The sequence below is a fragment of the Triturus cristatus genome, chromosome 3_1 (genome assembly GCF_964204655.1).
Source record: "Triturus cristatus chromosome 3_1, aTriCri1.1, whole genome shotgun sequence".
NCBI classification, from domain to species: Eukaryota; Metazoa; Chordata; class Amphibia; order Caudata; family Salamandridae; genus Triturus; species Triturus cristatus.
The window spans coordinates 1,160,200,749-1,160,272,837 of NC_140583.1; the positions used below are offsets into that span (position 1 = coordinate 1,160,200,749).

Sequence of the window (72,089 nt, forward strand, 5' to 3'; positions counted from 1 at the left end):
TACTATTTAACCAAAACAATTTTTCTTACCTGTTTTCAGGAAATGTCCCAGAGTATTATACAGGTATTCTACTCGGAGTAAGAAAAGTAATCTAAAGAGTAACTTATGTGGTATTTTACTGAAAAGCCCATTCAAGTCTGTGTACTGTATTTACAAAATATTGTATTTCTCTGCAACCATACTGTAAGTCAGAACAAAGTGCATATGCAATTACAATTCAAACTGTTTACAAACTGCAGTACTACTGTAAAGTATTTATTGCTTACCTTGCCAGGCTTGCTTGGTTCCAGAAAAGAAAATAATTAAAAGAATATTTTGATACAAAAACAATTGGTCTGAAGTTAAGTCTTTGAGTGTGTGAATTCATTTGCTGATTGAGTGTGTACAACAAATGCTTAACACTGTCCTCTGATACTGTCTTACTACTCGACCACACTACCACAAATAGAGAGTGAGGTGCTATCTAACTTTACCTCTGCCTACCTTTGGGGTTCCACTGTACTCTGTGCACACTATACCTCACTTTGGTATAGCATATACAAATCCAGATTCCTACAGGTGTCTTGTCTCACTAACTATGGCTAACACTGAAGTAGAATGAAAAAAGCTAAGAGCCCCAAAGTCAGGTCTCTCTATACCTAGCTACACCACCCTGAAAGCACTTCATCTCGTATGATTTTCGAAGTCAAGCAGGGTCGAGCCAAGTTAGTACCTTGATGGGAGACCGCCTGGTAATACCAGTTGCTATAGGCTTTTTTTTGTTTTGTTTTGCTTTAGGTGAATGAGGATGGCTTGTCTCGCTTACTAGGGCCTGCACTGAAGTAGTATGGAGAAAACTAAGAGCCCCAAAGTCAGTGCTCTTCATTCCTACGGCCATAACACCCTAAAAGTACTTGATCTCGCCTTATGTCAGAAGTTAAGCAGGGTCGGGCCTGGTAAGTACCTGGATAGGAGACTGTCTGGGAATACCAGATAATTTAAACTTTTGTTGTTGTTGTTTTGCTTTAGGTGAATGAGGGTGGCTTGTCTCGCTTACTATGACCAGCACTGAAGTTGAATGAAAAAAGCTAAGAGCCAGAAAGTCAGTGCTCTACATGCCTACGGCTAAACCACCCTGAATGCTTCTGATCTCGTCTGGTCTCAGAAGTTATGTAGGGATGTGTTGGAATAAAAATTATGCTTTTGCATTGTTTTACCTATGTTAGCATTCGCGGCCCCAAAATGTTTGTATAGGCGCCATTTTGTATCGTGATCAAAACCCATCCTTTGCCATTTCTGAGAAAAGGCCTTCTCTAGGTTATGTTTCTACGGAGCTGAGTTCTGCCACACTAATGAATGCACTGTTCTTATTAGCGCATACCTTTCCTCTTAGATGTAAGTCTTCTCCCACTTGTTGAGTGGAGGGCACAGGCATAGTGACCATGAATAGAAGATAATGTGTGCCAGGCCTCAGAATCGAAACTTACTCCTTTGTAATTTACTGTCCAGCTGCATCTCTCTGGAAAATTCCATGGTGGGCGTGCTTTGATTGGTCTCGAAATATATTTCATGTAAAGTTATGCTTGCTGATGTCAGTCCCTCTGCAGCACTCCTAAGCGATTGGGCAGATTGGGCTCCGCTCTGAGTGTACTCTGAATAAACTGTTATTGGTTTGTATTCTCTACTGTCTGACAGACTCTTCGTTATAGTGGAAGGCTGAGAGGTGGTCAACAGTGACCCAAATCCTTCAGAAGGGCCGTGTTAGTACCTGGATGAGAGACCGCCTGAAAATAAAAGGTGCTGTAGGTTTATTTTTGTTTTGCTTTAGGTGAATGAGGATGGCTTGTCCCGCTTACTATGGCCGCTTAGTATGGCCAGCACTGAAATAGAATGAATAAAGCTAAGATCCCCAAAGTCAGCACTCTTTATGCCTACGGCCATACCATCCTGAAAGCACCTGATCTCGTCTGATCTCAGCCGTCAAGCAATGCATAGGCTGGTCAATACTTGGATGGAAAAATGCCTGGGAATACCAGATGATGTTGGCTTTTAGTTATTTTTGTAGTTTTGCTTTAGGTGAATGAGGGTGGCTTGTCTCTCTTACTATGGCCAGCATTGAAATAGAATGAAAAAAGCTAAACGCCCCAAAGTCTGTGCTCTTCATACATACGGCCATAACCACCGTAAAAGCACCAACTCAGATGTTAAGCAGGGTCGGGCCTGGTTTGTACCTGGAAGGGAGACTGCCTGGCAATACCAGGTGCTGTAGGCTTTTTGTTTTGCTTTGTTATGTTATGTTATGGAATTTTATATAGCGCGTGAATCACCCAGAGGCATCTCAGCGCTTGCTTTGTTCAATTCTGAGGATGGGAAAGCCGGAGAGGTGGTAGTTCATTATTATCCTTATGGAGCAAGGAATAGCAAGGTTTTCAATTTTTTCTTGAAAGTAGTAAAGGATGAGCATTTCCGAATGTCCATTGGCAGCAGATTCCAGTATTGTGGCGCCAGACAAGAAAACGACTTAGCCCCTGTGCGGGCCCACCGGATTCTAGGTGTTTTCAACAATTCCAAGGCATTGGAGCGTAGATTTAAAATCGGGTTTTTGTTGATTAATTTATTGGCCAAGTATTTAGGGCCCAAGCCGTTTAGGGCTTTAAACGTGAGGCAGCAGGTCTTCAATTGGGCCCGCTTCCTGATGGGAAGCCAGTGCAGTTCAGTTAAAATGGGGGCTGAAGATGAGCCGGCCGGACGGTGCAGTATCATTCGAGCAGCCGTGTTCTGAATGACTTGTAGTTTTCTTAACAGGGAAGCGCCGAGTTCGGCCAGAAATGCGTTGCCATAATCGAGGCGACATATCACCATAGCTTGTACTAATGTTTTCTGATGTTTAGCGGGAAGATACGGAAGAGTCTTTCTCAGCAGCCGTAGACTGTAGTAACAAGAGCTGGAGATTGAGGCAATATGGTCTTTCATAGAGAGGGTTTTGTCCAGTATGAACCCCAAATTCTTCACGCTATCCTTCGGGGTCGGGGCTTTAGGTGAATAAGTGTGGCTTGTCTTGCTTACTATGGCCAGCACTGAAGTAGAAGAAAAATTTAAGAGCCCCAAAGTCAGTGCTCTTCACGCCTATAGCTAAACCACCCTGAATGCATCTTATCTTGTCTGATCTCAGAAGTTAAGCAGGGTTGGGCCACCTGGGAATACCAGGTGCTGTAGGCTTTTTTCTGTTTTGCTTTAGGTTAATGAGGGTGTCTTGTCTCACTTACTATGGCCAGGACTGAAGTAGTATCAAAAAAGCTAAGAGCCCCACAGTCAGCGCCATTCATACCTTCGGCCACACCACACTGAAAGCATCTGATCTCATTTGATCTCAGAAGTTAAGCAGCGTAGGGCCTGGTTAGTACCTGGGTGGGAGACCAACTGAAAATACCAGTTGCTGTAGTTTTTTGTTGTTGTTTTGCTTCAGCTGAATAGGTATGACTTGCCTCGCTTGCCATCGCCAGCACTGAAGTAGAATGAAAAAAACTAAGATCCCCAAAGTCAGTGCTCTTGCTGCTCATGGCCGTACAACCCTGAAGGCACCTGATCACCTGTGATCTCAGAAGTTAAGCAATGCCGGGCCTGGCTAATACTTGGATGGGAAACCACCTGAGAATACCAGGTGATGTAGGCATTTTGTTGTTTTGCTTTAGGTGAATGAGGGTGGCTTGTCTCACTTAATATGGCCGGCACTGAAGTAGAATGAAATAAGCTACGAGACCCATAGTCAGTGCTCTTCAAAAGCACCTGATCTCTTCTGATCTCAGAATTTAAGCAGTCTCGGGCCTGGTTAGTACCTTGATGGGAGGCTACCTGGAAATATCTGGTGCTGTAGGCTTTTTTTTCCTTTTGTTTTGCTTTAGGTGAATGAGGGTTGCTTGTCCCGCACACTATGGCCAGTATTGAAGTAAAATGAAAAAAGCTAAGAGCCCCCAAAGTCAGTGCTCTTCATTCCTACAGCGATACCACCCCAAAAGCACCTGATCTCAGTAGATAAGCAGGGTCGGGCCTGGTTAGTACGTGGATGGGAGACAGCTTGGGAATAGCAGGTGCTGTAGGATTTTTTTTTGTTTGTTTTGCTTTAGGTAAATGAGGTTGGCTTGTCTTGCATACCTTTGCCAGCACTGAAATAGAATAAAAAGAGCTAAGAGCCCCAAAGTCAGTGCTCTTAATGCCTACAGCCATACCACCCTGATCTCATCTGATCTCAAAAGTTAAGCAGGGACGGTCCTGGTTTGTATCAGAATTGGAGACTGCCTGGGAATACCAGGTACTGTATGTTTTGTGTGTTTTGCCTTAGGTGAATGAGGATGGCCAGTCTAGTGTATTATGGCCAGCACTGAAGTAGAATGAAAAAAGCTATGATCCCTAAAGTAAGTGCTTTGTATGCCTACGGCCATACTACACTGATAGCACTTGATCTCGTCTGATCTCAGAAGTTAAGCAGTGTCTGGCTGGTTAGTACCTGGATGGGAGACCACATGGGAATACCAGGTGCTATAGGCTTTTTGTTTTGCTTTAGGTTAATGAGGGAGTCTTGCTTCACTTACTATGGCCAGCACTGAAGTAGAATGAAAAAAGCTAAGAGCCCCAAAGTCAGTGCCCTTCATTCCTTCGCACACCACCCTGAGAGCACCTGATCTTGTCTGATCGCAGAAGTTAAGCAGGATCGGGCCTGGTTCATACCTTGTTGTGAGACTGCTTGAAAATACCAGTTGCAATAGATTTTTGTTGTTTTGCTTTAGGTGAATGAGGGTGGATTGTCTCGCTTAATATGCCCAGCACTGAAGTAGAATGAAATAAACTAAGAGACCCAAAGTCATTGCTCTTCATGCCTAGGGCCATAACATCCTGAAAGCACCTGAACTCGTCTGATCTCAGAAGCAGGTTGGGGCCTGGTTAGTACCTGGATGGGAGGGTACCTTGGAATACCAGCTGCTGTAGGCTTTTTTCCCCCATTTTTTGCTTTAGGTGAATAAGGGTGGCTTGTCCCGTGTACTATTGCCAGCACTGAAGTAAAAAATAAATAATAAGATCCCCAAAGGCAGTGTTCTTCATTCCTACGGCCATACCACCCTAAAAGCATCTGATCTCGGAAATTAAGCAGAGTTGGGCGTAGTTAGTATCTGGATGGGAGACCGCTTGGGAATACCAGGTGGTGTAGGCTTTTTTCCATTTGTTTTGCTTTAGGTGAATGAGGGTGGCTTGTCTTGGCTACCTTTGCCAGCACTGAAGTAGAATGAAAAGAGCTAAGAGCCCCAAAGTCAGTGTTCTTCAGGCCTACTGCCATACCACCCTAAAAGCATCTCATCTCAGAAGTTAAGCGGGGTTGGCCCTGGTTAGTACCAGGATGGGAGACCGCCTGGGAATATCAGGTGCTGTAGGATTTTTGTTTTGCTTTAGGTGAATGAGGATGGCGTGTCTAGTGTACTATGGCCAGCACTGAAGTAGAATGAAAAAAGCTATGATCCCCATAGTCCGTGCTCTTCATGCCTATGGCCATACCACACTAATAGCACTTGATCTCGTCTGATCTCACAAGTTAAGCAGTGTTTGTCCTTGTAAGTACCTGGCTGGGAGACCACCTGGGAATACCAGGTGCTGTACGCTTTTTGTATTGCTTTAGGTGAATGAGGGTAGCTTGTCTCGCTTACTATGGCCAGCACTGAGGTAGAATGAAAAAAGCTAAGAGCCCCAAAGTCCGTGGTCTTCATTCCTATGGCTATACCACCCGCAAAGCATCTGATCTTGTCTGACCTCAGAAGTTAAGCAGGGTCAGGCCTGGTTAGTACCTTGAAGGTGGACCGCCTGGGAATACCAGGTGCAGTGGGCTTTTTGTTTTGCTTTAGGTTTGTGAAGGTGACGTGTCTCGCATACTATGGCCAGCACTGAAGTGAAATGAAAAAAGCTAAGAGACCTAAAGTCAGTGCTCTTCTTGCCTTGGTCCATACCACCCTGAAAGCACTTCATTTCATCTGATCTCAGAAGTTAAGCGGGGTCAGGCCTGTTTCGTACGTTAATGGTAGACCGCCTGAGAATACCAGGTGTTATAGGCTTTTTGGGTTTTTTCGTTTTGCTTTAGGAGAATGGGGATGGCTTGTCTCACCTACTATGGCCAGCTATGAAATAGGATGAAAAAAGCTAAGCGTCCCAAAGTCGGTGCTCCTCATACCTATGGCCATACCACCCTAAAAGCACCTGATCTTGTCTGATCTCAGAAGTTAAGCATGGTCGGGCCTGGTTGGTACCTGGATGGGAGACCGCCTGGGAATACCATGTGCCGTAGTCTTTTTGGTTTGCTCTAGGTGAATGAGGGTGGCATTTCTCGCTTATTATGGCCAGCACTGAAGTAGAATGAAATAAGCTGAGAGCCCCAAAGTCAGCGCTCTTCTTGCCTACTGTATTGCCTTGCTCACTTGCGTAATCTAAACTTACGTACACCACTTACTTACACAGAAACTCCAACACTCCTCTGGAGGTAAAATGAGCTTTATTAGTATCGTAGAAAAGGGCAATAAGTCACTGAAGCTAGTAAGTTCTTAGGCACCAAGTGAAACAATGAATACACCACACTATATATATTCAAATATGAGGTCTTGAATAAAGATATATAAACAGTTAATGTACAAAGCACCTCACCAAATGCGTCTGCACCGGAGTCTTCAACATCCCTGGCCAAGCACCAAAAACACCAAGTCGGTAACCCTGCAGAGACTGGGGCACAGGAAGTAATCTCTCGGGCACCAAAGTTGTCCCGCGAGTGCGTCCACTCCAAGACTGAGTTCCTGAGCTCCACCCCACAGACACCGCTTTTTATAGTTAAATCAACACGTTTGAGAACCCTCTAGCAGGCGTTCTCGCCCATCTATCCATCATAGGTGCTGGCCGCCTCTCTGCGTCAGATCCACCCATACAGACCTGGCCAGATTCTGCTTGGTTGCGCCGAGGCAAAAGACATTCCTTTCCCTGTCTCCGGCCTTGGAGAGCCTTGCACAGCGCATCCTCCCTCTGTCCTAGAGATAAGCATAGAATGCACAAAAACAAGCTCAAGGTACAAAATAACCTCACGAGGTATGTCTTGCACCAGCTTGTACTGGTTTACGTGAAAAACATGTTTGTGTTACTGCTGAAGTGTAACTACAGGTCAAAGCAGCACAAAATGGAAATGCAGTGCAACAAAATGGAGGATCAGAGCATCACATGGAATCGAGGTCAACATGCACTTTAGCACGTGAAAATGGCAAATGCAGTACACCTACGGCCATACCACCCTTTAGATAGAGGCCTTATCCCCCTAGTCTAGTGGCAGGCACTGGCAAAGTGACTTTGAGTAGTAGATAGTTTGTGCCCGGCCTCAGAATCGAAACTTATTCTTTGTACTTCGCTGTTGCTGCTGTTCTGCAGATGCTCGATTGGAAGACACTCAGCCTGCGTCTCCAGAAGGCATTCTTAATGTTGATATGTATATGAAGCCTGGTCTTGGCCCTATTGTGTTTAGTACATTATGGCACAAATATACGAGGGACAGTGACGAGTTACAGTGGCTATTGACGGGCACTTTTGATGAACAAAAGATTGGGTTTTTACAGGAGCAGCTATTTAAAAGAGGAATCAAACAGTTTATGTTTGATTCCCTCAGAACATGGCAGAAAGTAGCTAGGCAGAGGTGATTGAAGATGGAAAAAGATGCACGGAAAGGGAAGATGCAAACACTAACTTGGTAAGCTGAATCATATAATAAGGAAAAACAGGAGACGGGGTTGAATGTGCAGATAGAAGGTTTCGGTTGGAAGTTGACAGATCTTATTTGCCTCAGGAAGAAACTGATACTTTTGTGAAAGAATTGTTAGACGCCTGCCCCCCGCCCACATATGCCCCGCAAAGGATATATCCTACTGTTCCTGCGCCATCACAGCTGCCTGTTACAGCTATTCTCACTGTCCCTGTATCTACTGCTGTTTTATCGACGGCTGTGGCTTCGGCTCCTCCTCCTCTTTCTTTGCGTTCGTCATCTGTGGCAACTGTGACTGTTAGCACCCCTATCACACCTATTGTTTTGGCATCCCTATCACCAGCTATCTGTCCCCCGGCGACTATCCTACTTGTTACTTCTGTTGTTTCTCCTTCTATGGTTTTCCATCCTCCGATTTCTTTGAGTACTGAGATGCCAGTATGCGGATTTGAGGATAGAGATTGGATGAAATTTAAAGAGCAAATGGGTCCATTTGTTCGACCTGGGGTGGAAGATGAAGAGAAAAAGGTAATAGCTAGTTAGGCTGCACAGTTGGGTCATAATTACATTTACAGTGTGGAGGATGTTTGGAGTGTGATGAAAGATTATGAGCCTTTTGTACAGCTGTACACCCTTAAGCATATGTCTGCTACATTAATTAATCTCTGGCAGCAACATTTTGGGGATGATGCTCTGCACATTTTATTTGATATTAAAGATCGCGTATATGCTAGTGACATGGAGCCTGGCCAAGTTTTTGGGAGTATTACTACATTAGTTGCTTACTGGGGAAGGTTACATGAGAAGAATCCCACCTCTGTATCTAATTTTCCAGTGCGAGAGGTCCATCCTATATATCACCCAGAAATACCAGAGTTAACGGATCAACGCGGAAATATTACTAGACCGGGTGTAGCGGCCCGTTTTCAAGAACAGTGAGTTCATACCCCGTGAAAAAGGAACAAGGTTTTATCCCTTAAAGCTCATTTGCCCGATCCTAGGAAAAATCCCACAGCTTATTATAAAGAATTGACTGAAGCTGCCTCTTCTACTGTAATGACTCTTGCTGACATTAAACTGTTTTTCTGTCTTCTTGTTCCGGTTGACATTTGGAGACAGGTTCATACTCAAGACCATTTTGAGGAGCTGGGTGGTACATTGGATGTGATTAAAGGATGGGATCAGGAACGAAAGCCAGGTGATAAGCCCCGTGCCGAGATTCTTGCTTTGCCAGGTTGTATTATCAAATATATGCATTCTCTCTGCTGAAGAGAGTAAGTTGGGACAAGTTGACGGCTTGTCAACAGAAGAAGGATTAAAGTGTGTCTGATTTTTCACTCGGTTTGAAGATACTTTTTTGGGATTATAGTGGGCAGGATATGTCCATTGAGGGAGGTGTTCGATTATGTTGGACTTGGCCCTTTTTGCAGGGTCATCCCAGAACTTTTTGCCTTCCTCCTGGTACATTTTCTGACCCGGTGTTGGTGGTTTTAGGACTCTGGGCACATTGTCACTGCTGTTCAGTGTTAAAGTACGTGTGCTCTCTATGGTGAACGTGGTAAGATTGGTCTACACCTGTTTGGCTCAATTGCTGACTGTAAAAAACTACTACTACAAACCGTAGACGAGTTCTACCGACTCGAAAAACTCTTAAAGTAAAAAAAGGTATCAAATCGTACAATCTAGAGAGAATGTAACCATACCTGCAAAAGGACTTCCACCTTAATCGATCCTATTCTAATCCTCAAAACTCTAGACCTTGGGGCAGATTCAACAGACGAGATAACCTGGTAGGATTTTCTGAGACTTCTGCAGAGACATCTGACAACTCAGACCTAGGTGAAGGGCCCAGTACCTACAATCGGGCACCCAATCAATCTCTTTTAGGCAGAGGACAAACCGAGCCCCCAAAACAAGGCAGAATCAAACAACAGCAACACCTTCCGATTACGTGATTTGTCACATGACCCTCCCTGCACTTCCTTATATACCATCCCCCGGCTCATCCATTCCCCTAGCACACCACAATACCGAAGGATACACAGGTAAGCCCCGTCACCTGCAAGACCCTACTTGCACAGATTTCCTTTCTCACTCTCTTGATACGCTGTTATCTCCCCGCACAGGTCATTGTACCGGCTCCTGAGTACTCGCATCATTGTTGCGTGACTCACAGCACCTTTCATATATTTCAAAATTGGATTGGTTGCCGCTATTTGTGTAATTAGGTACGCCCTTCAGCAGCTGGCGTTTTTATCCTTTACGTGACTAACCCCGCAGCACTCTCACTGCCTGTGCGTCTTCTCTCTTCTTGCTAGGTTACCGCGCCTCTCCATACCAGTACCCTCTATTAGGAATTGCTAGCACTATGTTACAGACCATTTTTTCTAAAGTCTTTTTGATCTACTTATTTTTCTTTTGTCCCCTCTACCTTTCAGTATTGTCTTTCAGGCTAAAATTCCCTCAGGCATGTAATGTTTACGTCCTGATGATGATCCCAATATTGTTTCTACGGGATCGAAACGTCGTCGACCTTATATGCACTGTAAACGCAATTGAATTAATTACTGATGTGTAACGGTGTCTCTACATATTGTTTGCTTGTTGCATTTTTTTATACAAGTTACACACATTTTTTGTCCTGCCTGGGCCTTTTTCTGAATTTGTGAATTTCTGTTCATTTGCTTCTTTGTTATATATGTTGCCTTGGACGCAGGATTGTGTCCCACTTTATTCTTGTGTTTTATGTGATTTGATACATTATTACATTTTCTGCTTTAATATAGCACTGATTTCAGGCCTATATTAATTGTTTTCTGTGTCAATCTCCCCTGTCAGGGACTATTTTCTAATTGTAACATATATAATTTACCTATCACACCCTTTTAAAGTGATATCTCATATACCCAGGGCCAGAACATTAAATGCTACTGGTGGGCTTTACAGCGCTGCTTGCGCCACCCACCAAAGTAGCCTTTCAAGTCTGTCTCAGGCCTCAGCCATTGCAGGGCCTGCGCGCATAGTTTACTGCCGCAGTGACATGGCACACAAAGTGGTTGCTACGTCTGTGACTCCCCTTTTACTACATATCAGTCACCCCTAAGGTAGGCCCTAGCTAGCCCTATGGGCAGGGTGCAATGTGGGTAAAAGATAGGACATGTGCCTTAACTGTGTGGCATGTTCTGGTAGTGACAAACAGCCATTTTGGTTTCTCACTACTGTGAGGCTGCCCTCTCTTAGGAATGCATTGGGGATTCCCTGATATGCATTTCAGTGGTAATTCCTGATATTGGAGGAGTAGCATGATCAAGTTTGGTATGTTTGGAATAGTGGTAATAAATGCTGCATAATGGTGTTCACAGATTTATTATCACTATTTTAGAAATACCACTTTTAGAAGTGGGCATTTCTGTGTGCTATGTGTCTTTGTGCCTGCCTGATGTGTATTACATGTCTGGCTCTGGATGACAGGGGCTGGGTAGGGGCAGTGGCTCCAGAGGGGCTGGGTGAGTCAGCGCTAGGCTGAATAGGCCAATCTGCATTTGGAGTGGTGGGAAGAGAAGCACCTGGGCCTGAATTTGACTGTGCCTGCCTTCCACAATGCTGGGTCTGCCCCCTGTGGTGTGTCTGGGGCCAGGGCCTATACTAACAAAGGAGGTTGTTGTGCACTGTAAATAAAATGTTTATGTGCCCCCCAGAACTGGTTTGAACAGGACACAGAGCCCTGTGCCAGGGGAAGAACAAGGACTCAATGTGATATAAACATAGTGTGACCACATGTTTGGGTGTGGAACTTTTTGCTTACTGGGAACTGGACTGCTGCAGGAGGAACCCCCGGGGACCACAACCCAGGGCAGAGGGCCCCTCGTGCTGGCCTGCCTGTACCATCCATCTGCATACAGCGCATAGTGAGCGCTATTCTTTTTGTTGTGGTCCTGGGGGAGCACAGCTAGCGATCCTGCTGCCCACAAGTGGCCAGATAGGAGTGCTTTCCCCTGCATCTGCAATCCTGGCTAAGCTGTACTCTTGTGGACAGGACGAAGTACTCCCTCGATAGAAGCCAGCGAGTGGTGTGCATTTTACGATCGGTAGAGCAGCGCTGTGCCGTGTACCTCTGAGCCTCCCCCTGACAGAAATGTCGCCGATCCCCAAGGCGGGCGGGAGCCTACCCCGCACTAGGTCTCCAGAAAGGGTTGCAGCTCGTTGCCAGGCGTGACAGTGCCTGGTTGTAAGCGGGGACGGCAGGAGAGCCGGATCCTCGCTGGCTGTTGGAGCCTCAGTAGGAAGAGTCGGCTGGTAGAGGTGTGGCTGGAAGGAGCCCCCCCAGCGTTGTCCAGTAATACACCGGAAGCCAGGCAGCACCGAAGCCTGGTTGTGGGCGGGCCGTCTTCCACTGAAGGAGCAGGCGGAATCCTTGCTGCGTGTTCCGACTCCCGCTGCAGCAGCAGCCAGAGGAAAGGACAGAGGCGGTGCCCGAGTCGACCCGGCCCCCAGACAGGATCGGACCACTGCCAGGGACCGCCTTACGCTGGAAGCCCATGACCGCTGGTTGATGAGGTCGGCAGCGCCTTATCTCGCTCAGCCCCCCAAAGAGTGGTGAGTGGGGCTGAGCCTCCTTTTCTTGTGCTTAAACCCAAGCCGTGGGGGTGACAGGCCCTGCCAGTCTAACAGTGAGCCCCTGCTGCGCGGCATGGTCGCGGCCAGTTGCAGCCTCTCCGGGTGTTGGGGGCATCTTCCGGTGGAAAAGTACTGCATCACGAGCACAGGCCGGTGTTGTGCCCTGAGGTGCACTGCTGAGGGGATTTTATGGACAAGGCCTCCCTCTGATAGTGCCATGGGCGTGTCCTGACATTATGATGTGCTGTTGGGGCACAAAACATGCAATTGTCAGGAAGGGGCACCTGGGTGTGCAGTAATGTTGTCTATGCATAATGTGCTTATGCTGTTGTGGCAAGGTGAGCACCCTAGGATCAGCTCCGTTTACGCCCGAGATATGTTCATTAGAGGTGTACTGTGACCAGTGTTTACGTTGGTGCACTGAGGCTGTATAGGTGTAATATCCTCTTCTAGGTAATGCTATGATGTATACCTAATGTGTTCATGCTAAGTGTAATACTACCAGTGTTACTGGTTGTCTGCACTAACCGTGACCTATGATGGTTCTGACAGCGTCCTGATTGGCCCTGTTGGGTATATAATCCCTGTGAAGTCATACTAAGTGCCAGGTGGCACAGTGTACATATGTGATCGCGTTCTATTGTGTTTTATGAGTAATACAAAGGCTATTTTTGATACAACCTTGTGTGGAGTTTCTTTTGTGGTGCCTAGTGTGTCGCTGCTGCGTGTGTGTTGCGCAAACGCTTTACACATTGCCTCTGGGATTAGCCTGACTGCTCTGCCAAGCTACCAAGGGGGTGAGCAGAGGTTATCTTCGGTGTGTAACTCCTTGCCCTGACTACAGTGGTGCTTTCTGCCTGGCTTAGTCACATGCCCAAGCCAACCAAAAATCCCATTTCTAACAGATTGTTTGTCGATAGGTTTGTTTCTAACTTACTTCCTGAACTTGCTACTCATTTGAAGGCGTCTGAGAGTGTCTGGACCACCTCTTCACCTTCTGTTATTTTGAATATGGCTCAATATTATGAGCACCATGATCAGGAAGAGAAAGAAAAGCTTGGTAAAAAGAATAAGGATTTACAGACGAAGGTATTGTTGCAGCAGGCGTTTAGAGACAATGGTAGTGAACTTGGTGGTCCTGCCAGGCTCTTCCTCGCACTAGTAGACAGTCGGCAACAACACCTTTGGGGCTGAATCATTGTGCCTATTGTAAGGATGAGGGCCACTGGTGTAGCGAGAGTCCAGTTCTTTTGCAAAAGGTGGCGGTCTCTAGAGGACGAGGTTCTCGTGGACGAGGTTGTGGTGCTGCTAGAGCTCAAGGTGCTGCGGCTTCACAGGGTCGTTCTGATAACAATTATTTTGATGACCCTCGTGATAGGCAATACTACCATGATGACTATGATATGAATGAAGTGACAGGAATGTCTTACAGCTAGGACTGCCAGGGGCAGAGTGGGGGACCAGTTCCCATACCTGTAGACCAGCGCGGTCCTTATGTAACAGCGGAACTGCAAGGTTCGAATAAGGAATTTTTGGTGGACACAGGTGTGACAAAAAGTTCTGTTTCTCAAAATATGGGGGCAGCTCTGTCTGGCCATAGTAATGTTTCGGTAGGCTTTTCAGGTGTACCGGTTGTGAGCCCCATTTCAAGACCCCTTGCATTGACTTTTGGTCCTTTTCCGTTTTTGTTGACGTCCAACTGTGATGAAAATTTGATGGGTTTGGATTTGTTGAAGAAATTGCATGCTACTATTTATTGTTCCCCGGATGGTGTTTATATGACGATGGGCCCCAATGTGTGTACTACACAGTATTTGTCTCACCCTCTTCCCGTTGAATTTGCTAATGTACCATCTACATTGTGGGCAACGGGTGATACAGATGTAGGACTGTTGGACATACCACCAGTTTCAATACAGGTGAAAGACAACGCTGTTTTGCCTCAAATTCCTCAGTATAAGATACCTCAGGCTGGGGAACGAGCCCTTCTATAGCTTATTAAGGAATTGATACAAAAAGATGTAGTTGAAGAGACGTCTGCCAATATTTCTAATAGACCTATTCCTCCGATTCTTAAATGGACACCCTCAGGTTCCTCTGATGAGCATGAGGATGTTTATTGTTTTGTGATTGACATGCACAAAGTTAACAAGATTGTGGTTCCTCAGTTTCCCGTGGTTCCTGATATCACTATGCTTCTGACCATGATTCCTTCTACTTCTACCTTCTTTTCTGTTATTGATTTGAAAAATGCATTCTTTAGTATTCCTACCCATCCCGATAGTAGGTGTCTGTTTGGTTTTACCCTAGCTGGTAGGAGCTTTAGATTCTGTTGAGCTCCTCAGAGTTATACAGAGAGTGCCAGCATTTATAGCCAAGCATTAAAAGGTCAATTGGATTCCCTTTCCCTTCATACAGGTAATGTATTGGTGCCATATGTCGATGGCCTCCTTATTGCTTCTGGTACCGAACAAGGTTGTAAAGACGGTACAGTTCAGTTATTGTTGCATTTAGCTGATCATGGACATAAGGTTCCCCTTTCTAAATTTCAGTATTGTCGACAGGAGGTCACCTACTTTGGTCACCTACTGTTGAAGGAGGGTAGGAGGTTAACCCCTGAGCGCATCAGTACCATTGTTAAAATGCCTATTTCACAGACTCAGAAAGATGTGTGCGTTTTTATAGGTATCACTTCCTACTGTCAGCAGTAGATACCTAACTACTCCCTACTAATCAAACCCTTGCTTGCCTTAATGATGGAAGAAGTGCATGAACCTTTGCCTTGGACGCCTGAATGTCAGCAGTCTTATGAGCAATTGAAAACTGCGTTTTGTTCGGCTCCAGTACTTGGCACCCCCAATGAAGGCAAACCGTTTGTGTTGTACGGGCATGAGATAGCTGGTCACACGCTTTCGGTCCTAACACTAAAATTTGGAGATAAGCATTGACAGTGTACTGATTTCTCTGCTGTCCTTGATCCAGTCGCAAGAGCCATCCTGAGTTGTCTAAGAGCGGTCGTGTTCATGGCCACTTCGATCAGACAATGGGCTAGACTTGTACTGGATACTGACCTCACAGTTATGGTACCCCATGCTGTGGACACGCTTTTGAATAAGACAAAGACAGAGCACCTCACCAGTGCATGTCTTATTGGCTATGAATTGACATTGTTGGCTAAACATATTACGATCAAAAGGTGTGCTACTCTGAATCCAGCCATGTTACTGCCCCTCCCTTCTGAGAGTGATGTATTTGACAAACATGATTGTATCTTCCGGACGGAAGAAGAGACGAAAGGACGGGTAGACTTGACTGATGTTCCCTTATCAGATCCACAAGGGTAACTATATGTCGATGGCTCTTGTTTTAAATTACCAGATGGCACTACCACTGCAGCTCATGCTATTACCACACTGCGTAGAGTAGTAGAGACATCACAGGTCCCTTATCAGTCAGCTCAAGCTGCTGCGTTAGCTGTCCTTATTTGAGCTTGCGAATTGAGTGAGGGACTGGTTGTCAATAGTTATACTGATAGACAGTATGCCTTCGGGGTCGCTCATCATTTTGGGCGACTCTGGGCATAGAGGGGGTTCCTTAATTCTCATGGTGCTAAGATTCAGCATGGTCACCTCATATTGAGGCCTTAGTCTTCTTTGACACTCCCGAAGAAACTGGCAATTGTGAAGTGTAGTGCCCACAGGAAGATTACTGATGACGTGGGTAGGGAAAATGCTTTTGTAGATGAGACAGCTAAGGAAACTGCTCGGACAAAGGTGAAAATAATGTTTGTAGCAGGTCCACCTAGGTGGGTTCCTTAAGTTGTTATGTTTGAAGACACTCTTGAGAATGTAAAAGAGATACAAAGCAAAGCCACAGTAGAAGAGTTAGCCGTGTGGCAGGAAAGTACAGCACAATTGAACGATGAGGGATGTTGGATTGATAAATCGGGGAAACAGAGATGGATGTTGCCTGATGCATATGTTCTCCCTGTGGTTACGATGGCCCATAGTCCAGCCCATCTTAGTGCTAAGGGTGTTTGCAAGTTGTTAGAACCTGTATGGCAGAATGACAATATCCGTAAGACAGCTGCACATTTGGTGAAGTACTGTATGGTGTGCATGATGCACAATCCTGGAAAGGGTACCCCTACACCTTCTGGTAACTTTGCACTGCCCACCTTTCCGTTTGAAGTCCTTCAAATGGACTACATTGAACTAGAGAGATGCAATAATTTGAAGTATGTATTGGTGGTTGTATGTGCATTTAGTAAATGGGTTGAGGCTTATCCCACTAAAGACAATACAGCCATTAAGACTGCAAAGGTACTCCTGAAGGAGTTCTTTTCTTGTTTCGGCTTGCCCCATTGATTTGGAGTGATAACAGAAGTAATTTTAATGCAAAAGTGATCCAATTGATTTGTGATGGTTTACACATAAATCGAAAGTTCCATGCTGCCAGTCACCCACAGTCAGCAGGTTTGGTTGAGAAGTCTGGTGGTACTCTCAAGCTCAAACTGGCAAAAATGCAGGAGACCACAAGGTTGAAGTGGCCAGATGCTTTACCGTTAGCTCTTTTGTCAATGAGAATGACAGCACATTCTAGAACTGGATTGTCACCATATGAGGTCGTGTTGGGACGTCTGGCAAATGTCGGTTTTCTGATATTGAGTACCCATTGTTGCTTGATTATTTTTCCTGTTTAACAGACAGTTTGTGTTCTATTCAGCAACAGGTTCGGGACTTTCTACCGCCAATACCAGAGAGGCCCGGCCATGACATTCAGCCTGGAGACTATGCGTTGGTGAATTTTTTTTTCCAGAGGAAGAAAAGTTTGGAGCCACGTTGGAGGGGGCTAGAACAGGTCCTGTTAGCAACCCGCACCACAGTAAAAGTTGCTGGCTGTAAGAACTGGGTACATGCGACTCATTGTCTCATATCAGTGGGTGAAGGACGGCATTGGGGACTCCAAGACTGAGCAGGTGCCTCGGTTTGTTCCATTCAGCAATGTCCAGCTGATTTGGACTCAAACGATTCAGGAGAAGGAAAATGCGCTGAATGCGGCTGTTCCTCCGGAAATACGACTTACCAAAGAGCCGTTGTTTGTTGATCCTACAGTGTCTTGGGCTGCCAGGTACAATTTGCGCCTTCGCCTGAGGGAAATTGTATCTAAGGAGAAAAGAGATTAGGGGTGAAATGTGTGAGATAGGTTGCACTGAAGTTATAGTACCAATGGAGATTTATTGAGCTTTGTGAAGAATTTTTGCTTATCTTAGTTTAGTTGCTTGAGCATTAGGTGGAGAGGACTTAAAATATGCCCTGAAGGTATACCATCTTGGCCGACGTGGGATACGAGCTTAGGACAGAGCAAGCTCCACCGCCGGTGCTCAAGAGAGCCAACATATTTGATGAACAATAGGAGCCTGTACCAGTGAGGCTCTGACAGACACTGGGAACTTGTATATTACCTTTGCATTTTGCCCCATTTCATCATTTGACATGCATCCCTTTGGTAGAATGGTTGCTGAGGAGGAGCAGCCAGTGATTCCTGTTGACCAGCACAATGCAGTATGGACCCGTAAACAAAAGTTATTATGTATTGCCCTTGTGATTTTGCTGTTAATCCTGTTATGTTGAGTATCATGAGTTCTGGAACGTGATGAAAGTGTACCTTTGCTCAGTAAGAATAAGGTTGTTCCTCAAGTTTGAAAGAACAGGACAGCCCCAAGCAATGTGTTTCTAGATACACACAAGAGGTTCTTTGGAGAAGGGACTGCTTGTTACCCCACTGAAACCATCACTAGTTAATGGACAGCATATCCATTGTCAATTATACCTATACTTAATTATCGGGGGTGTGACAACAACACTTATTGCGACAACTTCTATATGGAAAAACAGAATGTAACTCTGGTGGGTTACCAGTAAAAGGAATTAACAGTCCCCCGAGAAGCTGGTTATTACCCTGCTTGTTGTCCAATTATCTATTTTACTGACACTATATTGTATTTCAATTGATCAGGGATAGTACTACGTAAGGGCATGTACTCTTTGATAAACACAAAGGACCCCAGTACCTCTGGAAGGAATTCAAGGTATTCTGCAGTAGATTACGAAAGACCGGTGTATGCACACACAGGGTTCTTCTTTTTGTCAAATGGGACTTATTTAAATGTCCATAATGGTATGGATGATGTTGTACTTGGGATGGCAGTGCCTTTGGGTGTACCTTTCAAACATGTGAAGCCTAAAGTAAGATGTGTTAAAAGGACATTGACCAAAGGATTCTGTGAAAGAGTGACAGATCTCGAAGTCAATAACTATAGTAATGGTATTACCTTTGGATACATTCTTTCCTTCATAATTACATTTGGTGGTACTGCCATAGTCAGGGGTGAGAAAGCTAGAGAATAGATGTAAACTGCAAATATTGTCTAACTTCACAGTAGTAGCTTTGCGTGACATCACCACCCAATTGGAAAGCATGCAAATATATTCCGGGCAGACTAGATATGCAGTCGATTTCATCCTAGCTAAAAGTGGCGTGTGTAGGAGACCAGTGTGCAGTCGGGATCACAAATATGGAAAAGAATATTACCCAACACATTTTAGACATCTTAGAAAATATTAAAGGATTGGAAAGTGGGAACTGGAGTTGATCTCCTTATTGGCAGCTGGGGATGGATCCTTGAAAAGGTGATTTATTTCATTGTGATCTTGGTCTCTTGCTGTGTTCTTCTTCAATGCCTTCCCTTCTGTTGTTCTTATTGCACCACTCTTCTCACTCCTGAGAGGAAAATTCGATTCATGATACCAATGCTGCAATTATGGTTCAAAAGGAGATAGATAACAAGATGCAGATAGATGAGGGCATTTTTAAGACTTCTTCCCTTCTTACAGTTTCCCTTCCTGATGTAGACAGTGTGGAGTGTACATAAGTAATGTACTCATGACTTCCTGTTTTATTATTTTGTCTGTTCTTTGCTATTATTGGAAAATAGTTTAACTCATGCTAAAAGGAGGGTCTGTTAGAATAGAAATGATTTTGTTCATGTATTATCGTATGTAAGTTTGCATTCGCTGCACCATTTTCTAATTGGGTGCCATTTTGAATCATGATTGAAACTGATCCTTTGCTTTTTCTGAGGAAAGGCCTCTGCTGAGTAGCGTTTCTCCAAGGCCGAGTTGTGCTTCACTAATGAATATACTGTTCTTATTAGCGCATACCTTTCCCTTTAGATAACGGCCTTCTCCCTCTTGTCTAGTCACTGGCAAAGTGACCTTGTGTAGTAGATAGTGTGTGCCTGGTCTTAGAGTCAAAACAAATTCTTTGTACTTCACTGTTTTGCTGATCTGCTTGGAAAATTTCACAATGGGCGTGACTTCATTTGTTCTGGGATGTATAAAATGTATCTTTATGCTTGCTGATGTCAGTCCCTCTGCAGCACTCCTAAGTAAGTGGGCAGACCAGGCTCCGCTCTGAGTTTACCTGAATAAAACGATATTGGTTTGTATTCTCTACTGTCTGACCGACTCTTCATTTGGTATGGAAGGCTGAGAGGTGATCTTCATGCCTCCTGCCGTACCTGAGCTGTTCTTTGTCTGATCTCAGAAGTTAAGCAGGGTCAGGCCTGGTTAGTACTTGGAAGGGAGGTTGCCTGGGAATACCAGGTGATGTAGGCTTTTTGTTTTGTTTGTTTTAGGTGAATGAGGGTGGCTTCTCTCACTTACTATGGACAGCACTGAAGTAGAATGAAAAAAGCTAAAAGTCCAAAGTCAGTGCTTTTCATGCCTACTGCCATACCATCTGAAAGTATCTGATCTCAGAAGTTAATCAGGGTCTGGCCTGGTTAGTAGCTGGATGGCAGACCAGCTGTGAATACCAGGTGATGTAGGATTTTCAATTTTTCTTTTGCTTTCGGTGGATGAGGATGGCTTGTCTTGGGTACTATTGCCAGCACTGAAGTAGAAGGAAAAAAGCTATGATCCCCAAAGTCAGTGGTCTTCATGCCTACTGCCATACCACCCTGAAAGCATCTGATCTCAGAAGTTAAGCAGGGTCTGGCCTAGTTAGTACCTGGATGGGAGACCATCTGGGAATTCCAGGTGATGGAGGTGTTATTGTTTTTTTTGGTTTTGATGTAGGTGAATGAAGGTGGCTTCTCTCACTTACTATGGCCAGCACTGAAGTAGAATGAAAAAAGCTAAGAACCCCGAAGTCAGTCCTTTTCATGCCTACTACCATACCATCCTGAAAGCATCTGATCTCAGAAGTTAAGCAGGGTTTGACCTGGTTAGTAGCTGGATGGGAGACCTGCTGGGAATACCTGGTGCTGTAGGCTTTTTTGTTTTTTCTTGTTTTGCTGTAGGTGAATGAGGATGGCTTGTCTTGTGTACTATGGCCAGCACTGAAAAAGAATGAAAAAAGCTATATTTCCCAAAGTCAGCCTATGGCCATACCGCCCTAAAAGCGCCTGATCTCGTCTGATCTTAGAAGGTAGGCAGGGTCGGGCCTGGTTAGTACCTGGATTGAAGCCGACCGGGAATACCAGGTGCTGAAGGCTTTTTGTTTTGCTTTAGGTGAATGAGGGTGGCTAGTCTCGCTTACTATGGCCAGAACTGAAGTAGAATGAAAAAGCCAAAAGCCCCAAAGTCAGTGATCTTCATGCCTTCTGCCTTATCACCCTGAAAGCACCTGAGCTTGTCTGATCTCAGAGGTTAAGCAGGGTCAGGCCTGTTTATTACCTGGATAGGAGACCACCTGGGAATACCAGGTGCTGAATGCTTTTAGTTTTGATTTAGGTTACTGAGGGTGGCTTGTTTTGCTTACTATGGTGAGCACTGAAGTAGAATGAAAGAAGTTAAGAGCCCCAAAGTCAGTGCTTTTCATACCTAGGGCTGTACCACCCTGAAATTATCTTATTTGAGAAGTTAAGCAGGGTCTGGCTTGGTTAGTAGCTGGATGGGAGACCGGCTGAGAAAACCAGGTGCTGTAGACTGTTCTTTTGTTTTTTTATTTTGCTTTAGGCGAATGAGGATGGCTTGTCTTGTGTACTATGGCCAGCACTGAAGAAGAATGAAAAAAACTATGATCCCCAAAGTCAGTGATCTTCATGCCTCCTGCCATACCACCCTGAAAGCACCTGAGCTGTTCTTTGTCTGATCTCAGAAGTTTAACAGGGCCGGTCCTGGTTAGTAACTGGATTTGGAGACCGACTGGGAATACCAGGTGCTGCAGGCTTTTTGTTTGGATTTAGGTAAATGAGGATGGCTTGTCTCGCTTACTATGGCAAGCACTGAAGTAGAATGAAAAAAGTTAAGAGCCCCAAACACTGTGCTCCTCATGCCTATGGCCATACCACCCTGAAAGCACCTGATCTTGTCTGATCTCAGAAGTTAAGCAAGGTTGGGCCTTATTCTGAGAACAGTCTTTGATGTGCTTCATTTTACATAGTGAAATCCCTTTCCAGGTGGTGTTGTGTAATGTTTATTGGTTTGTCGTGTTTGTCGTGTTTGAGCCACTGTGTGGGAGAGTGGTGTTCTGTATTATATGAAAGTGCAAAGCAAGAAATTTGCTCGGTGACACCTATGTCCATTTTCTGCCAAGTTTTTCAATAGAGCAATTGTATCATCCCTACAAGCCTCCTCGGTCACTGAAGCAATCAAGAGGTCATCAATATAATGCACAAGCACTGAACTTTGTGGCAGCACCAAGCTCTCAAGGTTCTTTTTCAGGATCTGGTTAAAAATGCATGGACTGTCAGTATACCCTTGTGGAATACGACACCATGTTAACACACGGTTCTCCAGCAGGAAAGCAAATAAAAATTGGCTTTCCTCATGTAATGGGATCGAAAAGAACGCTTGGCACAAGTCAATCACAGTAAACCATTCAACCTCACAAGGAATCTGGAATAGGATCACAGATGGATTCAGTACCGCGGGACAACATGGACTCACACTCCAGTTAATATTCCTCAAATCTTGAACAATGCGTTTTTTGCTGCTCAGTTTCTACAATCCCATTTTGGCTGAATTGTACGGAATTCCTATTATTTCTTTCAAGATGCCCCGCGAGATCATGGACTCAATCACAGGTATAATCCCTGCCATCGTGTCCGGGGTAGGTTGTAGTGAGGCGTTCTTGGAAATCCTGCATTTTGCTTGATCTGTATGCAAACTGGCTCAACTCTTCAAATCAATCCCATCTCTTCCCCTGTGAAGTCCCATAACACAGAAGGTATGGTGTCGCTCAAGTTCCATGACATGTCATCCACTGTTAGTACGGAAAACATGTCTACACAGTGGTCCTGATTCGCCAATTTGAATGCAATGTCATCATCATTAGTCAGTAGTTCTACTCCCCTAGGCCTACAATAGATGGTACAATTTAGTTTACACAACAGATCACGCCGTAAGAAACAGAATGGACTTAAATCGGACGCCACAAACTGGTGTCGATCCTGGAAAGTTCATACGGTCCACTGTGGTCTACCTCTAAGACTGCTCCAAATATACTGTCTTCCTCCCCCCTCAGGCACCGTCATTGTGACAGATCCAGATCGAGTCCATCCAGAGTTTCCATAAGGGCCATTTGGTGATACGCTTGATTACTCTGCTGAGTTCTCGGAGGTTTGGGTTTTTGCACTAGCTGATTCTGACCTCTCCCATTAAAGGATCTGGGTCTTGTGACTGTGTTTATAACATCAGGCACCTCTGCAATCTCTCCTTTCTGCAACTGATTTGCTGAATTTGTTCAACACTCGAGCTTCCAATGCCCGGTTTTGTGACAATAACGACAAGCAGTGGTTCTCTTTAGTGTATTGTGGTCTACCCCTAGCTTGGGGTCTGTACCCATTCCTTTTCCCTGTCCGGCATTGTTTGGAACATTCTGAATCCCTCCTTGGTTGTTTCCCTGATTTCGGCCTAAGGTTCCCCCATTCATCTGCACCTGATCCATTTTGTTTGCATTTCTCATCTGAACCAGCATCAATGTGTCCTTCATTCTCCTGTGCTTGGAATCCACTTCATCACTATAATATCTGACATACCGTAGAATTTCGTCCATGGACTTTTTCTGCCAGCAGATTAAATGCTGTTGAATCATAACATAATCACTGGTCTCAAGCCTAGCACAAATTTGGAGCCAAACTGTCCCATATCTTTCGGATCAAGAGTATCTAACCCACTGTGCTGCTTGAAGGCTTGCAAGAGACTTTCAAAGTAAGCATGTACTGATTCCTTGGGCTCCTGGGACGTTAGGTCTATCTTAATCCAATTGATATCTTGTGGAGCTATTTCAGACTGCAGCCTAGTAATTACCTGTTCAAACTTTTTCATAATGAAAGGTGAAGGACCATGAATTATGGGATCCCTATCTGGTTCAGTAGAAGGCAAATCAATAGCATTTATACAAGCAGACCATAAATCACTAGGAACCACAATGTCAAATAATGTGTTCAGGTCAATCCACAACACCTTTGAAATCTTGACAAAGTGATCGACTTGCTTATACCATTCGGCAGGTTTCTTCCTCGGCAGCGGAAAATCATTGGTGAATGCTGCCAAATCACCCCTGCTCCAAGGCACATACCCACCGCTTGGTACCTCTCGCAATGGGTTAGCCTTGACTCCTGGTATCCCACCTCCAGGAGGCGGCATATCTCTCTTCACCTTCCTAACATTCTTTTTCTTTGGCCATCTTTCCTCCCATTTGTCAAGCATGCTCCATGCACGTATCCCTATGACCAGCTTCCAAATGTGCGTTTTCAAACCTGTGACTCTTTTCTCTTCTAATTCCAGATCACTGTAATATAACCTGTGATTTCCCTGTAACATTTTCTTTTTTTGACAAATCCACATCATATTTTTGGGCCAATTCTGTCAATTTCTCTTGTGCTCACCTCACTTTACGATTTACATCTTTTGCCAAAAGCAATAGTTCATCCTGTTCATAAAGTTCTATATTTTCAAAAGGAAAATTCCCACTGATTATTTCATCCACCTCCGCTTTTAACCTTACTACGTCTAGCAATTTCCCTTTACTGCAGTCTTGATTGTGCCCTGACTCGACATACTGTGGAATCTGAAATATAAGCAAGAAATGAATCCACACAAACGGTCCTCAGTCAAGGGTAAGATAACAGCGTTTATTAGAAACCAACAACAGATTAGCGTGCAGCATGGGGGCACCAGCAAAGTCACTGAGTGCCCAAAGAGGTGACGTGCCTGACAGTTTGTATAGGTCTAAACCACAGAGGATGTAGCATCATAACATACGTTGCATAAATTAAGCATAGTTCATTTGACCAATTTGCAAGGGCCTAGATAGTTATATACCATTTAAGGTCCGAAAAGTACTGTTGCCGCCTGCGTTACCTAGGTCTGCTTCTGGGACTTTCCACTGTAATGTAAGATATAGGTCTGGTGCTTTTCCAGTTAATAGTTGCAACATAATAGAAAGGACCAGACATATTACAAAATGTGCTATGCTGAAATGTCTGTGTCTACATGAGCATCTTCCCTGTCACGTATTATTCTTGATCGAACCTTGTGTTACAAAAGCTGTGTCTCTGAAGCGAATGGAAAAGTACAGGCATTTTGTGCACTGCTTTTCATGTCAACTTAGCAGGGCCTAGAAGCTTACAGCATTTGGTATCATACAAGAAAGATGGCTTCGGGGAGGAGCCAAGATGGCGACCGGGACAGCAGCGTAGGCTCCCGGCTCCGTGAATCTCCGCATCCCGCACAGATATCCTGCATGTGATCCTCAGCCTGCACTACATGCCCGTGTAGGTGATTGAGAGCGACAACCGATCGTGTGATCCTGAAGCTTCTAGCGGCGGTACCGCCCGAGAAATGATCGTTTGAAGTTTGCGGCCTGTGCAGCCCTGGAGCCGGGACCTTGGGTGGACAACATGGCCGGGCGGCAATTCAACAACAGCGGCCATTGGTGACCGGGTGGAGTCGGAATACCGAAGCGGAGCGAATATCGGCCCGAATCTTGCTGTGGTTACTCCTATCACCGAGAATAGCGTGACGGGTGCATACCCGGGGTGACGATTCCAGGGGTTATCGGCGATCGCCTGGACCCTCGCCAATGATCTGATCGGTCGCGGCCTGTGGCTCGTCCCGATCTGCGCGGGCTGCTCCCGGTCTTCGCAGACGCTGGCCCAGGGGGAGAACGACTGACACCGGTGACCACACACTGGATACACATCTTGCCTGTCTCCGGACCCTTGTTTGCAGCGAAATGGAACTTGATGTGCTTGTACCTGAGACCCGGTCCCCATCTGGGGTGGCCCTGCCCTGCGGCCATCTTGGAAGGATGGACTCTATCAGCCTGTACGCTGGGTCGCAGCAAGATTGGGAGTGTGTGGCACAGAGGAGTGTGGCGGAGCGAGCGCGGGGGGCCGTGCTGGGGTACGGTGACCTTCTGGATGCTCTCGGAGCCCTTCACTCCACCCTGGTTCACGGCGCCCGGGTATTGGGGAGGAAGCTTGATGGTGTTGTGTCAGCGTTGGACCAATTGCGGTCTTCCAGTCCCCAGGTACATGGGGCACTGTCTCACCTTCCACAGGAGGAAAGTACCGTGACCGCCTCTGTGAATAAGGGACGGATGGAAACTTTGGACACTGAGGCGGCGTGTGGTCGGCTGGCTGTGGGGTCGGTCTGTTCTGGAGATTTTGGACTTGAGCGGAGGGTGGTGACTTTGTCCCATGCGCGGCACCCGGCGACCCAGGCAATCTTCACGCAACGGTCGCCTGCTCTGGCTGCTTCCTCCTTCCTGGACCTCGTGTGTGGTGCTGGCCCTGGGGCAGTTCTGGGAAAGGTGATCTCCCATGATGATGACTGTGTTGGTGTTTCGAAACGTCCTCCCCACATGTGTGTGTCCCTTCCTGGTCCTCTTTGGACGCTCCTCTTCCGTGTAACCTCGGATAATATAATGGATCGCTGGGTATGCATTGGTGGTTTCGCAAAGAGTGGTCAAGGATGAGGATGTTCCTTTAGAGGTTGTCATTTAATAGGCGGGCGGGCTTGGGGGTTGTGTGCTTTCAAGATGTAACTAATAGTGTAGTCGGTGAATACTGCTCCCCATTTCCCTCAGACATGGCCGAATTTTTGCTGTTTAATGTTCGTTGGGGAGGAAGATATTGTGCGGGAGGGAGAAGCCGGGGGCATGGTTGATGGCCCTCCTCCAGTTTATCATTACTCTCTCCCCTTTTCTGTTAGGGGGGGTTTCCTCTCTTTTCCCTTTTTTCTCTGTTTCTACTATATTTCGGGTCTGATTCTGGGGCGACAGGCACGCTGCGGGGGGGGGGGGCCGTAGTCATCTGCAGAGGTGCAGGGTGGGGGGTTGGGGGAGGGGCTTCTACAGTCCTTTACTTTGTTTCTATGGCCTTCTTTTTCTTCTCTTATTCTCCTTTGTCTTTCTTTTCTGGGGTCAGTGCGGCGGGTTTCCTTCGTGGCCAATCATTGTTTTTCATTTGTGCCTCATTTCCGTGGGGTTTTCTGGGTCCTAGGGCAGGAGACTGCAGGCGCAAACGGCTCGTGATATCCCTCCACATCCTGAACTTTCTGTTTCTGCGCCATTGATTTGATAGATTGCTTTTATTGTTTGACGTTCATTATTCTGCCTGCTAACTTTCGCTGCTGAGAACTTGATTGGCACCTGATCCTTCTATCCTTTATTGAAAAATGAAAACCTTTTGTATCCTGGTTTCCCTATTGGGCTGTTCAGTGGATAAGAGAATACCAACATGGAGAATCTGCTTCCCGAGGTGCTGCATGTGATTATAATCTGCTTGCTGTTACTTTCACTGTTTAGCGGCCGGCCCCGAGGGTTGTAGGCCCATACTTGTCTTTATTTGCAATGTCAATAAAGGTTTTTCAAAAAAAAAAAAAAAAAAAAAAAAAGAAAGATGGCTTCTACATTGCCCCATCTGATACCAAATCACTATCTTCTAACCCCTCACCTCCCTGCCGGCCATTGATGAACAGAATTTCAATGGTTTTTGCAAATATTATTATCAGTGCAGTCACTATTATCCCTGGGACTGGTGTCAATATGGCTTCTAACACTCATGGCCATATTCTGTCCGTTCTTCTTGTACTTGGCATTGTTCCTTTCTTTCACTTGTTTAGTTAATGTCTCTGATAAGACCAGATCAGATCTCTTCTATTGCATAAATCACGCAATCCAAAATGTCAAGTCAAATGTCTGCTGCTTCTTGTGCTGTTGTTTGATGTCCAAAAAGTGGGGAACGAGATGTCTTGCAAGATCAGGTCTCTTAACACACTCAATAGCGGAGTATTTGGCACAGTTAGTTCCAGCACACTATTTAATTTTATTCCAGGACACAATAACCTCATATGAATTATTAGTTGTTACTCTTCTACCCTCACTTGTATAGATCTAAGCCTTCCAGATCTTGTTGCTGGCATTTGTCGTAATTGGGGTCTACTTAGGTAATTGCATACCCTTAACCAAGTGTTCAATTCAGTTCTTTGATGTTCCAAAGCCTTGTCCTTGATATCTAACTAGCGGGTGATACACCGCTATGTGCCTAATTGGAGCATCACCAGCAACTCTAACTAGCAGGCTCTGCACCTCCTAGGGGTCTATTGGTGCAGACACCAGTCAACCATTTAGAAGAAAACGTTGGTGCCTTGATGGTGTACTGTCAGAGGTTACTAGCACATGACAGTTGGCACTCCCTTGGAAAGTAGCTGGTACAGACGTCTTTGGAGTGATGATACCCAGGGACCTGGGTTTGTTGTGCGCAGTACGTTACTGCCTCTCGTGTCTTCTGTCAAGAATTCCTGTCATACAAGGGAAACACGCCCTTATGTAAACAGGAGAGCTGTTACATAACTCAAGGAAAACACGCCCTTATGTAAACAGGAGAGCTGTTACATAACTCAAGGGAAACACGCCCTTATGTAAACAGGAGAGCTGTTACATAACTCAAGGGAAACACGCCCTTATGTAAACAGGAGAGCTGTTACATAACTCAAGGAAACACGCCCTTATGTAAACAGGAGAGCTGTTACATAACTCAAGGAAAACACGCCCTATAAAGGGAGGAACCGGGAGGTACAACGCTGTCGGATATTGTGTTCACACCGACGTACCTGCTTCGTGAAGAGCAGTGTTCCGGAGTGGTGCTCCAGTAAGGCAAGAACGGAGGTAGGTCGAGTCGTTACTCCCTGGGCCGTGTCTTGCCCCATCGTCACCTGTGAAGGACCCGGAAGCTCTACCGGTCAACCATTGAGCTTCGCTTTTTGACTCGGCTGAGTCCAAGCGCAGTGGCGCTTTTGCTGGTTGGAGTCGTAACTCCCAGCCCGACCAGAGACACAGGGACTGCCAGCTGTAACGCACACCAGGAGGTGTTTGCCGTGTTACAGACTCGGAAGTCCACAGGATCGATCGAGCGGCTGCTCTCGGTTCAGTCTTCTTGCTTGTGATTGGGGTATCGGTGACGCATCACCAGGAGGTGACTCCGCGTCCCGGTGCAGTCTGAGGAAGAGGTTGAGCGGCTGCTCCCTTCAGGTAGAGACCCCGGCTGGGTGTTTCCCTGACTCCTCGATTCTCCCCAACACTCTTCGTGCCCCTCACAGCCTACCGATTGGCATTGTCGGCCATTTCATTTCTGCCCTCGGTTGGCATACGCCGGGACCGGCGTATATGCAGAGGACGGTTAGGACCATCCGTGCTGTGGGCTGGTAACGTACTTAGCCTGGAGGATTCCAGTGACTATAACTTGTTTATTCTTTGTATTATATTTGCCTTCATTAAAACAACTAACCCTTCACTAGTGGTTGCGTCCTCATTGTCGTGTCTGTTAAACGATCCTGAGACGTTCAGGGCGTTACATCTTCCGTCGTCCGTTGGAGGCCTAGCCTGCCCCGAGCAGGTGTCTGCCTCTTACTTCCCGTTGGCCTTATCTTGCGTGGTGGATCGGAGGTTGTACCTGCGAGGTGCCTCAGATCTCGCTTGTGGTGCTGGTAGAGCTCATTTTCTGCTGTCTGGTGCGTCTGCTTTCTTGGTGTGGGAGCTGTGGATCCAGGATGTCAGCCCTTGGCACTTCACTTCTGTTGCTATGCTGAGGATGATCTGGTGAGGTCCCTTCCACCTTGGCTGGAAGCAGTGCCGTCGGGTGTGGACCTTTACCCAGATCCAATCACCAGGCTGCAGGTCATGTGGCGGTGGAGATGTTGCCTCTGGAAGAGCCTGCAGTACCTGGTGGTGAAGATAACGTAAGGTCTCAGTTAATTTCTTGCAGTAACATAAAAGCAGGTAGTCTGTTAATGATAGTGGAGCTGTGGACATATGGCCTGCAATGTTCATGGGGTGGCCAAATGCTATTTCCTGGGCTGGCCTTTGTTACCCTATCTGGCGTGCTCCTCATTGTCAGCAGGGCTAATGGTAGTGCACCTACCCATGAAAGTTCAGTTGATGCACACATTTTTACAATCTTATTCTTCAACACCCCATTCTTCCTCTCCACCGCGCCCGCTTCGGGGGGGACGGGGGATAGGTGTAGTGTAGTTTCTGTGTGACCCCAAGTCCCTTACATATTCCCCCTATGACATGGGAAATGAATGCTGGCCCATTGTCGGAGCTCAGAAGGGCTGGTATTCCAAAGCGTGGGATAAGTTCCTGTAGGAGGCATTTGGCAACCGTTTGTGCATCACAGTTCTTTGTTGGGTATGCTTCGGTCCACTTACTGAACATGCACACAATTACCAACACATGTTTGTACTTGTGGGTGGGGGGCATGTCTATGAAGTCCATCTGGAGGCTTTCAAATGGTCTGTGGGGAGGTGGGAAATGACCAGGTGCAGTTGGTGTGCCCTTTCCAGTATTGTATTGTGCGCAAACAGTGCATTGCCTGCAAAGTCTTTCTGCTATTTGGCGGAACTGGGAGTTGTACCAGCATTGGGAAAACAGTCTGATCATGCCATCTCGGCCAACATGTGAGAGATCGTGAAAAAAAGGCATGTGATAGAAGGAAGCATTGCTGAGGGCAGGCATATCTTCCCATTGGGCCCTGTCCATAACCCCTCCTTTGTTTGCACACATCCTCCTTTGGCCCATTTCTCTTTTTCATCCTCCCCTACCTTCCTCTGAATATAAATTGGGTCAGAGTGTACTGAGTCACTGTTATCTTTAGTATTCTTCTCGCTGCTTGTTATTTGTACCATTGCTAACTGGCAGCCTGTCAGTGCTATTGTCTTTTCTTCCCCATCAATAAATGCGTTGCCCTTCGATACATATTCCTTTGATGATGTGTGCGCTGCACATTTTATTATAGCCACTGTGGTTGGTCTTAGTAATGCTTGGAGGAGGCCACTAATCAACTGTGCATGTTATATTTGCTGGCCTGTGGGTGTGAGGAATCCCCTCATGGAGAGAGAGGGAAAGAGACAACATTTTGATAAACACAGAAGGTCACTGTCAATGCCAGACCTAATTAGGAGCCGAGTTAGGAAATAAAGTGCACCCACGTCCTCTCATTAAGTGCAGATATACAACTGTTGTTAATTCACAAGACTTTACAGAAGCAGGACAAGAAATAGTATTCCTAGAAAATATTTGTGAACTGCATTTAAGCATGAGCAAATATGCAGGTGTAGATCTACTCATGCGAAAATCTGAGTGTTTGCAAGCTCACTTTTCCTCCATCCACTTTTAGCCAACCGTGGAAGAAGTATTATGTCTGCCATTTTCAGGAGTAAAAATCCAACCTGTCTCAGCATTCTTACCATTCCCTTCATCCCCTGTATGTAGATCTGTGGAACGTGGCAGCATAAGGTAATAGTTAGTATTCAAACCCTACTATGGAAGGAGCCCTGGCATTATCAGAAATGCTATTTTAGAGATCTTATGTAATGAAATTGCTGCCATAGTTTGTCGCCGCATTGCATGGCACAAAAGGGACAAGTGGTTTTTGTCACAGGACACCTATTCACTAACACCCCTAATGACTGCACCTGTACATTAAAAGACATAATAAATCTGTACACATTGTATCCTTAAAACATCATAATACGAAGCACAGTTATTCAATGCACACTAGCCTTCTGCATTGGCATATACTCATTACTAAAGATCAATAAATAAACAGAATTTTACTCTTTGTCCAGTCCTTTGTAGCCCCTGGCGAATGCACTGCTTTCAAAAGCATTTTAGCGCATTCCCCTTACAATATAAATTGTTATATATACTGCAACTCTGAAGAACCTAGAAATGAAAAACATTAATATACATACACAATATTTCTTTTAGATGCATACATAACATAGTACTTCTCCATGCTCCATTCAATTAGGCAAAACCCTTTAAGAGCGCAATATACCTAGTGCTATTCTATATGTGCTTGTGAGGATGGTGACGTTATATGTTAGGCTGCCGTCTGTGGAGTGAGAAATGGGGAAAACAAGCCAGCTACCTAACATGACCTAATTGTGTTATCCTGGGCATTTCATCTTCATCTTAGCAACTTACATCTTTCCTAATAATGGGAACCCAGGCCACCCAGATCATTCATCTTTTAGCTCAATAGCTAATATGTTCAAATGCCAGCACTTGAAACAGGGACAATACCTATCTATGCACGGAAATAACCTGATAACTGGCAGGAGGGTCCTCTGTTCCCCCTGCTTTTTAATTAAGTAGCCTTTGCGCAATGTAATGGAATCTTTTGTTCTTTAAAATAGCAAATGTCTCCTGTTGTAAATCACTCTGGGAGATGGGGTGGGGGACCTGTGGATAACATCACTCTGGCCCCTCACAATGTCAATTGACAAGACACCAAACAGACACGTACGACACACATCTTTTCTCTGACGTTCTTGCATCTGAAAATGTTGCACCAAAACTTATTAAAGTGCATATACACAAAATAACATTTCCCTTCATCAATCTTTAAATGAACTTTAAACTATAAATTGTAACAGTTATTCAATCCTATTTTGTTAATATACATTTAAGCATTTGCATTCCCTTCCATTCTCCGCTGCGAAGAATACATTTCTTTTTTAAGCAGTTCTGTTCATACCCACAGAAAACTGTTGTAGTGTGTGGTTTAGTCTTGGCGCAATGCCCAGAATCTGTGGCCAGCCCACGATCTTTATTTCAAAGCCAGTCCAAAAGAGTTTTCTTTAACCCCTTAATGTATCATATAATCAAAGGCCGTGCTGGCCATTTCTCAGTAACTATTGCTTTATTTTTTTCTCACTCTTTCTACTCTATAAAATTATCAGGCGTTCCCTTCCACCTATTTGTCTCCCTTCCTGTCTCATTAGTTCTATGTACCCTCTTCTTTGTTCTACACGTAATTTCAGAAATACGTTGGTAAAGGACATGAGATCTGCTCTGGACCATGAGACATGTACAAATGCCACTTTATTCTCCTTTTCCCCAGGTGGAGGGGGCACATTTCAAGGAGTAAAAATCCAACCTGTCAGGGGCATTATCAATGTGGTGCGTTGTGGGCACTTGGAAAGAAATCAGGGAACGTAAATTTGACAACATCGCAACTATAATATGGAGAGAGAGGGGCTGTTCCCGTACTCTGTGTTTGTTTTAGGGCCATGGCTTCTCATTTTTCTTTCTGCAGAACTTGGAAGGCGCATAGGCTGCGTCCTGTCCCATTGTCATAAGAGAAGCAGTATTTGAAACATCCTGTCGACAGTTCTATTTCATTAACTTCCCCATTTATGAGTTTGTGCACGAGAAATTTGCAAAAGGTCTGCTCATCATGGGACAGCTCGTGGGTTGTGCCCCTGTGGTAGAGAATACCAGTGCATAAATATGTGTTTAGTACGCACAATGTATCCTTTCTAAAAACACATTTACTTTGCACCGGTAAGGGTAAACACACTTCAGCGCGCCCCCCACTTCCTCATAGAGGAGAAGCGTGCTCACTCATGTACATTAATCTAACTGAAGGGATGTGTCTATTTCTATCAACCCCTTACGGATGATAGAGTGGGCCTGCCCAAAATTTGTTGTGCAAGCTCAGGGTCCAAGAGCTCTGTTGCTAGAGTATTACAAAACAAACCCTATAATTAATCAAAGACCGCATATCAAAAATAAAAGCACTTCAAATAAATGCACACAATACAATAACAGCGCGTCAAATGAATGCATATAATGCAATACCAACACTCCCCTTGTTGTGAGTAGGTGGACACCTATTCACATCTGGAGACCACCCTTGGTATCCAGCAGTAGGCAGTGCACCAGAACCGGCTGATCTCCGGCAACAACTTCCCCAAAACTAGTCCCACACCATAATCTTCCATTCCCTTTAGTTTCAACATCTGTCTCAAATATAACAATTTTTTTATGTCTTACGTTCCCTGACACGGGAACTGTAAGTCCGGTCTTCTAGCTGTCATGTCATGCCATTTGTGTACAAACAATATGGAGTGGAGTCCTTGGCTTAGGGCCACATTGTATGCCGGGGAGTCTTTCGGGGGTGGGCCGGCTGACTGCTAATTTATTTTTACCGAGTGTGTTTCCCATTGTGAGAGGTGAGTGTGCAGTGCGTCGCGTGCAAGCGCTAAAAAGGGACAGGGCAGACACACCGGACAGATGGGTGGGGGCCTCGCGCTGTGTACTGGACAGACACCACCACAGTGGGTTGACAAACGTGATCATGCACTTCTCAGCCACTCTCCAGCCGACGTGATAGCATAGGGAGACGTTCGTCAAGCAAACAGACAGGTCAGTTAATTCAAGTTCACCCAAGCAATCATCAGTGAGAAGGAGAGATAGTTCTGGGTGCTTATTACTGGCGTCCCATGAACAGAAGGAAAGGCGACAGAATAGTGTCGGAAGGAAGATTAGTAATACCGCCTCCTTGCAATCTTCCGTTACCCCATAGTCGGGCGGAAGGGGCGGCTAGGCGGAATTGGAGTCTTCCAGGCAATCCACTAAATAGTGCAGGGTGGTGAACTCTACATATAAAGCAGGCAAACACATGAAACAAAACACATCCCTGCGCGCAGCGCTGTCAAAGAGGCTGTGTACTAAGAGTATGTGTATTGCCCTTACGCTAATCCCAAAATAGTAACGGGGGGACTTTAATTACGTCAAGAGGTCTCAGGGACAGGACGCAGAGGGTCACTTGCCCTGTATATTATTATTGAATGATGGCGTACAGGACAATTGATATGGGGCAGTCAGACAGATTAGCAGCGTCAAATGTTAGTGGTGTTAGCGTCACAATACCCAAAGAAGAGATAACATCATACAGAGACTAGTAAAGCTCTGGAACCCTAACCAAACCTTGCCACTATATATAAGAGGCCTATGTAGTACAAAATAAAAATGCAAGGAATTCCCATAGCAACAAACAAGTCAGCAACCACGAATAAATCAACAACAGCGAACAGGTTAACTACAACAAATAGGTCAACTGATACTCCCCCCCCCCTGTGCCTAGGAAATTCCCTAGGCACAGCTGGAGACCGCCTCAGGCGTCCAGTAGGAGGCAGCGCCCCACTGGGTACCCGGGTCCAGCGGCGCTGAGGTGAGGCAACTTGGCCCAGACCTGAGTACAGGGACCTGGAGAACTGGCACCCTAAGAAACCGTTGCAACCAAAAGAGGGGCAGTTCAGGGACCGCCACTCCCACGATATCGTACCTGTACCAGACAGGATGCGCGCTGTCAGGGGTGCAAAACCGCCACCACCTGAACCTGGGGTGCCAAACTGCCACAACTCCAAAACGAGGGGCTACCTGCTACCACCCAAAACCTGGGGAGCGAAACTGCTACAACTCTAAAACGAGGAGCTATCTGCTACCACCCAAACTGGAGTACATAACTCCCAAAGGAAACTTACCGGCGTCTGTTGAGTCCGGCAAAGCATACCGACCTCTGTTCCAGTCAATGGGAAAAATCCGTGAAGGTCCTCCATCCCCATCGGCCGGGGACTCTCTGCTAGCAGGACAGGGGTAGCAGTAGGTCGCCCTCCCTGATACGCCATCAGCCAGGTGCTGCCAGGCACCAGGGAGTCACTGCGTGCTGGGAACCTGCAGAAGGGCGCTGTCACCGGCCAGGTGGGGAAGGCATCAGGACCAGAAACTGAATTGGAGAGCAAAATGGCACATGTAAAGTATTCTGGCCGAGAGCGGTAGCAATGTCAGAGATCAAGAGCTACGCACGGGGGCCAGAAGAGAAGGCCTGTCGGCAGCCTCTAGCGAGGTGCAGACACTAAACAGGAGCGCAGTCTTCATGCGAATGATGACATACTGCAACATAAATCACGAGGGCCACAAAAAGAACACAGAAGAAAGTGATAAGTATAGGCATAATGATAGCCATTTGTGTGTCCCATATGTCGGGGAAACAGACCTCAGAGATGCCGCCAGGGCACAAGCAAACAACCCTTGACATGAGAGAGAGAAAAGGGGAAGGAAAGAAAAGGGAGCAGGGGGCCAGAGGCAAAGCGAAGTCAACTTACGGGCAGACAGTCCCCCAGCGTTCCAAGGGAGGCGGAGGAGAGAGGAAGACAAATTGAAAGGTCCTCGAACCTCAGGTCTCCGAACCCTGATGGAAGCTGGAGTCCAGGCCGTCCGTCCGTGAAATCACCAGTAATCTGGAAGCTGCATTCTCCACCAAATGTGGAATCTGAAATATAAGCAAGAAATGAATCCACACAAACGGTCCTCAGTCAAGGGTAAAATAACAGAGTTTATTAGAAACCAACAACAGATTAGCGTGCAGCACGGGGGCACCAGCAAAGTCACTGAGTGCCCAAAGAGGTGACGTGCCTGACAGTTTTTATAGGTCTAAACCACAGAGGATGTAGCATCATAACATACGTTGCATAAATTAAGCATAGTTCATTTGACCAATTTGCAAGGGCCTAGATAGTTATATACCATTTAAGGTCCGAAAAGTACTGTTGCCGCCTGCGTGACCTAGGTCTGCTTCTGGGACTTTCCACTGTAATGTAAGATATAGGTCTGGTGCTTTTCCAGTTAATAGTTGCAACATAATAGAAAGGACCAGACATATTACAAAATATGCTATGCTGAAATGTCTGTGTCTACATGAGCATCTTCCCTGTCACGTATTATTCTTGATCGAACCTTGTGTTACAAAAGCTGTGTCTCTGAAGCGAATGGAAAAGTACAGGCATTTTGTGCACTGCTTTTCATGTCAACTTAGCAGGGCCTAGAAGCTTACAGCATTTGGTATCATACAAGAAAGATGGCTTCTACTTTTCTTCTTTTTTGACAAATCCACATCATATTTTTGGGCCAATTCTGTCAATTTCTCTTGTGCTCACCTCACTTTACGATTTACATCTTTTGCCAAAAGCAATAGTTCATCCTGTTCATAAAGTTCTATATTTTCAAAAGGAAAATTCCCACTGATTATTTCATCCACCTCCGCTTTTAACCTTACTACGTCTAGCAATTTCCCTTTACTGCAGCCTTGATTTTGCCCTGACTCGACATACTACCAGAAATGGATTGTTGCCATTCATTGTCACATTTCCCTCTAAGCTGACTCTTTTCCCCCAACTCTGGCTGCTGTTGACTAGCTTTTCACACTAAACATGGGTCATACACAGAGACTACAGGTCCGATGGTGACCAGTACGGTAAGGGCTTCCGGCAACAGGAAAGCGGCGTTGACTCCACTTAACTAGGCACCGCCGAACACTGGTGTCCCTGTCCCTTCCGCTCCTGTTGAAATTCTTCCCACTATCCCTGCACTAGGGCCTGTCTGTGCTGTTACTAGTCTTTCCATACTCGCTGCATTTGCCAGTTCTCACCTTCCTTCTTCTGAAAGTGGATTGTAACGTGGAGGACGCCCTGCTAAGAGTGTGTTTAACAAGCTGTCATCAGTGTCACTCCCATCATTTCCATCCCTTCCGCCATTCCTATTCTGAGTCTCTCCCGCTTTTACCAGTAATGGGTACAATCTCTCTCCCTCAATGATGTCTACTCTCCATCTCTTTAGTTGTGTATCCCATCGCGCATCCTGATATGCTTTCATTGCCTTTCTCATCTTCCCCTGACATCTTTCCCTGTTCTTTGCCTGAACTGCTTGCATCCAAGAATCTAATGCCTTAAACTATGTTGGTCTAGGTGGAGGTCGTAATAAAGACATCACTCCCCTCAACTGATAAGAACAACTCTAATCGAAATGAACCATAACGTAAAAAAGCCAAATCTCCATTTTTTCAGTGATTTTGTTCCACTTTTGAAGCCAAACTATAGTATGGAGTGCTACATTTGTTGCCAAGTAATGTGCTGGGGTATCCTCGGGTGGTGCTTTCTCACCCACTCAAGTTACCACTCCCAAATCTCCCCTGCATAGATCCCGTAATACCTTAAAGCTTCAACTTTCACACAAACTCCGCCAGCCATCATACAATCAACACACTCCTGCAATCTAAAACACAATGCATCCCTATTGATACTCACTCCTCCGTTCAATGCTGTTCTCGCCGCACCATAGTCTCTGTCGGTCTCCGCCAGAGTCCGTCGTTCTCCCCTCTCGATCATTGGGCTCTATTTTTGGGCTTTATTGATCTATGTCTTTTCTAGATTCTACCCTCACTTCATGAGAGAACCATCCTACACTGCTACTAACTGAAGGAGCCGGATTACCCGCTCTAGATCTACTCTAGAACCCTAGGCTGATGTCTTTTTTTCTTTGCATGAAAGTGTGAAGGGGATGAAAATCGTAAGCCACTCAATCATTACAGTTCCTATGAACTATGACTCAGAAGAAACACAGAATCCCAATTAAGTTTAGTTATTTTTTTACTAAGCCAAGAACAGTTGGATATACAAACGCCTCAAGATGAGGGAGTAAAAATACATTGGAACTAATATAAAGCCAAATAAAGCCAAACCTATGAGTGAAATTAAGGTGGTGCAACATGCACAGAATAACCCGTTCCAGAATCAGGATACAGAAAATGATGGCTCCCACGTCTAGATTTCCATTCATTGGAGGTTTGTCGGTGAAAAGCATCAGTTTATCCTTACACTACCACTAATGTGACATCCCTACTTAGCATTTCCCCACAGACAAGTTCTGTACAGGTGTCAGCATGTGAAGCCTTCCTAAGAACCCTCTTCACGCATAGATGGGTCAGGTAGCATAAAGCTGCAGAGCTCGTTCTAAGATGCTCTATCTCTCAAGGTAAGGCAAAAGTCCCCCAGACACTGTCCTTAACTTCAATACATGTACTTGCATGTAATATCCCAAAATGCATTGCAACATTACACCAACCAACCAAGCCACCTCCTTGTAGGTAACATTCCACACTGCAGCAATACTCCTAGGCCTTGGCTAGATGACCTTGATTCCCTGGCTCACTCCAATGAGAAAGTACAACAGTTCTTTATTATCAGTATCGCTGTTCAATGTATCCTCTCCTCCCTCAGCCTAACTCCTATAACAGACATTGTTCTAGCTAAGAAAGATGAATTGTTCCTCTTCCAACAGAAACAAGATAAAGAACAAATTCCATATGCACATGAAATCAACTAACGAGTCTACTGCGAGGGGTTCCACTGGAAAACACAATTCAGGCCTACAAAAATCAGTCAATTTAAAAAATGGCACATAGCCTTATAGAAGTATACATATGAAATGAACATTTTACTGAGCACATCTAAGTTAACAAGGTTACATAAGAACACCAATTGTGTGAATACTCGCATGTACAAGTTCTGCATGTTAATATTTTCGTCTAATCATATGTAGTTGCAACATTAATTTCTTAACATTCACAGTGAAATATCCCAAACACTTCACTTCTTACATTACAGTACACATTCTAATAACCCAATGTTAACACCACAAAGGATTATATTCCGACACAAGCTACCCTTGAGTATAATGCATCCCTACAAATAAAAGAGCAAAATCTGCACTCTATCAATGCCTATCTCAACTGATCTCAGAAGTTAAGCATTGTCAGGCTCGGTTAGTATCTGGATGGGAGACCGCTTGGGAATACCAAGAGCTGTAGGATTTTCATCTTTTTTGGGGGGGGTTTGGGTGAAGTGGGTTGCATGTCTTACTTGCTATGGCCAGCACTGAAGTGGAATGAAACCAGCTAAGACCAAAAACATCAGTGTACCTCAGGCCTACAACTGTACCAGGCTGTAAGCACCTGATCTTGTCTAATCTCAGAAGTTAAGCAGGGTTGTTCCTGTTAGTACCTGGATGGTAGAACACCAGTGAATACCCAGTGCTGGAGGGTTTTCATCTTTTGTTTTTGCTTTGGATGAAGTGGGTGGCATGTCTGACTTGCTATGGCCAGCATTAGAGTGGAATGAAATTAGCTAAGATCCCAAACGTCAGTGCACTTCATGGCTACGACCTTAATAACCTGTAAGCACCTGATCACGTCTGATCTAAAAAATTCAGCAGGGTTGGTCATGGTCAGTACTTGGATGGGAGACAGACTGTGAGTACCAGGTAAGGGCTGGCTATTCATCTTTTTTGTTGTTGTTGCTTTGGGTAAACTGGGTGGCATATCTGACTTGCTATGTGCCGGTTGTACGATGGTACAACACCGGTAAATGCATCGCATGCCTTTGCCTCGAATTCTTTAGCACGCATGTTTTTACCATGATTATGCCAATACCATGCATTGTTTAAAAACAATGTATTTGTGGGGGGAGACCCCCTTCCCCCCAACTTACCTTTAATGCATGGTATTGGTATGCAATGTAAATGCATAATCGCAGTAAAAAAAATGTGTGCTAAAAAATGCGAGGCAAATGCATACGATGTATTTACCTCGTTGTAATCCCAAACATTTGTCCCGTTCATGCTTTCAGCCATACCAGCCTGAAAGCATCTGATCGGAGAAGTTAAGGGTCGGTCTGGTTTGTACCTAGATGGACGTCTGCCTGGGAATGCCAGGTGCTGTAGGCTTTTCATCTTTTTTTGTTTTGCTGTTGTTTTGGGTGAAGTGGGTGGCAGCTCTCACTTGCTATGCCCAGCACTAAAATGGAATGAAAACAGCTAAGACCACAAAAGTCAGTGCATTCCATGCCTAGTGCCATACCTCTCTGTAAGCATCTGAAGTCATCTGATCTCTTAAGTTAAGCATGGTTGAGCCTGGCTAGTACCTGGATGGCAAGCACTGAAGTTGAATGAAAACAGCTAAGACCCCAAACGTCAGTGCCCCTCATGCCTATGGCCATACCACACTGAAAGCATGTGATCTCAGAAGTTAAGCAGGGTCAGGCCTCGTTAGTACCTGGAAAGAAGACCGCCTGGTAATACTGTAGGATTTCATCTCTTTTATTTGGTTGCTTTAGGTGAAGTAGGTGGCATGTCTGACTTGCTATGGTCATGGCACTTCATGCCTACGGCCATACCAACCTGAAAGCACCTGTTCTCATCTAAACTCAGAGGTTAAGCAGTGTCGGGCTTGGTTAGTACCTGTATGGGAGACTTGGGACTACCAGGTGCTGTAGGTTTTTCATCTTTTTTTTTTGTTGCTTTAGGTAATGTGGGTGGCATGTCTGACTTGCTATGGCCAGCACTGAAGTGGAATGAAAACAGCTATGACCACAAAACATCAGTGCACTTCATGCCTACGGGCAAACCTTCCTGAAAGGACCTGAACTCGTCTGATCTCAGAAGATAATCAGAGTCAGGCCTGGTTAGTTCCTGGATGGAAGACTACCTGGAAATACCAGGCGCTGTAGACTTTTCATCTTTTTTTGTTGTTGTTGCTTTAGGTGATATGCGTTCTTGCCTGACTTGCTATGGCTAGTACTGAAGTGGAATGAAAACAGTTCAGACCCCAAATATCAGTGTACTTTATGCCTACGGCCATAACACCCTGAAAGCACCTAATCTCAGAAGTTAAGTAAGTTCGTACCTGGTTAGTACCTGAATGGGAAGCTCCCTGGGAATACCAGGTGCTGTAGGCTTTACATCTATTTTTTTGTTGTTGTTGTTGATTTGGGTGAAGTGGTTGGCATATCTGACTTGCTATGGCCAGCACTGAATTTGAATGAAAACAGCTAAGACCCAAAACGTCATTGCATTTCATGCCTACAGCCATACCAACCTGAAAGCACCTGAACTCATTTGATCTCAGAGGTTAAGCATGGTCGGGCCTGGTTAGTACCTGGATGGGAGACCGCCTCCGAATGCCAGGTGCGGTAAGCTTTTCATCCTTTTGCTGATGTTTTTGGTGAAGTGGGTGGCATTTCTTATTTGTTATGGCCAGCACTAAAGTGGAATGAGACCCCAAACATTAAAGCACTTCATGCCTATATCCATTCCACCCTGAAAACTCCTGATCTCATCTAATCTCAGAAGTTAAGGAGACTCTGGCCTAGTTAGTATATGGATGGGAGACTGCCTGGGAATACCAGGTCCTGTAGGTTTTCAATCTTTTTTTTTGTTGCTTTGGGTGAAGTAGGTGGCATGTCTGACGTGCTATGGCCAGCACTGAAGTGGAATGAAAACAGCTAAGAACCCAAATGTCAATGAATTTAAAGCCTATCCCGAAAGAACCTGAACTCGTCTGATCTCAGAAGTTAAGCGTGGTCGGGCCTGCTTAATACCTGGATTGGAGACTGTAAGAAGTTGGCCTGGTATATGATGTCCACTAATTAAAGTGGGCACCTTACACCAGTCCAAACATCCCTTATGGTGATTTAAGAGGTCAAAGATAACCTTAGAAAGCTATCCAAGTGGTAGCTGTGGAGAACAGCCTTCAGGCTTAGTCTTGTAGGAATGTTAAGCAGCTTGTTTTACCAGAATGCAATCTTATTGTATTGGTTAAACGAAAGGAGAACCACTCAGTAGTAATAAGAATATATTTGTATTATTATAACACACCGTACATACCTCACAGTATCTGCTACACACAGATAAACACAAAGCACACAATGCTGTAGCACAGAAACAATCGTAAGTAGCACTAATACACAGTGGGCTCCAGGAGGAGATCAAACCATATACTAAAATGGTGGTATAAGAACCACGACTCAAGTCAAGACAGTGTCTAGAGGGTTTAACATCGGTAGGACCCCAAGGAACCACCTAATGTGAGTAAGTAGGGACCCCACGGAGGACAGGCTTTTAAAAATAACCTGCACTTACTTCACGAAGGCTTGCCGTGAGGGGAACGGCTTCTAAGGGGAGAGTCGCTTTGCCCGCCTGTAGCGAACTGGGACTGGGAGTCTCCCTGCACCGCCGTGAGGTAAACGGCTTGGAGACCACAAGCCCCAGCATCCTCAGCTCCGGGCGCCTGCCGCTGACGACATCAGGCAGCGCCCGGGCTGCTCATAAACCCTCCAGGCTTCACGCAGCGCGGGACGCGCTTTTAAAAATAACCTGCACTTACTTCACGAAGGCTTGCCGTGAGGGGAACGGCTTCTGAGGGGAGAGTCGCTTTGCCCGCCTGTAGCGAACTGGGACCGGGAGTCTCCCTGCACCGCCGTGAGGTAAACGGCTTGGAGACCACAAGCCCCAGCATCCTCAGCTCCGGGCGCCTGCCGCTGACGACATCAGGCAGCGCCCGGGCTGCTCATAAACCCTCCAGGCTTCACGCAGCGCGGGACGCGCTTTTAAAAATAACCTGCACTTACTTCACGAAGGCTTGCCGTGAGGGGAACGGCTTCTGAGGGGAGAGTCGCTTTGCCCGCCTGTAGCGAACTGGGACCGGGAGTCTCCCTGCACCGCCGTGAGGTAAACGGCTTGGAGACCACAAGCCCCAGCATCCTCAGCTCCGGGCGCCTGCCGCTGACGACATCAGGCAGCGCCCGGGCTGCTCATAAACCCTCCAGGCTTCACGCAGCGCGGGACGCGCTTTTAAAAATAACCTGCACTTACTTCACGAAGGCTTGCCGTGAGGGGAACGGCTTCTGAGGGGAGAGTCGCTTTGCCCGCCTGTAGCGAACTGGGACCGGGAGTCTCCCTGCACCGCCGTGAGGTAAACGGCTTGGAGACCACAAGCCCCAGCATCCTCAGCTCCGGGCGCCTGTCGCTGACGACATCAGGCAGCGCCCGGGCTGCTCATAAACCCTCCAGGCTTCACGCAGCGCGGGACGCGCTTTTAAAAATAACCTGCACTTACTTCACGAAGGCTTGCCGTGAGGGGAACGGCTTCTGAGGGGAGAGTCGCTTTGCCCGCCTGTAGCAAACTGGGACCGGGAGTCTCCCTGCACCGCCGTGAGGTAAACGGCTTGGAGACCACAAGCCCCAGCATCCTCAGCTCCGGGCGCCTGCCGCTGACGACATCAGGCAGCGCCCGGGCTGCTCATAAACCCTCCAGGCTTCACGCAGCGCGGGACGCGCGCGGGCAGCGCCCGGGCGAAGCCCGGGCCAAGGGCGGGCCCGTCCTTGCCCGTCACTGCCTGGACCTGACTGGACTGGGCCACCCCTCTAACACTTCTAAGCGTGCATCACCAGGAAGGTAGATTTGCACTTTGTTTTGTCATTTGTGATACGAGTAGTTTGTATTGCATATGTATGATTTGAGGCTGCTGATCCCTCTGGTTGGTAATGTGAAAAGCAGTACTGTGACTTAACACTTGGACTATCGTCACACCATATCTCCAACACTGTCCTGGGACTGTATCTTGTGATAGGGGTGTATATAGTGCCTGATGGCAGGCAAGGGGAAGCGTTTGGGAGGAGGTGGGTCTGTGTCTGGTACTATGGATCATTTTATCACGAGAGCTGTCTCGGTCTTAGAACAAGAACTAGCTATCACCGAGCGCCGGTTATCTGCCGAGCTAAGCCAAGCTAGACGCTCCTCATTAGGCTTACTTGCCTTAGTAAAATCCCCCAAGAACTCTGTATTGCAGGGCGCGGAAGATATTGGGCAACAGCGGGACTTAGCAGTTAGCACCACTACAATAGCCGATCAGAATGACACAAATGACGCCCGAGAGAGGCTCCCCTTACAGTCACTAGTGCTTTGATTCATTCTCAATCTGTTCCTAGTCATCCACAGACAAGAGCCCAAAAAAAGGGTAGTAATAGTGCAGCCTGTAAGAGGAAGAGAGATGGGCTATCCCAGGGCGGGAGATTGGCAAAGCATTCTAACATCACGATTTGCCCACCAGCGAAGCCTGGCATGGTTCAGCCTGCCGATATCACTATTGGGGACGAAACTGTCAATAGACATCAGGACCAGCCCCAACATAATGATCTGATCCCCCAGATTGAACAAATAGTCCGCTCCCTATTATCACCACTTCTGGATAGGGTAAAGGTGGTTTCTGACAAAGTAGATCGACTTGAGCAAACTATCTTAGATAATTTTTGCTCATTAAAAAATGTTATTAAATTAGCCACCAAGGACTGTGTTAATCCCATTAAGGTGACTCATACCCTTCCTGCTCTGCCACTTGCTTCCCCCATTACTGTCATACCCCCTATAGTTGATTCTAGGGTAGTTCCCCCTAGAACTTCGATAGCAGACAACACCAGCACCCAAGGTGGTAGTCAGGATAGGGATGGCTTAAGGGATTTATCCGGAACTAAATCGGCTAGTAGGTCCTCACACAAAGGTTTAAACATAGATCATGGAGACAGGATAACTAAATCCTCTAAATCCTCTAATGTCTGCATCCATCTACCTCCTGAATCTATTCCCTATGTTGTTGTTTTATCCGGCGTTCCGGAATTGAAGAGCGACACAGAGGAATCTTATCAACAACTTAAAAAGAAAGTTATTTTCTGGCTCAATCAAAAGAGACCTATCCCGAACTTTTTGGACGGGAAAATTCTCTTTGCCAGAAGAGTTGGCTGGGTGGGTCCTAGACCAAAAAATGCCCAAGGGGATTGTATCATCATTAATTTCAAGGACAGCCGAGTGGTGCGCCTTATTTGTGACCACCCACCTAGTTGGGATAGGTCAGAAATAAGGGTCCATGATTTAAGGTATTTTTATAATCCTTACCTTAACACTCCTGGAAGCCTCGATCAAACCCAGGAAAGAACTGGAACCAACCCAAATTTTGTAATACTTCCTACTCAGAGTACTGATAACACATATCACCCGGAAGCATCAGCCTGACCGGGCCTGGAGGGGCCTTCTTTTAGCATGTCCCCCTCTGTTGATAACCCACGAACTAGATCTGAGGGAAAGGGTGTAGATGTTAGTGTGTCGCATGACTTAACCCATAAAAAAAACACTTGCAAAATTTTAAGCTGGAACGTTGCCGGCACCAGACTCAAAAGCCAGGATGATTTATGGGTTGGTTATGTTCTGTCCCACAATATTATCGCTTTGCAGGAAACTTGGGACACAGCAAACAACCTTTTTTTGGACGGCTATGTTCATTTTTATATCCCAGCAACACCTAGCTTGGCGGGGAGGGCTAAGGGGGGCCTTGCCTTGCTCGTTTCCTTGAACCTGAAAGGATCCGCCAAACAGGTTGATTCTGGCTCCCAACACTGCTTAGTAGTAGAACTAGTGGTGGCAAACTCTCCTTCTCTGCTCTTGATTAATTTTTATAATTCTAAAGATAGTGTCAGTCCAAATTACCATCTAGAATCCGTGGGGGAGGTTCTGGATAAATACAGGGCGCTACACAATAGCTTTGAGGTAATTTTAATGGGTGATTTCAATGTCCATCCTTGCAGTCTAGGTTGCATTTTGGATGATGAGGAGGGTTTTCCCTACGCATCATCCACACATTTTGAACATACCAAATCAGGCGAGGCCTTGGAGAGCCTACTGGCTTCCTCAGACCTCTCTGAACCTGGTCACTGCACGGTGGGGCAGAGACCGCCTACCTTTAAAGGCCCGGATTCAGGGTCAGTCATCGATTACATTTTTGTTTCTTCTTTGCTTTTCGTTTTGATTTTAAATTACAGGGTGGAGGACTCCGCATTCAGTGACCACAACCCGGTGATAGTAGAGGTCGCCTCGGATGGGTTTTTGGCCTTTAAAGATCCTAGTATCCTGGGAACTAGAGCCCTGGTAGTAAAAGACCAGGGTAGGAGGGTAAAATGGGCTCAGGTGTCCCCGATCTCTTTCTGTCAAGATGTCCTGGCTAAGGTTGAACCTGAGATGGATATATGCCTAGACCATGCCAATACCAACTCTAGTATAGTTGAGGCTTTTGCCATCATTTGCCTACACATAAACGCGGCCCTCCTGACTAAACCCAAGTCAGGTTGTGTCACAGGGAAAAAATGGTTTAACACCAACTGTATTAAGGCCCACTCGGCTCTCTTGAAGGCAATTAGGGGCAAACCAAGAAACAGACCTCTAATCACTTCTCTGCGGAAACAGTATAAATCGGCTATCAAAGCACGTAAAAACGAGATCCAGGAAGAAGCCTGGAATAATTTGCTGTTACCGGACACCTTGCGGGATAGCTCCAAATTTTGGGGATTGATAAATCACCCCTTTTTTTCCGGTAGTGAGAATCAGACCTTGGAATGTAGTATTCCTGATGAACAGTGGTTAGCCCACTTCGGAAAAATTTATAGTTCTGTCTCGCATGGGAATTCAGAGGGGCTGTCATCCTTAAATCAGGTTGGTCCAGTTTCGGCCTTCAGGGTGGAGGAGGTAGAAAAAGCCATACAAGAGACATCTAAGAGTAAGGCACCAGGCCCTGACGGCGTCCCGGCCGACCTATACAGGTCTGCTCCTAAATTATGGGCCAAAATACTAACTAATGTTTTTAATGCTGCGAGACACAAGAATATCCCCGAGTCCTGGGCGATATCTATAATTATTCCAATTTTTAAAAAAGGCCAGAGGGATGATCCGGCCTGCTATAGGCCGATCTCCCTAATTGACTCTGCCGTCAAAATCTTAGGCAGAGTCATCTTGGGCAGATTGAACACATGGTTAGTAGGTAACAGTATATTATCTGACGCCCAATATGGTTTCAGGGCTAATAGGAGCACGCAGGATCAATGTTTAAATCTCCACTTACTTATTTGCAAATACACTATTGCAAAGGAGGGGTCTCTGTATATGGCCTTTATGGACCTCTCCTCAGCTTTTGACCTAGTCAGTAGGTCGAAACTGTGGAGCATTCTTTTGGACAATGGAGTTGATCCCCCTCTGGTTGGATTTTTGGCGGATCTCCATCGTGATCTATCAGCCTCGGTGAGAGTCACCCAGGGGGGAAGGTGTACCAGCCGCTTCAAGTCAGAGAGAGGTGTAAGGCAGGGATGCATACTGGCACCCCTCCTTTTCACGCTTTACATCAATGCCCTGGACCCAGCCCTGGCCAACGCAGCGGTGGATGTACCACGTGTAGGAGACACCAAGATCCCAGTTCTCCTATACGCGGACGACGCCGTCCTTTTGGCGCGTTCAGGGGTGGCTCTTGACAGACTATTGGCCTCTTTCGGTGACTTTATGACATCGTTAGACCTGAAAATTAATACCCAAAAATCACAGGTCATGATCACGGGCCAGGCTAGTAGGAAAAAGAAATCTAAATCCTTTTTCTGTTTAGGCCACGAGGTCAAAAGGGTCCCAATTTTTACCTATCTAGGGGTCATTTTTGACGAGAAGGGCACGTGGGGTCCTCAACACAAACTAAAAGGCAACTCAATGGCAAGATCTGCGGCAGCTATACTTGGCTTTGCCAAACGGTTGGGTAGTCGCCCCCTGGAGGCCATTTTGAAAGTTTATAAAGCTAAATCCCTGGTAATAGCCACCTATGGCTCTGCCATATGGGGCTACTCTAGTAATGACACCATCCAGAGGGTGGAAAACAAGTTTTTAAGATCCTTGCTGTCTGTTCCCCAGTCCACACCCACTTTTACAACACATTCAGAATTGGGTTTGGGGTATGTTGTTGACTTAATCAAAACGGCACCTGTCACATGTTGGCTTAAAACCTGGCTTAATCAAGACATTCCTTTAACACATTTAATACTAAAGGATTGCCTAGCCATGGATAGAGCCCACACAATTCCATGGCTAGTATACGTTAAAAAGATGTTGAGCATAGTGGGACGTTCAGAGCTTTTCAATTCCCCTGAATGTATTAACAAGAAGGACATTAAGGGGATTAAGACCGCATTAATGACAAGATTAATGGTCGAGAGGGAGGACATTGAATTAAACAAGCCGGTAGTGAGAAGGAACTATGGGCTAATTACTCTTCCTGGCCTTGAACCCTACCTGGCATTTGTTACAAGCCCACTTCACAGGTCTCTCCTGATTAAATTCCGCTTAAACTTGATACCGTATGTGCTAGGTTTTTATCCCACGTGGGCAACCCCGGATAATGCGCCCCCATGTGACTGTGATAATTTTTCATGCCAAGACACATTACATTTTATTATGTTTTGTGAGCATTTTGTACAGATTAGGACAAAATACCTGTTACCTTTACTTAAAGGGGCTGGCCATGTTCAGGTTCGGCCAGCGCTTCTGTCCCTGCAACTCCTGCCTAACGTTACCACTGCCTTTTATGTAGCAAACTTTTTAGTCGCAGCTGTTCGCATTAGTAAGAAGCGTGCTACAGAGCGGCATACTTCTAACATAACGGATGTGGTCGTGCCGGGCGGTGGCCCGTAGTTATGGACTATTTCATCCCTGTTAGTCTTTTAGATGGAAATTTTATCTCTAAATTCTATTTATTCTTTTTAACTCAGAATTGAACCGATGAAATATGTTCTCTTCATATTTTTAAATTTTGAATATGTTTTTCAATACCAGATTTGTAATTGATGCACTTTTGCTCTGTATTTCTCGTACTGTGATTTTATGTCTGTTTTGTCTCTTTTTATGATCTTTTATTGATCGAATAAAAGTAATTGACTGACTGACAGGTGCAGTGTGAGAACATGACCATGTGCTACGTACAATTCAATAGGAGAGTCGCAGTTGCAGTAAAGTTTAAGGACCCTTCCCAGTGGATTACAAGGAATCCCTTTTGAACATAGAAGGTTGGAGAGCCACACCACCAATGGATACCGAAGTACCAGAGTTACCTATCCCAGGGAAGCCGGGTGCATAGGCCGGAAGTGGGGTCGGAAACCGCAGTCGGTCTCAATGGGAGACTTCAAAGGAATGCCACTGCTGGAAAGAAGAAAAGCATCCGGTGGAACCCACAGGTGGATTCTTGAAGGAAGGAACCTGAAAGCAGAGGGGACAGAGTCTGTGTGACTCGGGAGTGACCGGGGCCTCGATAGACGAATACCTACCGATGTTGGGTGCTTCAGGTGTGAAGATGGAGACCTTGACTCCACAGCTGCTGTGACCAGGAGATGTCGAGGATGACCAGGATCCGGATACAAGCTGTTCCAGGAAGTCAAGTGCGTAGGGGTTCGGTGTCCGGCGGAAGCACCAACAAGCCTTGGCAGCGGCAACCCACGAAGAAAGTCGAGGTTGGTCACGGTCTGGCCAAGCAAGAACCAGGACACTCACCACAGTGAGGTAAGTCAGGACAGGCCTGGAGCAACCAGGGGAGCCCAAGAAAATCAGTGTTGTCCCTCAAATGGACCCACAGGCCGAAGGCACAGGGGTCACGAGGGGAACTCTTGCAGTTTCACAAAAAATAACTACTTGCAGGGCACAGAGTGTGAGGAGGCCAAAGTCCTTTGTACAAAATGTGCACAGAGTTTGGAGCTATCAATGGCCCAATGCACTTGGTTGGTAAATGCCAACAAGCATATGCACTTCCAAATGTATGTGGTAAACAGGGGTACGGTTTATGCGGTCCCCACAAGAGATACTGGCTCCAAACTTGGTGAGAGGGCAGCTCAACCTCTAGGAACATAGGAACCCACCTCTTGTGTTGCTGGAGCCTTCGGAGTCCACAGGAGCTCAGGTTCAGCAGACCAGTTAGTTGGTTACAGTGCCTGTGACTCCTTCACTCCATGGGAGATACTTCAGTTGTCCTTGATGCTCCATAGGTCCTGCACAGAGCCTGTATGGTGCACGGGCACAGACAATGTTGTGGACGGAGAGGGAGATAAAGTCGGGCCCAGTTGAAGTCCAGTGTCCAGACGGTGGAAGGTCAGTGGTTTCTTGTTCAGAATCTTGTCCACGTCGAATCTAGGATCCTACTGCCAGGTAAGCCCTTTTGTACCCACGGGAGAGGGTTAGACAGATTCAGGGGACCCTCCCTGGGGAGGGTCAGGACAGGGGGGAGGTTACTCCCATGTCCTTTGTCCAGTTTCGCACCAGAGCAGGAGCCAACGGCTCCTATGACTGGTTTGAACTGGACTATGCACAGGGACACCAAATGTGCCCCTTGTGCAAACTTTCAGGCACTTTGGAAGTGCACCCACCCAGCTCCAATATACTAAATCCTGTCTGGAAGGTGGTCACACCTCCCTGTGACAGGATGCCTATTGCGCTGCCTTCCCCTGCTCCAGCTTGGCTCAGCAGCAGGAGGGCAGAAATGTGTCTCTGGTCGGCAGCAAAACATGGGGGAGCCAGCTACGGTTCCACCAAGATGCACAGCCAAAAAGACTGTATTTTCCTCTTTAATCCTTATTTTTCACCATGTATTTTTTTCATACTTGACATATTCAATTCATTTTATCCATAGCAAATGTTTAACCATGATGTTCCAAAAAAGGCCACAGGAGCAAACATAGGTTCCACATGTCATGATTTTATTTCGTCAACCCAATGCATTTCGGGAACAAATTTCCCTTCGTCAGGGGCATCTAAAAGATACAAACGTATAAGTTTTACCTATTTTTGTCATAAATTATACATTTTCAAGCAAAGCCACAAAATCCAACTGATTTTTTAGCTCACCATGGATGAGACACTATACATTTCCAGAAAGTTAACCCCCACAAATCTTAAATAAACATGAACATTTAACTCTCAACTAGTCCAACCCCCTTTCGCTCGAAACTTAATGTCACCTATTCTCTGGCACAGAGCTTACTAGGAATTAATTTATGCTTATCATGACCTGCAGTTAATCTTTGGATTAAAATAACATTCCCAGGGATTCCAACTCCTTTATTTTCTCCTGCATGCCGATCACTATTCCGTCATATTTTCATTTCTTAGAGCGCTGAGGTACGCGTGTTCCATTAAAATACCAACTGAATCCCTCACTCAAACCTGCACATTAATACATTTCCACCCACATTAACTACGTCAGGTGATTGCTTACGTGTGTTAAGTTCCAAAATAAGGTCAACAACGGATTTCCTCATTAGTTTACGCCCTCCCCCTTGCCTTCGTTTTCCTCACCACAACTACATATCCCAAAGTGCAATAAGTCCCATGCCTCTGAACACACTATCTTAAACGGATCCCGGATTCCATATTCTCCTCAATTTAATGTTTGTGCGAAAAAAAATACCCAAACCTATCACATATCAGTATACATAACATCTTTTTTAAACAAGCATTTGCAATGCAATAGGTCTCGCATTATAAAAGTGTGAGCAGTTGGCATTGGTAATAGTAATGCAACACTATCTATTGGCATTCTAAATGATAATGGCATTTATTTATGTGTTTGTTTTATAAAATAGATAAAAAAGGCATTGTCATGAACAATGCCAATAGCTTACATTTTTGCAAATGCGAGACCTATTGCATTGCAAATGCTTGTTCTTTGAAGAATTCTTTTGATTCACAAGGCATGGTGACTCCTACTGTAGTCTGTATTGCTCCACGTCTATTTATCTTGACAATATAATGTGAGTCAATATTGTGGATGCCGATATGTCAACAACGATATCATGACACCACATCATCCTTAAATCGCAAAGGACTACCTTGTGTCAAGCAAATGCCTGCTTTTCGACTGCGCCCCTACAAATCACCAATCTCACCCAAGGTCGTCCATCAAAAACCTTCCAAGTAAATGAAACCTTCCACTCAAAGAAAGCTTAATCTAGCTAGTCCTTCTTCAATTTCACAAACTCTACAGTAAGTGTGTTACAGCTGTGTGCCCTTGAATGTGACAGTGTTTTTCAAGGCAGGTCTGTGTGTCAGTGAGTGTGTGTGCTTGTGTGATGAGGCAGGGCGGAATGTGTAAGAGTTGGTCCAATCTCTTCTGCCAAAGGCTGACTTTTGAAAGTTGTGTTGACAAACTCAGCAACACAGCAGACAGGTAGTTAAAGGGACTTTAGACAAGAAGTTCAGATCAGAGGTACTCGGATCCCCAGCTAACCCAGAAGAATGCCATGTTACTGCTTAGGGCCAAAAAGGGGTCCAGAAAGCCAGGAATGTTCTAAATAATTAAGGGCAGTTTAGTTATTAGCAGTGCCTAATTTCAGCCGGTGGTTTCCGGTGTTTGGCACTGGCACTTAATTGTCAACACTGGCGCTTGTGACAGTTTGCCACAAGGTGGCGCTGACTGTCTAATTTAGAGGTGATGACAACAACAGTCAATTACGAATTCAATATGCAATAATAAATAATGACTATTACCTTCCGCCCAAGCAATTCGTATAGCTTAGGGGGCCTGTAATAGTCCAAATTGTCACACTTGTAGGAGTGTGATGGTCAGTTGTTGTGTTATCACTATCATTGGCAGCATGGCAGGGACAATGTGTGGTGCAAGCAGCAGTGACTTCCTGACAAGAGCCCTGACACTTATGTTTTGTACAAATTTAGAACTTGTTTTTAGGGCCATTTGACATTTCACCAAAAGCACGTGCCACCTTCACCCTTCACGGACCTTCTGTTGGGTATGTGAATTCAAAAGGAAAAACACTAATCATGGAACTATTGGTTTGCAACGATGTTAAGCGCACTCCATGTACCAGAATGCTCAGGGGCTGAGCAGCTGAAAGTAATACACCACGTGGATCTAAAAGACCAGATGGAGGCCACGACCACCTGCAGCTAGTGGTCTTTCCTTCTAAGTTCCTCACCTTGAAGTACTTGTTGAGGACTTCACTGTAGTTGTTGCCCTTGGAGAGCCAGCCGTCTGGAATCACCTCAGCTTCCAGCCACTGAATAATGCGTTTCCGCAGCTCGTCCCGATCAGACTGGTAGCAGACAACTGCCAATCAGGGGAGAGGAGGAGAGAGTGTGAGCAAGAGATGTACAACTAGCAGGAGAGGATGTGTACAGCAGCCAATCAGAGCACAGGAGGGAGCGTGTGAGCAAGAGATGTACAACTAGCAGGAGAGGAGGCGTACAATAGCCAATCAGGGCACAGAAGGAGAGAGTGCATGAAGCAAGAGATGTACCCTCTCCCTTTTGAGGTATTCACTTCTCGTGCCCCCAAAGCAGATACGGACATTAATCAACAAAAACACACAATGGGAGTGGCCAGCGCACACATACCCAGAAACGAGGCCAGCCTAGTGTATAAACGACTAGATGGGCAGCCGCATTTTAAGCTTTATTCACAAAAACGTGCCGTCCCTCATCGCGATCGCGATCAAAGTGATAGCGATCGCGATGACGCACACTAGGGATGCGCGCGCAGCAGCGGGGGGAGTGGTATGGTGCTGTGTGAGGTCTCACACTCAAGTTTGCCAGATTGGGCTATTTCCCGCACAATTGGGCAACTTTTTTCCCAGTTGTGCGGGAAAGACCCATGCCTGGCGGGGAGCTGCTTTTTGGGCTGGATGTATGTGGTTGTGTGGTAATTAGTGGCCTGGGGCGGGCGCCCACCATCGCCACATGAGATCACATCATCGCACTGAGTGACTGGCATTAAATTGGCTCGCTCAGCCCCCCACCCACCCCCCTACCCAGAGAGAGCAGCAGCACGTCTTCTTTAATAGTAACTAAGTTGACTTGTAACATTGTTGCTGCCTGCACCGGGCCCGGCTGCAGCTGCAGCACCTGCCTGCCACCAAGTCTGCACAGCAGCACAGTGCACACACACTCTACTGTCACCACCTAACATTACCGTTTACCTCTCAGTACTTATTTACTGAAGGAACATAATTAGCTAAGTCAATGTGGGGGTCTCCCAAGGCCGTCATGTTGTAGCGCGCGAAAACGCTACCAATGACGGCCCTGGGAATTATTTTTAGGTCAGCCCCCGCGGTTCCCATATATGCGGGGGCTGAGTGACGAGTGCGCCGTAACGGTGCGTGACCTGACGGAGGCTGGCCTGGGCTGGAGCTCTTACTTTCGGCTCGGCTCGGCTCGACAACGGTGGACGCCAGGACGCATGGATTCATGATGAGTCGGACTGAAGTCGGACGCACGTGGCGTCCCTGCTGCTGCCGCCCACTGTGGTCCACTGGTGGTCACCCAGGCCACAGGTGGCGGCGGGTGGGGCTCACAGGCAGCGCTCTTTGCGCAGCGCAGGCTAGCCAGCCCAGTGAGCCCACCACCAGTCGACAGCACAGCCTGGAGTCACGCAGCACAGCAGCAGGCCGCCCAGCGGCGCCCGCAGTTGCTGAGTCCGGACTTCGACGCCCGCCCCGACCTCAGGTGAGTGAGTAAGAGGCTGCATTTTTATTTTATGAAACTAACAACCATTAACAAAGCAAATGGTTCTGGCTTGTTGTAGGTGTAACTTACTTGTTGTGATATATATCTGGATGCAATGACAGAAGAGGCAAAATACCAGTCCGGCGATACACAATGCTAAGCACAGATTTTTAGCTTAGTTGTTTTAAGCAACACCATTAATTACATCAGACACGCCCCTTGGAGAGACCCCCAGTTTTTTCATCCCGCTTAAAGTCCTGGAAACACCATGTCACAATCACCTCATGGCCTGGCACTGTGCATCATGCATGACTCATGACTTCCACTTTTTCAGATTGCCTATGTGCAGGTGCATAGTGAACCCTCCCCCACCCCACCCCTTGCTTTAGGAAGACAGCAAGGGCGAAATGCTTGATGGGCCTCTTCTGTCTGCAACTCTGCAGACAAAGGCTCAGTTCATAATTAAAAGGAAAAGGTGAGCGAGTGAGTAGGTGAAGGGATGGGTGGATGGCTGGATGGATTAGTGAAAGGGTGAATGGATGAATGGAAGGGTAAATAGATGGATAATGAGCGAAAGGATGGATGGATGAGTGAAAGGGTGGCTGATCGGTGAGTGAATGGGTGGATGGATGAGTGATAGGATCAATGGATGGATTCATTAGTAGATGAGTTGAAGTATGGGTGGATCGAAGAAAGGAAGGATGGCTAAGTGAAAGGGTCAATGAAGAGAGAAAGGGAGGATGGATGGATGACTGAAAAGGGGACTGGGTGGTAGGATGAGTAACTGGGTGGATGGATGAGTAAGTGAAAGGCTGGGTGAGTGGATAAATGGCTGGATGGATGAGTAGATGGTTGGGTGGAAGAGTGGATGAATGAGTGTACGGATAGATAGTGTGAAAGGGTGGATGAATGGATGAGTCAAAGTGTGGATGGAGGGATGGATGAGTGAAATGATGGATGGAAAGATACGTACGTTTTCAAATGGATGAATGTTTGGATATAGATGGAATTACTTATACATTATTACGCGACCTCCTTTGATGTGTCTGTAAAACGTACCTTTTGTCCCGAAGTTTTGTCCTGAATTTTGACCTCCCGTCCTGAATTTTGAACCTTTGTCCTGAATTTTTACACTCACCGTCCTGAATTTGCACCCATGCCAGTTGGTCACCCTATTTATAGGAAGTGATATATGCCAGTAAGTTGACGTAGGTAAAGGGAGTGTTTTAACACCCAAACCAAAACTGACCACATCGATTGTTCGTAGGCCAGCCCAGCTTCGAAAACGGTCGTGCAGGGGCCACCCAACCTCGCACGCACCTGCTGGCAGCACCGCGTGCGTCTGTTTACCACTGTCCTGGCATGGATCTGACACTCCGTGCTTCACCACGTTGCTGATGCCAAGGCCCAGGGCGCGCACTGACGCACACTGTTTGCCGCTCGAACTGGAGCTGATTTCGGGGGGGGGGGGGGTGCTGAATCTTTAAGCAATAGGCAGAGTGGAGCTGCAGGGGCTCTTAGAACTTGCAGTGAGAACTGGTCTTAAAAATTAATAGCATTAAGGCAGGTGCCCAGTTAACACCCTCCCACCATCTGTATATTGAATAGAATGTATATTTGTCGTTAAAATTGTTTCTGATGACAATTTGTGCATGATTGGAGACTTGCTAATTTGGGCTGGTTTTTGGGCTGGAACTGGTCTGATTGGGCTTATATTTGAGCGGCTTTGGGCTTGGGACGGGTCTAAAAATCTGGCAACACTGCTCACACTGACAATCCCTCATCGCGATCGCGGTGGCGCGCTTGTTTCATATTAGTACTTCGAAATAAATTGCATTCTTCAGTTTTGCAGGGGTCTTCAAGCATGCAGGTTTAGTTAGATGTGAAATGACAATACCGGTGAAATTTTAAAAGGTTTCATCTGCTGTAATAAAAAAAACTTCAATCCCATCTGACTCCCCAGATCAGATAACAAACAACGCTCTGTTATTCATCTCAAAGTACTCGGTTGCACTTAGGTGAAACGGAAATGGGGGTAAATTGCTCTTTGACAAATAAATTACTGGTATTCTTGGCCTGCGAATTTTCTGGACCCTCGGTGCATTATCGAAGAGAAAGCTACACTTAGACTTGGGTTACCCTAATGCAATCAGCCCTGCAGCATGTTGGGAATCCCGCTGAAAGGCGGGTGGCTATTGATCAGCCGGGTCACGTGACTTCAGTGTGACCTGGATCAGGATGAAAGCAAGCGCCGGAATTAGTGTTTCCCATGTAGCTCATTTGCATATGAAAAGAAGCCTTTCTGGTGTTCCGGCAGCCCAGATACGAATAACACAAGACGTATCCGAGAGAGAGTGTGAATCGCGTGGGCAGTGTAACAGGGTTTGTTTTCCTCCATTGATTGGGTGGCAGTGCCCTCATCGCGATCACAAAAGCGAAAGTGATCGCAATGACGCACGCTAGGGATGCGCGTGCAGGAAAGGCAGATGGCTGGGCGAGAAGGGAGGGGGGAATGCGAGGAGCAGCTGTGCGAGTGCACGCCATCGTGCACTGTAGCTTGTCGACAGCACAAAAATGTGGGTAGCACTTTCTAAACCCACCTACTAAATGTCTCGCAGTCCTAAAAATGGTTTGTTAAGAAAACAGTTTGTATTCGTAGCAATGCTATTTTCTCTTTTTCTCAATGTCTTTTAGGTTTCTCTTGTCCATATTCCTCCGCATGACAGGAAACCCGTTTCCTGTGACAATCATCATTATCTCCAAATATTATTCCTTTCTTTGCTCAGTCACACGTTTTCTTCCTTTTTATCATGGGTGCTATCTCTCAACTAATTGAGACGAACAATTCATGCAATGAAGTAAAGGGGGTGAGAGAAGCACTCCTCTTAATCACATTTCATCCTGTCCTGGTCGGCATTAACCATTTTGTGCTGTCCAAGTCGAGAAGGCTGGTACCGGGAGGCCAGGGACCCCACAAAGCTTGCTTCTGAAGGGTGGAATCATACCTCCCACACTGGTTACCGGTGTGGAGGTATGATTCCAAGGTGTTTGACATGGTTTGTTGCAGTCGTTTTCGAGATAGCATTTTACATAAGCATATAAAGCACCTCTACCTATATGTCGGGCTGCGTCAGCGACAACCCGGGAGAATGGTCTCTGAAGGCTGCAGGGGTGCTCTGCTCATGCAGGCGCACCCTCTCACGTAAAGCCCAACACCCTGACTTCAGGATTGTCAAGGCCTGCTATAGTGGTTACTTTTAGGTTCTAGGTGCAGTGACCTACAGATATAGTAAACCTATATCTAAAGTAAGTGGTGCATGCACCATCATACACAGGCTATAATGGCAGACCTGCAGTTCCCTTTTGCACGGCCTCTCATGAGTGGCATAATACATGCTTCAGCCCATGTGAGGCCTCTGGGGTACCTATGCCCTGGATGCATGTATACCATATACTAGGGACTGACAAGGGTACCCCAGTATCCAATCTGGAGTGTACCTAAGTACATGACATAATATTTTTAGGGAGAAAGCAGATAGACTGGGGTCCTGATTAGCAGGATCCCAGTCAGACTAGTCAAAAACAGTGTAACATCAAGCAAAAAGTGGAAGCAACCATAAGAAGCAGATCCTACTTTCCTACAGAGACTGCCTAGGAATACCGGGTGATGTAGGCTTTCCGTTTTCTTTTTTGGTTTTTTATTGCTTGGGTGATGTGGGTGGCATGTCTGACTTGCTATGGCCCATACTGAAGTGGAATGATAACAGCTAAGACCCTGAGGGGCATCTTTACAACGAAGTGGCAGAGCCCAGTGTTAGCCTCTTTGGCTTAACGCCGCGCTCTGCCACTTCAGAGACGCAAGACTGCACCATATTTACAGCAATATGGTGTAGCTCTGTGTTTCCCCCTGCGCTGGTACTAAATTTAGCAACCTAGCGCCAAACGCATGCACCCATGCACCATAGTGCAAGGGTATCCACGTCGAGGGGAAGATTGGTTATGTGCAGGAAAGTCTTCCTTCCTGCACATAAACAATCTTTAAATGGCGTTTTGTAACTTTTATGTGTGCTGCTTAATGCAGCACACATAAAGTTGCAAAATGTCATTTTTTCCCGATTGTTTATGTGCAGTAAGGGTCACCTTCCTGCACATAAAAAATCAGGAATTTGCTGTTTCAATGTGTGCTGCACAATACAGCACACATGAAAACAGTAAAAACGTGGGGAAATAAAGCATTTCTCATTGTTTCCCCTGTTTTCCCTGGTCTTTATTTTGGCGCTGCCTCCTATTTACGGCACCCTTGTAAATTGGGGGCAGAGTCAAAATTAATGGGTGTTGCGGTGGAACGGCCACCGCAACACCCATTGCCCTCTCCTTTCACGCTAAGTACAGCGTGAAAGGGTGCCTTATTTACAAGGCAGTGTTAAGCCACGTTAAGTGGCCTAACACTGCCTTGAAAATAAGGTGAAGCCCCTAACGCCACCACAACACCACTAAAAGTGATGTTGTGGTGGCAATAGGGGTTTGCAAATAGGCCCCCATATGTCAGAGCACTTCATGCCTTTGGCCAAATCACCTTGGAAGCACCTGATCTCGTCTGATCTTTCTTTCATTACAGCTGTCAGTAACGTCGTTAGGATCTTTATTGACGGTGCGAAACACACTTCGGCATGGGTATATAAATGTGATTTATATGCAATTGACACAATGTCTCCTTCATTGAATGTGATATAAGTTTATCCTGATGGACCCACAATTATGCGGATCGCCAAGTTTGTGCTGTTGACACGTGTGTGTAAGTGTTGTAAAGCCATGTCAGCTTGTACTGAAAGTAAAACATATGTGTGTTTAGATGTGTGCTTGAAAAGTCTGGACGAATCAAGTCAGAAAATATGATGTATATGTCATCGACATAGGACAATGCTTGGTCACCAAATTATTGTAAACTTTCTGTTACATGTACTAAAAACAGCTAGGGGCTATTTTTATATGCTAGGGGCAAGGGACAGAACTGTCTTTGAGAACCGAAAGCACTAAATGCGGACAAGTACCTGCTTTCAATACTACGTTTTGGCAGAAAAACCCATTTGAAATGTCTAATGTGGTTTTATATTTTTTGAGCACTGTATTGTTCATTAGTGCTGTGTTATGCATGTTTTGGACAACAAACATGCATGTAGCAGTGTTCAAGTGTCTATAATCTAACACTAAACGATATGAATGGTCTGGTTTCATTACTGGAAACAAGGGATTATTCATTGGTGATGTGCAACTTTCTATTAAACCCTCAATCAATCAGTCATTTGTAAAGCGCACTACATACCCGCGAGGGTCTCAAGGCGCTGGGGGGGGGGGCGCTACTGATCAAACAGCCAGGTCTTGAGCATCCTCCTGAAGGTCAGCAGGTCTTGGGTCTGTCGTAGGCTCAGTGGGAGGGTGTTCCATGTCTTGGCGGCGAGGTGGGAGAAGAATCTCCCGCCGGTGGTTGTTCTACGGATGCGTGGGACAGTGGCGAGTGAGAGGTCGGCGGAGCGTAGCTTGCGGTTGGGGATGTAGAAGGAGAGCCGTCTGTTGAGGTAGGTTGGGCCGGTCTTGTGGAGTGCCTTGTGTGCGTGGGTGAGGAGCTTGAAGGATATCCTCTTGCTGACGGGGAGCCAGTGCAGTTCCCTCAGGTGGGGGGTGATGTGGCCGTGGTGTGGTACGTCGAGGATCAGTCGTGCCGAGGCGTTTTGAATGCGGTTGTAGTCGTTTGATGAGCTTGGTCAGGGCTCCCGCGTAGAAGGCGTTTCTGTAGTCGAGTCTGCAGCAGACGAGGGACTGGGTGAATGTCTTTCTTGTATCTGTCGGGATCCATCTGTAGATCTTGCAGAGCATGCGGAGGGTGTTGAAGCAGGAGGAGGAGACAGCGTTGACTTGCTTGGTCATTGAGAGCGTTGAGTCGAGGATGATTCCCAGGTTGCGTGCGTGGTCGGTGGGTGTTGGGCTGCTCCCATTGCAGTCGGCCACCAGGAGTCATCCCAGGCTGAAGGGTTGGGGCCGAGGATGAGGACCTCCGTCTTGTCCGAGTTCAGCTTCAGACGGCTGATATTCATCCAGTCGGCGACGGCCTTCATTCCTGCCATTGCGGGAACGCTCGCTCTTCAAGCCCTGGTGGGAATTCAGGGTTATCAAACAGGGGTGTGAGGGGCGAGGGAAAGGAGGTGAGCCCTCGTTTAGTCGCCACAGTGTCCCATACTTGCATTACCGAGCGGGTAATGGGAGATTTGTTTAGGTATGCTGGTCTGTCTAAACATTTCAGGAATGGTATTTTCCAAAGAGATAGACGTGCTGTCGCCCTTTCATGAAAGAGCCATCTCTTTTCTGACTCGGGTCTGCTCCATTCCACGAGATAGCGAAGCTGTGTTGCCCTATAATAGCTCAGTAAGTTGGGAATCCCGAGTCCTCCCTCATCTGGGGGACGGTAGGATAGATCTCTATGAATCCCTGGCCTTTTCCCCGTGTTGTATCGCGTGTTGCAGTTTGGAAATGTAACCCATAGGGGGCCCAACTGGTATTGCCTGAAAGATATATAGTATTTTAGGCAAAATGGACATCTTTACCGCGGTGATGTGGCCTAACAGCGACAGAGGGCGTGTCTGCCATCTGCGTAGATCCTGCACGATTTGGGAGGTGAGGTTGGCATCGTTTTGCGTGATTGTTTGTTCAGTGGAGGGGGCCAGGATTATCCCCAAGTAGGGGATCTCAGTTTGGGGTCGTAATCCCCCAAACTCTTGAAAGACACTTGCAGGTGCGGTCTCGTTTAAACCCAGGGGCAGAAGCATTGGTTTCCCCATATTGATGTTAAAACCTGAAACGTTTCCGAATTCCTTCAACTCTCATAGACAAGCCGGGACAGATCGTTGGGGCTTATCGAGAGTCGCTAAGATGTCATCCGCATATAAGCTAATAGTGTGTTGTTCCCCGCCAAAGGGGATACCGGAGATATCGGGTTGTCTCTTATCCGCTGCGCCAGAGGCTCGATGTAGAGCGCAAATAATAGGGGTGATAGAGGGCACCCCTGTCTCGTGCTTCGCCTGATGTCAAACGTCCGTGAGCTGATCCCGTTCACGCGTATAATCGCTCTGGGTTGCCAAAGTGCGCTAATGTTTTGTCCAGAAACTCCAATCCACTCTGTAAAAAGCTTTTTCAGCGTCGACTGAGAGTAGTAGGGCTTCTAATCCCATATAGTGGGCTTTGTCTATTAGGTGTAGTAGCCTTTTGGTGTTGTCACTGCTTTGCCTATTGGGTATGAAACCCGAGTGATCGGGTTCAATAATGCCAGGTAGAAGCGGACCCAATCTGGCTGCTAGGACGCCCGTAAAGAGCTTCAGGTCCAGGTTAAGTAGGGAGATTGGCCGATATGCAGCGCATTGAGTGGCATCTTTCCCGGGCTTGGGGATAACAACTATGTATGCCTCCAGCATATCCGCAGGGATGGAGCCCAGGCCCTGAAAGGATTTGAACAGGCGTGTTAAGATCGGAGCTAGGAGTTGGCAAAAGGTTTTATAAAAACCGGCTGAGAAGTCGTCTGGCTCCGGTGATTTCAGGGGTTTGAGACGGAAATCGCACTGATTACTTCCTCCACTCTGATAGGCACATCAAGCACTGTGGCGCCCGACGCGTTGATGGCTGTTGTCGCCGCCTGTCTGAGATATGCTTCTCCGGCACTGTCAATTTGTGGGTCCTTGCTATATAGTGATGCGTAGAAGTCCCGTAGGGCCTCTGCGATCTGCTCATCGCTTTCGACCTTCTCACCAGTTGAAGTGTGGAGGGCAGCAACTTTTGAGCATTGAGTCCCGGCCCGGAGCTTGCTCACGAGGAGCCTCCATGTTTTATCCCCACCTATGTAGTATGAGTGTTTGAGCCGCAGGGCGGCGTATTCCGCTCTGTCTAAGTCAAGATTTGCTAGCTGCCCCTGGCCGCCTTCTATTGCCGCCACATTCTCGGGGCCCCAGTCCGACTGTGCACTCTCTCCAGCTCAGCCACTTTGGCCGCTAGCGATTCCCGTTTTTCTTTGCAAGTTCTATTGTCAGCCACGGAGATGGCTATCAGTTACCCCCTCACCACCGCTTTAAGGGCTCCCCCCACTGCCGTCAAAGGTGTGTCAGCGGTATCGTTAGTCGTTAGATAGTCAGTAATGCGTTTATGTATCTGTTGAGATATGTCGGGCCGTTGTAAGCGGGACTCGCGAAGTCGCCACCTTGCTTTTGGTCTGCGCAGGGGATGTATGTCAAGAGTCCCTGTCACAGCATCATGATCGGACAAAGCTGCTGGGATGATATCGGCGGTTTGGACCAAGGCGTTGAGTTCGGATGACCCGATAAAGTGATCAAGTCGGGCATACGTGTGGTGTACATGTGAATAGTAAGAGTATTGTGTGCTCTGAGGATGAGCCGCCCGCCAGGGATCTATCAGCCCCCTACTCTGCAGCCAGTCTCTCCCTGCCCTCGATATTGCCCCAGTAGAACCATGGCGATGTCCGGACCTGTCCTTTCCCGGATCCATGACTAGCTTAAGATCTCCGCCTATTAAAATCTGTCTATCTGGGTGGCTAAGGACTTCTGACAGGGAGGGGGCGTAGAGGGATCCTATTATGACGGGGAGTCCCCCGCCCACAGCCTGCAAGCCAGCAACTGACCTTTTATCTCTGCTATCTTGTCACCAATTCTGCCTTGAAAGTGCCGTGCCAATAATATAGCCACCCCTCCTTTCTTATCAGCCGTGGAGGAGTAGAGTTGATGAGGGAATGCCAGGGACCTCATTCTATGCCAGTCTTTGGACAATAAATGTGTTTCTTGCAAAAGGCATGTTGAGGCCCCGGAGTTCTCCAAGTAGTTCAGTATCGCACATCTCTTAATGGGATTATTCAACCCCTTCACATTAAGGGCTAAAACTTGGGTCGTATGGGTCGACATAGTTTCTCTATGAGTACATGTCAGCTTGGCAACAGGCGATCGTGTCGAGGAGAAGCATTCTTAAGCCTCTGCGCCATGCTAGCCCCCAACCCTGGACGTGGCCGTACCCCATGCTTTCCCCATGGCTGCACACCGGTTCCACCCCCTTCCCTCCCCAAGAAACCCCGAGCCCCTGCCCTAACCCCAACAAAACATTCCCATTCACCCAACAATTTCCAACGTCCAATGCCTCTAACTCCGGCTGCGGGCATATGGCAAAAAAAGAGCAGGGTATTCGTGTAGCCCAGTCGACCCGGGCTCCCCGCCCGCCACCCCCCCCCCTGCCAGCTATAGTGCGGTGCGTGTTGAAGTCCCCATGGTCAAGTTAGAGAGTTTCTGGCGTTGATGTGTTGCGCAAGACTGCTGCTAGGGCTGGAGCCCTTTCCTGGGTCATGGTGTCGCGGTCTGGCTTAGTGTCAACCATGGACGAGCGTCTTCTGCCCACTTTTTGCCAGTCTCCCCCCAACGATTTTTGCGAGGGTCCAGGGGAAGACTCAGAGTGCACTGTGTAAGGCCCAACAGGTCACATGTCTCCTGTATGGAGCGGAGTTGATGCAGTCGGCCATTCCATTTAAAGATCAAACGAAAGGGGTGGCCCCAGGAGTAAGGAACTCCGTTGGTCTTTAGGAAAGTCGTCACTTCTTTGAACGCTTTTCGTTTTTGTAAGGTGATGGAGGCTTGATACAGGGCTATGGAGTGTCCCAGGCTGTTTTAGTTGAGCTTCCCGTAGTATGCACTCCTTCAGGGGAAAATCTGGTAAGAAGGCCAAGATGTCTGGCGGGGGGGGCCGGTGCTTTCCTTCCAATGTGGATCTCAAAATCTGGGCCGACGCCCAAAATCTCTCTGAAGAGGCCTTGGAGATATCCGGCCACGTCTGCTCCTTCGTCTTTGAGTGGGACCCCTCGAACGCGCATGTTATTGCGTTGGGATCTGTTTTCGAGGTCCTCGGCATGCGCTTGTAGGGCCACCTGTTGATTTCTAAGACGGAGGACTTCCTGTTGTAGTTGCTCCACTTCTTCCGTTTTAGAGAGATCCCCATTTTCTATGGCCACTTCTCATTCTCCCAACTCGTCCACGTCCCGGCATATTTCTCTCACCTCCCCTGCCACTTCCTGTTGGAGTGTTTGAAAGTCTTCACGGAGAGTATTAAAAAGAGTTTCCAGGAATGCCCGGATGATGGGTATTTCTCCGTCGTCGTGTCCCATTGGTGGCCTCGAGGCGGGGGGGGGTGAGGCTTCCTTTGTCATCTGTTGCGGAGCCCTTTACAAGCATGTCCCTCAGAGTACGGTCAGCTTTTTTCCTCATGTTGGCTACGATGACGCCACTCGATGTGTAGTCTAGGCTGTCGCTTGTAGGCCTTAAAAGTGATTCAGTGCTCCCACCAGCCGGTACACTTCTCCCAAAGCCTCTGGTGATATGTGCTGACTCGGTACCGGGAGCCTGTGTATATTGCCGCCAAGGTTGGGCGGGCGTGGTGTGGGCGCAGTTAAGGAGATTCACAGCTCAGCTGTGCCGGAAGATCGGGGTAGGGGCCAAGGATGGACCCTGCGGGGACCGCAACGGAAGATTCGCTTCTGGAAGGGTCACTCGGGGGCTGGCGCTAGCAAGAACTCCGACACGGGCCCCTCTGTTCTGAGCGAGTTGCCAGGCGAACGAATGGAGCAGAGAGGGCACAGGCGGCAGGATGTTCCCCTCCCGCTCAAGTGGGCCCCGCCGACCAGGCCCGCTAAGTCCTCCTGTATGCCTCTCAGTGGCAGCGGTGTCACTACAGTGAGCCTGCCGTAGCTGGATCGTGGGGTGAGCGTCGCAGCAGCTCCAGGCCCAATCAGCACCCCCTGTACTGGAGCAGCGCAGAGAAGAGCTCAGTCAGCACGGGCCCCCGCCTATCGGCGACGTCGCTCCGCGGTGCCAAGGTGAACTCCAAGCCTCGATGTGTCGCTTCTAGGACCGGAGCCGTGTCCTGTGCGGCCCGTATCGGGTGCCTCCCGTCCTGTGGCTCCCCGGAGGACCACTATGCTAGGACAGCGGGAGGCACTGTCCTGGAAGGGTCCCGAGTTGCGCTGTCAATCTCCTGCAGGTCGGGCCTGGGGCGCGCTGTGCATGGAGTCTATCGCATACCCCCCGCTGTAGGCTTCACTTACATGTCGCGGGGGGCCGATGCTCTCCTCTCAGGCGTGTACCGGGCTTCTCCCGCCCAAAGATGCAGGGTGCGGCAGCTCCCCAGTTCGTGCCGGCAAGGGTTACTGGAGCCCCGGTGAAATTTTGGTGATCGCCGTTAAGGTCTCGCCGTGGATCTTCTGTTATCCACAGAGCCTCCCCGGGCGGTTGCCGTTTATTCCTCTGCTCCACCAAGCACTCGCCTCAAGCGCCTCCGGACCTGATGTGTGTCACGGCTAGGCCTCAAAGCAGCGCCCTCGATTTTTGTGCCACTGAGCCAGCCACTAGTCCACTGAGCGCGATCCTCTTGGAAGGCGATCGCTCTCCCCCTCAAGTCGCGGGCACCACTCACTTCCCGATAGTGGAGCATTGCGGAGGTCTGCAGCCAGGACTGTGTTGCTCACTCGATTCTCCAGCCGGGCGAGGGTGCCTGCCCCCGTCCTCGATGATTCACCGCCTGGGCGCCATTTTCTCCTGGAAGCACTAGATCGCCTGCAAGGTCAGTGCTGGGGTGAGTCGCGGGTTTAATGGCTCGCCAAACCGCCTCTTCTGGTGTCACTGTGTCCCCACGTGCAGTACTGCTAACTGCAGCATAGTTTTGGGGACTTTGCGTGGGAGAGAACTAGGGGCGAAGGGCCGCGGCTGGGAGCCTCCGGAAATCACGTCTGTTGAGGTCACCATCTTGGCCACGCCCCGTGGCCAAACTTTTTAAGCCAAGAGAGTGTCATAGCTGATTACAAATTCTCCCAAAAGAGAACATTGATAGTACGTTGTACATCGCCCTCCATCTGGAGTTGCAATTCATATAATTAACTTGGGACACTCAGTGTCTAGTTTGGTGTTTCCACCTGGACGTAGTCACTCATTGCTACTGACGCCAGACACTCCATAAGATTCTGGCGACCTATCATGGCTTCTGCTGCGCTGTACAGCATGGTCTCAGCTCACTCCAAGTTCAAAAGCTGAGTTCTCAATATCGGTTACATGTTTGGCTTTAATTATAGCCACTTTCTTGTTTCAAATTGAGGCTTAGACTGTGTAGGTTAGTCTTCCTTTTTAGGTCTCGCTGGCGTTGCAGCGCGAAGCGCTGCCGCCAACGAGACTATTGTTGCCGCCAACGAGACTATTGTTGCCGTGTTTACTCCCAAGGGAGACAGACCTGGGCATGAGCCGATTCTGGTCTGGGCACGAGACGATTCTGGTCTGTGAACGCGCTTCACAGTGGAACAGCTTGTGCGCGTTAATTCCAGTTGAGTGCTCGTCTCTGGAAGACGTGCTGCGCATTAATTATAGTTGAGTGCTCCAGCAGCCTGGGGCGCCTGTCGACATGCTGTGCTAATGATTACTGTAGGGTCTCATGCTGTGATAATTCTCACTTTCTGTGTTGTGATCGGGAGCAGGCGTATTACTGGTGCCACCGCCACGCCTTAATTAGTCATAAAAGCTGCATGGCAAGCGATAATTAGGGCGGCATGTTTTAGGGCATTTTTAGCAATTACTTTGTTTACTTAGTGCTATTAGTGATATCTTTCGTGCATCCAATGCTCTATTTAAACGTGCAGCACTGAACATTTTCAAAGAAGGCGAATCAGCGACATTCATTGGAGACACGACCTATTTGAAGACGCTTGTTTTACTGGGGTAAGTTCTGTGAACTGTTTAGTTTGTTTACTTTATTATAGTATAACTGGCAGGGTTGGCTAAATTATGCGAGAAAAGGAAAAATATGCAGGAGATGATGGTATGAGGCAAGTGTGGCAAATGTATAATTATGCGTACACCATATAAAAGCAAGTTGCAAAATGTCCGGTGTTGGGCGGATGGGTTCACTGTGCTGTTGCGTCGCCTGTAGGTGTGGTTATGAGTGCATGTGACTAGCTGGCGACATGTCCTTGTACTGTTACTTGCCTTTGCACTTGTTTTTTTTTTGCATATATATATAGCACAAACTCGACCCGAAGTTTATTGGAGCGCTTTACACGAGCACCGTATTTACATTACACATTCAGGCACGGGGAGATTAAGTGATTTGCCCAGAATCACAGGATGTTGATGCGACCTCGGGGCTCAAACTCTGGTTTCCAGCACCAAAGTCAGCAGTTTAGCCGACGGACCACATCCTCGCCCTTGCCCTGCTGATTTTCAGGGACGGCTGCTCTGTCTTCACAAGGGTCAGGCGAACTATGACTCCGCTGCCTGACCTGGAACAGATCTGTTAGGTGTTTGTCTTTATTTTTTAGTTTTTTTATTTAGCGCAAACTCAATCCGTAGGTATTGGAGCACTTTACATGTATACCACATCCATTATAGAAGGACACATTCATGTTTGGTAGATACGTGGATATTAAGTTATTCATAACCGGCGGAGCCAAAACTGGTCTCTCTACCTTTGTGACTCCGGTTGCTACTCGCGCCTCGTGTATAGCTGGTTTTCCTAGTTATCTGGCGAATACAAAAGCGGGCTTTGCTGTGTTTCTGTTTAAAGGCTACACATAAGGGGCTCAACTGATCGAATTGTAACCAGCTGTCCAACACAATACCGGCAGAAGGACTCAGTGAGACGTACACTTGTAAGGGGCAGAGGTTACACTCCCGGCAAGTCTGCCTCAGCCTTCATTCTTCCGAGGTGGATCAATTGAATACCATTGATTGGGTAGTAGTTATATCTGTTAACCGAGCGTAGAAATGGAGCAAATTTAATACGGAGGGCTATTTGAAAAGTATAATTTTTTTCCAATGTGCCAGATGAATTTGTCTTTATGTTCTTGGGACTTATAAGAATCTTGTAGTGTGTACATCAGGCGGGTCATGTGTCTTTGGAAAACTAGCACCTTTTTGTGATATTGTAGTTGCATGATAGTTTCACATTATAATAGTGGGGGCTCGGATGTCAAACCTCCTTTCCGGGTGTTGGTCCTTGCCAGCAGTCATCACCTACTGCCAAAGACCTGCTTTTTAAAATGTATATCACCTGTCCACCTCCTTCCCTTTCCGGTACCCCCCTCACTAGTGCCCTCTCTCCCTTTCATTTTCACCCCTCCAGCCTCTCTTCCCCTGTTCTATCTCGGTCCGCCATTTCTCTCCATGCCCCCATTTCACTCTCGCTGTGCCCCCTTTCTCTCTCTCCCTGTACCCCCCTTACTCTCCATCCCATTTTCCCGTGACTCATAGCTTTGGCTGCAGGTGAGTTGGCACAACTCCTGTGAGAGAAGTGTCTCTAGATTAGGTGGCACGTGCCCCTGCTGGGACCATGGTCAGGCGTTTGTCTGTTACACAGAAAACCACGTCTCCGTTAAACTGCAGTTTGAGAGTATTTTTGGTTATTGTGTTTATTTACTGTACCAAATGAATCATGGTGGATCCGGGAATCTTATGCCAGAGCATCTCAGGAATCCAAAAAGTAAAACTGAAAAAACACATTTTGGAGAAAAATCATATGATGTTGCAGAAATCGCTTCATCTCTTGGTGGTGTTTAATGTAGGTTCATTTACAAACCCCAGCCATCATATAAGGTCTCTGGAATGCCTTAGACCTGGCAGAGTCTCTTGATGCCCATGAGCAACAGTAAAGAGCATGTTCACCGCTGAAGAGAGTGACCACTTCACCATTCATCCCTTTGTGCCTGCAAACAGAGCTGAATACTTCACCTTTCACCACTTTGCATCTGCAAACAGAGCTGACCACTTCACCAGCTGAACAACATTTGCACAAGCGTCGCTGACACCCCGTACTACCGATATTTTTATTGCATATGATGCCCCAATCACTTCAAGTACATTTGTTGTGATCGGTAGTCCCTGTCCCCTGCTATACATTCCATCGTAAATTTTTAGATCCTGTTTTTTGTATTTTTATTCATCCATTCACACTCCTTTACGTTAAAATAGCCATAGCTTTACTGTACAGTTGCTAGAATAGCTTATAATATGGTATAGTGTGTAATTTTTAAATAATCACTCCACTGCAAATAAAAACATTAATAAAAAACACTGCCATTTACAATGCCAGTAGCTCCAACTGCAACAAATACGAGACCTATTGCATTGCAAATGCTTGTTTATTATGAAGTCAGAATAGAATTGTGGGTACTTGTTTGGTTTGACGTACTCCTCTGATCTGCACTCTGATCGTCCTCCTCTCTCCTAGCATTTTTCGGATGACTCCTGAAAGGACCAAGAATGCTGTGTATCAGTATCCTGATACCGAGTAGGCTGTTTAATTGAATCTCGGTTGCGCAAATTATAGCGCTTTTCAGCGGGCTCCTGTTGAGGAGATCCCTCCGTGCTTTCGTCTTTTCTTTATTTTTCTCATTATCCCACTTCTTTTTTGAAGACTCAGGTAACTGCTTTGAATTATCCTTTTCAGAATTACCCTTAATTTGTGGTGTGTTATATCTCTCTCCCAAATTAGCTCTGCCTATGGATGTATAGTTTTCCTCAATAATTTTAAGTAATTAGCGCTCCTGATCTAACGCGCAACATGCGTGAATCGCTGACATATAGCCAACGCTGCTGCTTCTCCTTTTATATTACTTAGAATGTTCGAGGATACCGTGGCAAAATTGGCCATTAGTTTCATCCCCAAATTCAGGGCAGGGGCTGCCCCTTGACTCATTCTGAATCTGTTTAAGCACCTCAGTCAAAATAGCTAATGACGGTGTACCGTGTGTTCTGGTATAGACTGCAGCAAAGACTGTGCCCCAAGTATCTTAGTCTTCCACAGGGGACCCATCCCCCATTGGCAGGCATGATGTGAGAATTCCATGTTTTTCTTGGGGTCTCGTATGGGGAAACACTGCTTCAAGCTGACTTGTTTTTTGTGTAATCCAGAATGGGATCTCATCCTGTCTGATGGGAACCATATCCATTATTGCATTAATGGTTAATGAACTAATTCCAAGCATAGCCAATTGTGGATGTGGAGCTTGAGCAGCCCGTTGTGGGATAGCCATTATGGTTCTCATAATGAAGTGCACAAGACATCTATAGAGTGTATAGAGTATAGCCTAACGGCTAGAGCGGTCGATATCACAGTTGGGAACAGGGTTCGAGTCTCAGCAGGGATGCTCAACAACCTGTGATTCTGGGCAATCACGTGAGCTCCCTGTGCCTAACAACAACAAAAAAATGAATGTGTCCATCTATACGGCAACTGGTGTCAGAGGACACGGTACAGCAGCACGCACAGGCAAGCAATAGCCAGCACAGGAGAACTACATTTCCCGACAGCCTCGGCAGACGTCTGACGTAAGACGCAACGCCCTCACATGACACCGGAAACCCTGGGATAAGGCGAGGCAGCTGCAGAAGACGCTACCGATTCTTCTTCTTTTTCCGGCTCGGACGAAGGCCATTTCTGTGGTATCATTGGTCGGGTAAGGGTGCTAGTGAGGCACCGTTTGTTTTCTTGCTTCCTTGGAGTTGCTGTATTGTTTCTTCGTGCAAATACAGAACCGTACTTGTGTTAATATCAACACCTCCTTTCCCTACGTTGGCGAGCTCCCGTTTCAGTACTAAGTGTACACAGAGCCCATGCGAGGAAAAAGGGGTGCTATTGTTTATTCCTTTCCCTACGTTGGCGAGCTCAATTCCTAATATCCATATTACCCACAACGCTCTTGTAAGGGAAATAGTGACACTGTGGTGAAAGTGTCCTTTATCGACAATCTTAAGTCTATCCGCACCTCCCCGTGGGGGGTTTCTCGTTTGTCTTCCCTGTTGGAGAGTCCTGTAAGGGGGCTCATGCAGGGAAGAACTCATTGGCCTTTATATGGTGGAAATACATATATTGAGAGAGTGACTTTGAACTCTCAAACCTTGGTTCTTAAGTTGACGATTGCTGTATTTCCTGGATTCGTAGAGAAGGATTCCTACTCTACGCTGATCAGAGTTATTGACAATGCTTCTATGATATCTTGCGTTTCATGTTTGTGTGTTAAGTGACTCACAGTTTTGTGCACCTTCTATTTATACTTCCACTGGGGTGTCTTAAGGCAGGAGCATGGGTAGCTGTTACTCTTAGTAAGGAATAGTTACAGGTAAACTATTGACAGTTGTGACAGACCTACTAGAGTATTGGCCTTATATATGTTTTTGTGTCTTCCAGAATATGGTGTGAGGAATTGTGAATACAAACTCAGCACCCCTTTCAGCCAGCAAACTCTTTTCCTTTACAGGTTAGTGGAAGTATGGGTACGTGTTGAGCATAGGGGGATCAGGGAGAATCCGGAAAGATATA

At 46.7% G+C, this 72,089-nt stretch overlaps 7 pseudogenes; all 7 read left to right on the top strand.

The window, feature by feature from the left end:
- The first annotated feature begins 3,305 nt into the window (after nt 1–3,305).
- LOC146861699 (5S ribosomal RNA) lies at nt 3,306–3,424 on the top strand (annotated as a pseudogene).
- Nucleotides 3,425–4,406: 982 nt separating this feature from the next.
- LOC146861700 (5S ribosomal RNA) lies at nt 4,407–4,524 on the top strand (annotated as a pseudogene).
- A 985-nt stretch (nt 4,525–5,509) lies between these two features.
- On the top strand, nt 5,510–5,628 carry LOC146861701 (5S ribosomal RNA; annotated as a pseudogene).
- Nucleotides 5,629–5,732: 104 nt separating this feature from the next.
- Nucleotides 5,733–5,851, top strand: LOC146861702 (5S ribosomal RNA; annotated as a pseudogene).
- A 337-nt stretch (nt 5,852–6,188) lies between these two features.
- Nucleotides 6,189–6,307, top strand: LOC146861703 (5S ribosomal RNA; annotated as a pseudogene).
- A 14,502-nt stretch (nt 6,308–20,809) lies between these two features.
- On the top strand, nt 20,810–20,927 carry LOC146861704 (5S ribosomal RNA; annotated as a pseudogene).
- A 20,499-nt stretch (nt 20,928–41,426) lies between these two features.
- Nucleotides 41,427–41,545, top strand: LOC146861705 (5S ribosomal RNA; annotated as a pseudogene).
- Nucleotides 41,546–72,089: the final 30,544 nt, after the last annotated feature.